General features: G+C 32.7%; 2 protein-coding genes across 2 annotated transcripts; both read left to right on the plus strand.

The window, feature by feature from the left end:
• The first annotated feature begins 52,249 nt into the window (after positions 1-52,249).
• Positions 52,250-54,004, plus strand: LOC139855057 (long-chain-alcohol oxidase FAO4A). Its single transcript, XM_071844314.1, has one exon. It carries the CDS (start codon positions 52,250-52,252, stop codon positions 54,002-54,004), a length of 1,755 nt encoding a protein of 584 aa, XP_071700415.1.
• Positions 54,005-55,588: 1,584 nt separating this feature from the next.
• Positions 55,589-56,191, plus strand: LOC139855058 (uncharacterized). Its single transcript, XM_071844315.1, has one exon. It carries the CDS (start codon positions 55,589-55,591, stop codon positions 56,189-56,191), a length of 603 nt encoding a protein of 200 aa, XP_071700416.1.
• The last annotated feature ends 15,898 nt before the right edge of the window (positions 56,192-72,089 follow it).

Consider the following 72,089-nt stretch of genomic DNA (forward strand, 5'->3'; position numbering starts at 1 on the left):
GAATCAAAGTTTGAATATGAATATTACCTTGAATAAGAAAGATAACCTACTGTATATAACAAAGGTTTCTTGATCTTAGATGATTACTTGGAATGGATTAGAAAGCTTGGAAGTAAATTAGTAAACTTGAAGGGATTTTTGAAGTATTCTTGAAGTGTTCTTCCTATGATGATTATAGCTTGATTCTTGAAGTGATTTTTGATGAAGATGATGATTAAATACTGGAAAAATACGTTCATAATAGTGTGGGTGTGTTGAGAGAGAATTAGAAAGAGATTTGGAAGTGAAATGGAGTGAATGATGAGTGTTAATTGGTGAGTGGTGAGTGGGGTTAAAAGGAGTTCTAGTTAGTTGACTAGCTCATGGTAGAAGTTAAAATTGATTAGTCATACATGACATAATCAAGAGTGGAATCCCATGCTAGTTCCTATTGGTATATACCCATAGTGAGTACGTTTTGAAGCTGTGTATAATACGGGTAAGAATACGACTAGAATTCTTGATGAAAGAAAAGAATGGGAAAGTAACTGTAACCATTTTCGTTAATTATGAGTGTTTCGATATATGTCTTGAAGTCTTCCAAAAGTATTTTAATACATCTAAATACACTACATGTATATACATTTTAACGGAGTCGTTAAGTCATCGTTAGTCGTTACATGTAAGTGTTGTTTTGAAACCTTTAAGTTAACGATCTCAATTAATGTTGTTAACCCATTGTTTATTATATCTAATGAGATGTTAAATTATTATATTATCATGATATTATGATATATTAATATATCTTAATATGATATATATACATTTAAATGTCGTTACAACGATAATCGTTACATATATGTCTCGTTTAAAAATCATTAAGTTAGTAGTCTTGTTTTTACATATGTAGTTCATTGTTAATATACTTAATGATATGTTTACTTATCATAATATCATGTTAACTATATATATAACCATATATATGTCATCATATAGTTTTTACAAGTTTTAACGTTCGTGAATCACCGGTCAACTTGGGTAGTCAATTGTCTATATGAAACCTATTTCAATTAATCAAGTCTTAACAAGTTTGATTGCTTAACATGTTGGAAACGTTTAATCATGTAAATATCAATCTCAATTAATATATATAAACATGGAAAAGTTCGGGTCACTACAGTACCTACCCGTTAAATAAATTTCGTCCCGAAATTTTAAGCTGTTGAAGGTGTTGACGAATCTTCTGGAAATAGATGCGGGTATTTCTTCTTCATCTGATCTTCACGCTCCCAGGTGAACTCGGGTCCTCTACGAGCATTCCATCGAACCTTAACAATTGGTATCTTGTTTTGCTTAAGTCTTTTAACCTCACGATCCATTATTTCGACGGGTTCTTCGATGAATTGAAGTTTTTCGTTGATTTGGATTTCATCTAACGGAATAGTGAGATCTTCTTTAGCAAAACATTTCTTCAAATTCGAGACGTGGAAAGTGTTATGTACAGCCGCGAGTTGTTGAGGTAACTCTAGTCGGTAAGCTACTGGTCCGACACGATCAATAATCTTGAATGGTCCAATATACCTTGGATTTAATTTCCCTCGTTTACCAAATCGAACAACGCCTTTCCAAGGTGCAACTTTAAGCATGACCATCTCTCCAATTTCAAATTCTATATCTTTTCTTTTAATGTCAGCGTAGCTCTTTTGTCGACTTTGGGCAGTTTTCAACCGTTGTTGAATTTGGATGATCTTCTCGGTAGTTTCTTGTATAATCTCCGGACCCGTAATCTGTCTATCCCCCACTTCACTCCAACAAATCGGAGACCTGCACTTTCTACCATAAAGTGCTTCAAACGGCGCCATCTCAATGCTTGAATGGTAGCTGTTGTTGTAGGAAAATTCTGCTAACGGTAGATGTCGATCCCAACTGTTTCCGAAATCAATAACATATGCTCGTAGCATGTCTTCAAGCGTTTGTATCGTCCTTTCGCTCTGCCCATCGGTTTGTGGATGATAGGCAGTACTCATGTCTAGACGAGTTCCTAATGCTTGCTGTAATGTCTGCCAGAATCTTGAAATAAATATGCCATCCCTATCAGAGATAATAGAGATTGGTATTCCATGTCTGGAGACGACTTCCTTCAAATACAGTCGTGCTAACTTCTCCATCTTGTCATCTTCTCTTATTGGCAGGAAGTGTGCTGATTTGGTGAGACGATCAACTATTACCCAAATAGTATCAAAACCACTTGCAGTCCTTGGCAATTTAGTGATGAAATCCATGGTAATGTTTTCCCATTTCCATTCCGGGATTTCGGGTTGTTGAAGTAGACCTGATGGTTTCTGATGCTCAGCTTTGACCTTAGAACACGTCAAACATTCTCCTACATATTTAGCAACATCGGCTTTCATACCCGGCCACCAAAAATGTTTCTTGAGATCCTTGTACATCTTCCCCGTTCCAGGATGTATTGAGTATCTGGTTTTATGAGCTTCTCTAAGTACCATTTCTCTCATATCTCCAAATTTTGGTACCCAAATCCTTTCAGCCCTATACCGGGTTCCGTCTTCCCGAATATTAAGATGCTTCTCCGATCCTTTGGGTATTTCATCCTTTAAATTTCCTTCTTTTAAAACTCCTTGTTGCGCCTCCTTTATTTGAGTAGTAAGGTTATTATGAATCATTATATTCATAGATTTTACTCGAATGGGTTCTCTGTCCTTCCTGCTCAAGGCATCGGCTACCACATTTGCCTTTCCCGGGTGGTAACGAATCTCAAAGTCGTAATCATTCAATAATTCAATCCACCTACGCTGCCTCATATTCAGTTGTTTCTGATTAAATATGTGTTGAAGACTTTTGTGGTCGGTATATATAATACTTTTGACCCCATATAAGTAGTGCCTCCAAGTCTTTAATGCAAAAACAACCGCACCTAATTCCAAATCATGCGTCGTATAATTTTGTTCGTGAATCTTCAATTGTCTAGACGCATAAGCAATCACCTTCGTTCGTTGCATTAATACACAACCGAGACCTTGCTTTGATGCGTCACAATAAATCACAAAATCATCATTCCCTTCAGGCAATGACAATATAGGTGCCGTAGTTAGCTTTTTCTTCAATAACTGAAACGCTTTCTCTTGTTCATCATTCCATTCAAATTTCTTCCCTTTATGCGTTAATGCAGTCAAGGGTTTTGCTATTCTGGAAAAGTCTTGGATGAACCTTCTGTAGTAACCAGCTAGTCCTAAAAACTGGCGTACGTGTTTCGGAGTTTTCGGTGTTTCCCACTTTTCAACAGTTTCTATCTTTGCTGGATCCACCTTAATACCTTCTTTGTTCACTATGTGACCGAGGAATTGAACTTCTTCCAACCAAAATGCACACTTTGAAAACTTAGCGTACAATTCTTCCTTCCTCAATACTTCTAACACCTTTCTCAAATGTTCACCGTGTTCTTGGTCATTCTTTGAGTAAATAAGTATGTCATCAATGAAAACGATGACAAACTTGTCAAGGTATGGTCCACACACTCGGTTCATAAGGTCCATGAACACAGCTGGTGCATTAGTTAAACCAAACGGCATGACCATAAACTCGTAATGACCGTAACGTGTTCTGAAAGCAGTCTTTGGAATATCATCTTCTTTCACCCGCATTTGATGATACCCGGAACGTAAGTCAATCTTTGAATAAACAGACGAGCCTTGTAGTTGATCAAATAAGTCGTCGATTCTCGGTAGTGGGTAGCGGTTCTTGATGGTAAGTTTGTTCAACTCTCGGTAGTCGATACACAACCTGAATGTACCATCTTTCTTCTTGACAAACAAAACAGGAGCTCCCCACGGTGATGTGCTTGGTCGAATGAAACCATGCTCTAAAAGTTCTTGTAATTGGCTTTGCAGTTCTTTCATCTCGCTGGGTGCAAGTCTGTAAGGAGCACGAGCTATTGGTGCAGCTCCTGGTACAAGATCTATTTGAAATTCAACGGATCGATGTGGGGGTAATCCCGGTAATTCTTTCGGAAATACATCGGGAAATTCTTTTGCAATGGGAACATCATTGATGCTCTTTTCTTCAGTTTGTACTTTCTCGACGTGTGCTAGAACAGCATAGCAACCTTTTCTAATTAGTTTTTGTGCCTTCAAATTACTAATAAGATGTAGCTTCGTGTTGCCCTTTTCTCCGTACACCATTAAGGGTTTTCCTTTTTCTCGTATAATGCGAATTGCATTTTTGTAACAGACGATCTCTGCTTTCACTTCTTTCAACCAGTCCATACCGATTATCACATCAAAACTCCCTAACTCTACTGGTATCAAATCAATCTTAAATGTTTCGCTAACCAGTTTAATTTCTCGATTCGGACATATATTATCTGCTGAAATTAATTTACCATTTGCTAATTCGAGTAAAAATTTACTATCCAAAGGCGTCAATGGACAACTTAATTTAGCACAAAAATCTCTACTCATATAGCTTCTATCCGCACCCGAATCAAATAAAACGTAAGCAGATTTATTGTCAATAAGAAACGTACCCGTAACAAGCTCCGGGTCTTCCTGTGCCTCTGCCGCATTAATATTGAAAACTCTTCCACGACCTTGTCCATTCGTGTTCTCCTGGTTCGGGCAATTTCTAATAATGTGGCCCGGTTTTCCACATTTATAACAAACTACATTGGCATAACTTGCTCCGACACTACTTGCTCCGCCATTACTCGTTCCGACACCATTTGTTCCTTTCGTTCTATTAACCCCTGGTCCGTAGACCTCACACTTCGCCGCGCTATGACCATTTCTTTTACACTTGTTGCAAAATTTGGTGCAGAACCCCGAGTGATTCTTTTCACACCTTTGGCATAGCTGCTTCTGATTGTTGTTGTTGTTGCGGTTATTATTGTTGTTAGGATGATTGTTGTAGTTGCTGTTGTTGTTGTTGTTGTTGTTGGGCCGTTTGTTGTAGTTGCGATTGTTGGGATAATTGTTGCGATTATTGTTGTAATTGCTGTTGTTGCTGTATTGGCGATTCTTATCACCGTTTTCCTCCCACTTTCTTTTGACTTGCTTCACATTGGCCTCTTCAGCAGTCTGTTCTTTAATTCTTTCTTCAATCTGGTTCACTAGTTTGTGAGCCATTCTACATGCCTGTTGTATGGAGGCGAGCTCGTGTGAACTTATATCTTCTTGGATTCTTTCCGGTAATCCTTTCACAAACGCGTCGATCTTCTCTTCCTCATCTTCGAACGCTCCCGGACACAATAGGCACAATTCTGTGAATCGTCTTTCGTACGTGGTAATATCAAAGCCTTAGGTTCGTAACCCTCTAAGTTCTGTCTTGAGCTTATTGACCTCGGTTCTGGGACGGTACTTCTCATTCATCAAGTGCCTGAATGCTGACCACGGTAGTGCGTACGCATCATCTTGTCCCACTTGCTCTAGATAGGTATTCCACCATGTTAACGCAGAACCTGTGAAGGTATGCGTAGCGTACTTCACTTTGTCCTCTTCAGTACACTTACTTATGGCAAACACCGATTCAACCTTCTCGGTCCACCGTTTCAATCCGATCGGTCCTTCGGTTCCATCAAATTCCAAAGGTTTGCAGGCAGTGAATTCTTTGTAGGTGCATCCTACACGATTTCCTGTACTGCCAGATCCAAGGTTATTGTTGGTATATAGCGCAGCCTGTACTGCGGCTATGTTTGAAGCTAGAAAAGTACGGAATTCCTCTTCATTCATATTCACGGTGTGTCGAGTAGTCGGTGCCATTTCCTTCAAAATAGTCAAATGGAACAAGTTAATCATACAGAATATTAAGAGTAGTTAATAGTATTTCGTAGCATAATATGAACTCATTTATAAAAGCTTTTTCTTCATATTAGCGTTTTATAAGTTTAAATTCGGGTAGTACCTACCCGTTAAGTTCATACTTAGTAGCTAATATACAATTCAACTACTACAATTCTATATGAAAAACTGATTATAATAATATTTCGCGTTCAAACTTTTATACAATATTTTACAAACTTACAATACCGCTTATTTTACATAAAGCATGAAATATAGCACACAATAACTTTGATACAAGATAGTTGTGAAGATAATTCTAGCTAGTACACAAGTCGTTCAGCAAAGGCAATAAAGACACGTAATTCATACGTCCAGAAACAAGTCATGCATTCTGGTTTTACTAGGACTACTTCCCATCCTTGGTCTTGTGGAACATAACCGTTATGGCCGTTGATAAGACAGCGTGTTGTAACGTCGTCAAAGGGACGAGGGTTACGTAATGACCAACAGTCTCGTAATAACCTAAAAACCTCATTTCTTACCCCAATTACCGACTCCGTCACTTGAGGGAACGTTTTGTTTAATAGTTGTAGCCCGATGTTCTTGTTCTCACTTTGGTGAGAAGCGAACATTACTAACCCGTAAGCATAACATGCTTCTTTATGTTGCATGTTAGCCGCTTTTTCTAAATCACGAAGTCCTATATTTGGATATACTGAGTCAAAATAATTTCTTAACCCGTTGCGTAAAATAGCATTTGGGTTCCCCGCAATATATGCGTCAAAGTAAACACATCGTAACTTATGGATTTCCCAATGTGATATCCCCCATCTTCCGAACGAAAGCCTTTTATAAACCAAATCATTCTTGGAACGTTCTTCGAATGTCTTACAAACTGATCTCGCCTTAAATAGTTGTGCCGAGGAATTCTGACCGACTCTAGACAAGATTTCATCAATCATGTCTCCGGGTAGGTCTCTTAAAATATTGGGTTGTCTATCCATTTTGTGTTTTTATACTGTAAAATAGACAAGAGTTAGATTCATAAAAAAAATACTTATTAATACAAGCAATTTTTACATATATCATAAAGCATAAGCACACTATATTACATATATTACACCACACGAATACAACTATCTTATTCCGACTCGCTTGTTTCTTCTTCTTCGGTTTTGGTTCGTTTTGCCAAGTTTCTAGGGATATATGATGTTCCCCTAATACGAGCCGTAATTTTCCACATTGGTTTAGAAAAACCTGGTGGTTTAGAGATTCCCGGGTCATTGTTACAACTTAAGGACTTCGGGGGTTGACGATACATATAAAGTTCATCGGGGTTGGAATTAGATTTCTCTATTTTTATGCCCTTTCCCTTATTATTTTCTTTTGCCTTTTTAAATTCAGTTGGGGTAATTTCTATAACATCATCGGAATTCTCGTCGGAATCCGATTCATCGGAGAATTGGTAATCCTCCCAATATTTTGCTTCCTTGGCGGAAACACCATTGACCATAATTAACCTTGGTCGGTTGGTTGAGGATTCTCTTTTACTTAACCGTTTTATTATTTCCCCCACCGGTTCCGATTCTTCTTCCGGTTCCGATTCTTCTTCCGGTTCTGATTCTTCTTCCGGTTCCGACTCTTCTTCCGGTTCCTCTTCGGGAACTTGTGAATCAGTCCACGAATCATTCCAATTTACATTTGACTCTTCATTATTATTAGGTGAGTCAATGGGACTTGTTCTAGAGGTAGACATCTATCACATAATATCAAACACGTTAAGAGATTAATATATCACATAATATTCATATGTTAAAAATATATAGTTTCCAACAAAAATGTTAAGCAATCATTTTTAAAGAAAACACGGTCGAAGTCCAGAATCACTAATGCATCCTAACAAACTCGATAAGACACACTAATGCAAATTTTCTGGTTCTCTAAGACCAACGCTCTGATACCAACTGAAATGTCCCGTTCTTATTGATTAAAAACGTTCCATATTAATTGATTTCGTTGCGAGGTTTTGACCTCTATATGAGACGTTTTTCAAAGACTGCATTCATTTTAAAACAAACCATAACCTTTATTTCATCAATAAAGGTTTAAAAAGCTTTACGTAGATTATCAAATAATGATAATCTAAAATATCCTGTTTACACACGACCATTACATAATGGTTTACAATACAAATATGTTACAACAAAATAAGTTTCTTGAATGCAGTTTTTACACAATATCATACAAGCATGGACTCCAAATCTCGTCCTTATTTAAGTATGCGACAGCGGAAGCTCTTAATAATCACCTGAGAATAAACATGCTTAAAACGTCAACAAAAATGTTGGTGAGTTATAGGTTTAACCTATATATACCAAATCATAATAATAGACCACAAGATTTCATATTTCAATACACATCCCATACATAGAGATAAAAATCATTCATATGGTGAACACCTGGTAACCGACAATAACAAGATGCATATATAAGAATATCCCCATCATTCCGGGACACCCTTCGGATATGATATAATTTCGAAGTACTAAAGCATCCGGTACTTTGGATGGGGTTTGTTAGGCCCAATAGATCTATCTTTAGGATTCGCGTCAATTAGGGTGTCTGTTCCCTAATTCTTAGATTACCAGACTTAATAAAAAGGGGCATATTCGATTTCAATAATTCAACCATAGAATGTAGTTTCACGTACTTGTGTCTATTTTGTAAATCATTTATAAAACCTGCATGTATTCTCATCCCAAAAATATTAGATTTTAAAAGTGGGACTATAACTCACTTTCACAGATTTTTACTTCGTCGAGAAGTAAGACTTGGCCACTGTTGATTCACGAACCTATAACAATATATACATATATATTAAAGTATGTTCAAAATATATTTACAACACTTTTAATATATTTTGATGTTTTAAGTTTATTAAGTCAGCTGTCCTCGTTAGTAACCTATAACTAGTTGTCCACAGTTAGATGTACAGAAATAAATCAATAAATATTATCTTGAATCAATCCACGACCCAGTGTATACGTATCTCAGTATTGATCACAACTCAAACTATATATATTTTGGAATCAACCTCAACCCTGTATAGCTAACTCCAACATTCACATATAGAGTGTCTATGGTTGTTCCGAAATATATATAGATGTGTCGACATGATAGGTCGAAACATTGTATACGTGTCTATGGTATCTCAAGATTACATAATATACAATACAAGTTGATTAAGTTATGGTTGGAATAGATTTGTTACCAATTTTCACGTAGCTAAAATGATAAAAATTATCCAATCTTGTTTTACCCATAACTTCTTCATTTTAAATCCGTTTTGAATGAATCAAATTGCTATGGTTTCATATTGAACTTTATTTTATGAATATACACAGAAAAAGTATAGGTTTATAGTCGGAAAAATAAGTTACAAGTCGTTTTTGTAAAGGTAGTCATTTCAGTCGAAAGAACGACGTCTAGATGACCATTTTAGAAAACATACTTCCACTTTGAGTTTAACCATAATTTTTGGATATAGTTTCATGTTAATAATAAAAATCATTTTCTCAGAATAACAACTTTTAAATCAAAGTTTATCATAGTTTTTAATTAACTAACCCAAAACAGCCCGCGGTGTTACTACGACGGCGTAAATCCGGTTTTACGGTGTTTTTCGTGTTTCCAGGTTTTAAATCATTAAGTTAGCATATCATATAGATATAGAACATGTGTTTAGTTAATTTTAAAAGTCAAGTTAGAAGGATTAACTTTTGTTTGCGAACAAGTTTAGAATTAACTAAACTATGTTCTAGTGATTACGAGTGTAAACCTTCGAATAAGATAGTTTTATATATATGAATCGAATGATGTTATGAACATCATTACTACCTCAAGTTTAGTAGGTAAACCTACTGGAAGTGACAAGAAATGATCTAGCTTCAAAGGATCTTGGATGGCTTGAAAGTTCTTGAAGTAGGATCATGACACAAAAACAAGTTCAAGTAAGATTTTTGCTCGAATTAAGATAGTTTATAGTTATAGAAATTGAATCAAAGTTTGAATATGAATATTACCTTGAATAAGAAAGATAACCTACTGTATATAACAAAGGTTTCTTGATCTTAGATGATTACTTGGAATGGATTAGAAAGCTTGAAAGTAAATTAGTAAACTTGAAGGGATTTTTGAAGTATTCTTGAAGTGTTCTTCCTATGATGATTATAGCTTGATTCTTGAAGTGATTTTTGATGAAGATGATGATTAACTACTGGAAAAATACGTTCATAATAGTGTGGGTGTGTTGAGAGAGAATTAGAAAGAGATTTGGAAGTGAAATGGAGTGAATGATGAGTGTTAATTGGTGAGTGGTGAGTGGGGTTAAAAGGAGTTCTAGTTAGTTGACTAGCTCATGGTAGAAGTTAAAATTGATTAGTCATACATGACATAATCAAGAGTGGAATCCCATGCTAGTTCCTATTGGTATATACCCATAGTGAGTACGTTTTGAAGCTGTGTATAATACGGGTAAGAATACGACTAGAATTCTTGATGAAAGAAAAGAATGGGAAAGTAACTGTAACCATTTTCGTTAATTATGAGTGTTTCGATATATGTCTTGAAGTCTTCCAAAAGTATTTTAATACATCTAAATACACTACATGTATATACATTTTAACGGAGTCGTTAAGTCATCGTTAGTCGTTACATGTAAGTGTTGTTTTGAAACCTTTAAGTTAACGATCTCAATTAATGTTGTTAACCCATTGTTTATTATATCTAATGAGATGTTAAATTATTATATTATCATGATATTATGATATATTAATATATCTTAATATGATATATATACATTTAAATGTCGTTACAACGATAATCGTTACATATATGTCTCGTTTAAAAATCATTAAGTTAGTAGTCTTGTTTTTACATATGTAGTTCATTGTTAATATACTTAATGATATGTTTACTTATCATAATATCATGTTAACTATATATATAACCATATATATGTCATCATATAGTTTTTACAAGTTTTAACGTTCGTGAATCACCGGTCAACTTGGGTAGTCAATTGTCTATATGAAACCTATTTCAATTAATCAAGTCTTAACAAGTTTGATTGCTTAACATGTTGGAAACATTTAATCATGTAAATATCAATCTCAATTAATATATATAAACATGGAAAAGTTCGGGTCACTACACTACATTTTGTAATATCGCTACTAAACAAGTTTACCCTATGACACCTTGTACGGTCAGTGTCGTGGAATCATTATTATGTAACCAAAGACCAACGGTCGAATGGTTAGAGACGTTACTCTCAATAGGCCTACTCACAATAATTAAGTTTGCATTTAAACGTAGCAATTGACGATATTACGGTAGGGATTTAGCATGAATCAAAGCATGACAGCATAGTTAACAATTTAGTACTTGTGTCTAAGCGTAAAACAGTTATAAAGCAAGCATGTGTCTCACCCCAAAAGTTATAAAACAGTTATGAAACAGTAAAAAGTGGGGCTATGAAGTTCACCTTAGTAGCACACGAAAGAATTGAACGGAAGGACGTGACCGAGATCTCAACCTAGAGATAGAACGTATGATCAGACATTGCCTAACAGACAATATTATATAGTACTATATTGATAGTAATGGTTCACTAAAGAATTTCCATTTTTGGAAGGTTACTATTTATGAAAAGTTTCCACTTATAGTAATTTTCCAATTTTAGAAAGTTCGGGTTAATCTTTAGCAAGACGTTGTATAACTTTACTCAAACTTCGTTGCTATCAAATAAGTCAGGAATGACCAGATGTAACCGGGGGCCCAGGATTCTTGACCACAATCTAAGTCATGGCATTCGAGATCCACAAGCTTACCCATAAATGGCAACCTAGACATCATTCACTTACGACCGTGAGTAGCGATGAAGTTCACATGAATTATACATTATCTTTGATTAACCTTCACTTTAGGTGTATACACACAACGAATTATTAATGTACTTAATAATTATATATGTGATAATATAACCTAAGTTTTATTTAATATTTAGTTATTATACCTTAGTATGTCTTATATATATTAAATATAATTACCTTTAAATAAATACCTAAATTACTTCAAAAATAATAGTGTTTTATTAATCGAACATTATTAAAAAATGTCTAAATAATAAATTAAATATCTAAAAATTACATACATAATTTTTATAGTCTTAGTTAATCATATAGATTAGTAGAAAAATTTAAGAAAACGTTTTTATTATATTTTTGTATTTATTTTTGTTTTTACCCTTAATGTATTCACAAAACAATTTTAATTTTACATAATTATTAAATAAACCCAAATAATTATTTTTATAATTTTTGTAAGTTTCTATCAGTCTAATAACCTGTAGAAAAATATTTAAAAAAATATTTTTTATTATTTTATATTTATTCTTAATTTACCTTCGAATTACATAATAATAGAGTTTAATTATATAATAAATACCAATTCGACCCAAGTAATTATTTTTATAATTTTTTTAGATCTATATAAGTTTTAAAAACTCAGAAAAAAATTATATATATTTTATTTTTGGTTAAAAGTATTTATTACGAATTTTACATTGTTTTTACGTTTAAACACTACATAATTCGTATTTAATTATAAATAATATTCCATAAATTATCAAAATTATTTTTATGCATCATAACACTTATAATACTAATTATAACATATAAACATAATTAATTTCAAATTTTACAAAGAATATACAATAAATATAAATATAAATGACAATATTGAAAAAAAATTAATAAAAATAGAAAGTACCTCAAATTTTCTTCAAGGTTTTGAGAGAATAACTTAAGTTTTTGTGTTTGGCAAGAAAAAATGAATGAGGAGCCATGTATTTATAGGTAAAAAATGGTTGGTGAAAAGAAAAAAAAATAATAAAATAAAGGTGCCAATTTTGACAAAATAATAAAAACTTGTTAAAAATGTTTTTAATAAGTTTTTGTTTTTGAAAATATTTAGTTAAAATTCATGGGCTCATTATTTAATTTATTAAAAAAATCTTATTTCTTTTTATTTTTATTTTTTTTATAAGCTAAAAATATATATAATGATTAAAATAACTTATCATTTAATTAATAATTATGTTACATATAGTTTTAAATATAATACGCATTAATATTAACTAAAGTTATTTTATATAATTAGTGTAAACTTTAGTTAACAGAACGTGTCAACTAAAAATAAATATTTGATCAACGTCGAATTTAATTATATATTACGTATGGATAACAACCCTATAGTCAAATTAGTCAATTCAAGTATGGAAATATGAGGGTTATTATAGTACCTACCCGTTAAAAGAAATTTTGTCCCGAAATTTAGTTGTTGCCATTAATCGGTGTTGTTCGCACATAGACGAGGATATTTACGTTTTATTTGGTTTTCACGTTCCCAGGTATGCTCGGGACCTTGCGTGAATTCCAACGGATAAAATATTGTTCTGTTTCAAGAATTAAAATCATACATACCATAATTTCTACAAGTTCTTCTACGAAGTGCATTTTATTATTAATGCGGAGATCATTCAAAATGATGATGTTATACAAGTCATTTCAGTAAATTGGATATATAAAATATGTTATGAATAATATCGAGCTCATTTAAACCTTGAGCGTTTATGCCACAATGTTAGGGTAGACAAAACAGAGAGTAGTTCATGAAAATTATAGTCATGAAGTTTGATAGAGATCATCATTGTTTACAACAAGAATATTGTAATGATGAATATAAGTTGAAGAATAAAGTTTTATCACTATTGAATAATATGGATAGAACGATTCGATTATAGAAAGAGTATAAACGAAGCTATCGTAAAAGAGTGAATGAGTAAATTAAATGTTCGCCTTAACTTTTGACGTAATCACGATTGATTTCCGGAATTCAAGAGATTAAAGGAAATCTTCGTAATCTATAAGATTTGATTATCCGGTATTTACGGAATTTTGAGATTTCTTTGATTAAATGCAGTGAATTGCCTCGATTGCTGTGTTTGGAAATTTTGCTATAATTTAGCTTCTTCCGTTTCATTATCTTCACCACTTCTATACTTTCTTCCTAGATTCATACTTCCAAAAGATTTGTTAATATGCTTAATCCCGTATTGATATTTGTTATTATATTGACCATATATGCAATCATGCTTCTTTTTCTTTTACCACCAGAGGAATCTGTTTACTTCTACTATGCTCTTGGGGTTATAGTGTTTTTAATTCTCCCGTGTCTTTATGTTGCTATACGCATTGATATACACGATTTGTAATTTCCGTGTTGTTATCGAGCTTTGTATTTTCCCTTATATGTCGGAGCTCTTTACCTTTTTATTCTGCTCTCGACTATAAGTTAAGCGAGTAATGGTCCAGAATTTGTAGGTATGAAGTTTCGAATGAACCTAATGTTCTAAGCATAATATCACGATTTGATTTGGTAAATTACCAGAATTACTGAGGATAGAACTATCAAGAATATATGTTCTTGATATGTTCAGCGATTAAGTAGAATGTAAGAGTCGTGTAACATGGCAAATAATGATTATAAAGTCTATGAATCATCATCTTCCATTAAAAATTTAGCATGACTTACTGTAATATAATCACGTTGGCCTGACGTCATTATATTATACTAACTCATGCTTCAATTTCCAACATTTCTTCAAAACATTTATAATTTAAACTTGAATTTTACTGAATATAGAAACTAAAATAGTTTCCTTTATAAAGATATCGCAAAGAGATACTTAATTGTGGACAAGAATCGTTATGAAAATATCTTCAGAAATATAGAGGATAATTATAACGACATTTTGGAATTTCTAAGTTCGAAGGTTGATGAAGAAAAATTTTCCGCAAGCTTTTAACATAACTTCGGAGCAAGATATTCTCTAAAGATTTCATCGGATCCAGAATTACTTGGATTCTTTGAATATAGGGTTTGGTCCTTGTATTTGTCCTTGGTCTCCTCGATGGTTAGCTCAATCCGTTTTTCAGTTCCAAATTTTCTTTTGAGCTTTTCCAACGTACCATTCTTTATTATCAAACTTTTGGCCATTGAGACCATCTACAATTTTGCTGTTTCCTCTGCATTTAATGCAGCCATATTTGATTCATCGGTTATCAATCCGAGATGGTTTCAAGAAATTTCATTTTTAGATGATTAAACGCTGATTGTAATCGTCAACGGATCTAATGGTTGATGAATAGACGTTGTTGATTTCAAAAGTAATGAACGATAATTTCGGTGGTTTGATGTGATAATTCATCATAGAATACAAATGAATATAATTCATGAATGTAGTGATCTTTAGGAAGATTACACTTGCTAAAGCTTTACTTGGATTCCGATATGTCCAAATCAGAATAGGTAATTAAATTTGTGTGAAAATGGTTGTTCTTTAGTGAACGGATACATATGTGGATGTAAGTAGTATAGTTACTAATTATTGAATCAGAATTTGAAGAATGTACAATGTAAGATATTGATGTGAGATATAAATATTTCTCGGGTTTTACCTACCCGTTAAAATATTTTCACAATTAACAGTTTGTACAAAAGGATTTTTAATTACAATCTTTATGAAGATATACGTTCATATATGTATTCTTCACGTATAATATAGATTTAATGACTTAATATACTATTAAAATCATTTGATTTGCGGTTGAAGCGAGAATAAATAATCTTCAAAACTTGAGAGATTACATAATCATCGCAGAATCTTTCTTTAATGAAGTTATGAATCAATACTCCATCGTTCATTGTTATTGATATACCTCGGTATATGATGTTGATGCTCGTGGAATTCTTGTGAAATTCACAAGGCACGAATGATGTTTTCTAAAGAGTTTTGAGTACATCGAAAATGAAAGTGTAAAACCAAACATGTATTTGAATAATACACTTAGTTTATTATGAAATGAAGTTTATTGTGATGAAGCAGTGATTAACGAGGATTGTATATCATAGCATATTAGTGATATGAATTAACCAAGTAGTACATACTATTTAAGATTCACACGTAATAGCTTAATACGAAAAGATTTATTATTGTTCCAAACCATATATATATATATATATATATATATATATATATATATATATATATATATATATATATATATATATATATATATATATATATATATATATATATATATATAAAGTATACATATATAATTTTCAGGAAGAATGAGTCAATACATCTTAACTCATTATTACTAATATTCCTTGGTATCTATGGGGCGTATGATGTTGATATCCGAGGTACAGATTATGGTGTTTGTTATTGGTGAAGCTGATGTTGTTGGTGGTGATGCTGTTGGTACTGGTGGTGATGCTGGTTATGCTGCTGGTGCTGCTGCTGGTGCTCGTAGGTTTCGCACCATATTCTCCAGAGCCACCACTCGAGCGCGAAGCTCATTGACTTCTTCTATTATTCCGGGGTGATTGGCGGTTCGGACAAGTGGATGAATAAGATCTAGAATTTTAGATATTATATATTCGTGACTGGATACCCTGGAAATGAGGGTGAAAATAGTGTTCCGAACGGGTTCGCCGGTAAGTGCTTCAGGTTCTTCACCAAGAGGTGAATTCGGTTGGTGGAAGGGATCACCTTCTTCTTATCTCCATTGATTAAGTTTACTACGAACTCATCCCCAATTCATCCAAAATAGATGATGACTAATTGGTTGGTTCATTCCAGTTACACTGCCATTGGAGCTCGAGGAGTTCGAGGAATCATGTGAGAAATCCATATTATCTGATCGGAATAAGGGTTTTTGTTATGAGATGAGTGTTGAATATTGAATGATATATTTGTCTTCTTGATATACGTATATATAGCAAAAAGTTTTCCGTAATTTACGGAGGAAATTTAGGAAAAGTGTTAGACAAAGTTTATTAAGATAGATATGATAAGATATAATAAGATATGATGTGTCTATAATCCATTAATAGCAGTATGACGTGTCGAGATCATAAAATGATAAGTATGTAATCTGATAATCTTTCGATTAAAGACTTTCAATTCGTAATGGCCTATTCAGGTCTAGGGGCTTGAGCTATAGGATCCTTTAAATCGGTAATCCAAACCCTTCCGTTCTAGAGTTTCGTAGACGCCATCCGTCAAGAAAATTCAATAACGAGAAATAAAAGGTATAAAAGTAATGAATATGAGTAGTGATGACATTATAATGTCTTTGAGATTCTCGATAACTCATTGACATTTTTTGGTTCGCAAACTGATGCATAAAGGCATAAAGCATATAGGTACGTGATATAACAGGGAGTTATATACGTTTGAGTATGAATAGTAACAAATATAGGAGTTTCAAAAATTCATGGATAATATTTCATGTAATACATATGTAATACACAAAACCATGATAAATAACATAGGAATGTCGAGAACGGTGTCGCATTTAAATGTGGTGGCGGAATTGAATAGTACTTAGGAGAATGAGCAGAGTTCTTAGATTGGCTCGGCATTCTAAGATAAGTAAAGTTTCTAAAGTATAGTGTAGCATTTAACAGTTAAAGGCAACAATTAAAGGCACTATAGTCAAAGGAAGTTGTAGTCCTACATTGCTAAGGTACCTAATTGTATAAGGCACACATAAGATGCAATCCTGGTTCTCTACAACAACCTGCTCTGATACCAATCTGTCACACCCCCAAAATAGACCAGGGGTAATTGTGACCAATCATATCATAACACAGTTGTATAAGCGAGAACGACTCTAAATGAGACGTTTTATTTATTAAATAAACAGCGGAAGCATTATTCAAAGTTTTACATCATAGGAGTACAGTAAATAGAAAATGTCTTAAACAAAATGATAAATATGAATGATGGACTCCATGCAAGCAGCAAAGCATACATCAATCATCTAGTAGCAAGTAGCAGCTAGCTCAATCATCACCTGAGACAAAACACGCTTAAAGTGTCAACCAAAAAGGTTGAGTGAAATTCATAGGTTTATAAATAATATCCAAAGTTTTAGACCACAAGATTTAGTTTAAAGTTGATTGATATAGAAATATCAATCTAAAAGTGTTGATGCATTTTGTAATATCGCTACTAAACAAGTTTACCCTATGACACCTTGTACTGTCAGTGTCATGGAATCATTATTATGTAACCAAAGACCAACGGTCGAATGGTTAGAGACGTTACTCTCAATAGGCCTACTCACAATAATTAAGTTTGCATTTAAACGTAGCAATTGACGATATTACGGTAGGGATTTAGCATGAATCAAAGCATGACAGCATAGTTAACAATTTAGTACTTGTGTCTAAGCGTAAAACAGTTATAAAGCAAGCATGTGTCTCACCCCAAAAGTTATAAAACAGTTATGAAACAGTAAAAAGTGGGGCTATGAAGTTCACCTTAGTAGCACACGAAAGAATTGAACGGAAGGACGTGACCGAGATCTCAACCTAGAGATAGAACGTATGATCAGACATTGCCTAACAGACAATAGTATATAGTACTATATTGATAGTAATGGTTCACTAAAGAATTTCCATTTTCGGAAGGTTACTATTTATGGAAAGTTTCCACTTATAGTAATTTTCCAATTTTAGAAAGTTCGGGTTAATCTTTAGCAAGACGTTGTATAACTTTACTCAAACTTCGTTGCTATCAAATAAGTCAGGAATGACCAGATGTAACCGGGGGCCCAGGATTCTTGACTACAATCTAAGTCATGGCATTCGAGATCCACAAGCTTACCCATAAATGGCAACCTAGACATCATTCACTTACGACCGTGAGTAGCGATGAAGTTCACATGAATTATACATTATCTTTGATTAACCTTCACTTTAGGTGTATACACACAACGAATTATTAATGTACTTAATAATTATATATGTGATAATATAACCTAAGTTTTATTTAATATTTAGTTATTATACCTTAGTATGTCTTATATATATTAAATATAATTACCATTAAATAAATACCTAAATTACTTCAAAAATAATAGTGTTTTATTAATCGAACATTATTCAAAAATGTCTAAATAATAAATTAAATATCTAAAAATTACATACATAATTTTTATAGTTTTAGTTAATCATATAGATTAGTAGAAAAATTTAAAAAAATGTTTTTATTATATTTTTGTATTTATTTTTGTTTTTACCCTTAATGTATTCACAAAAAAATTTTAATTCTACATAATTATTAAATAAACCCAAATAATTATTTTTATAATTTTTGTAAGTTTCTATCAGTCTAATAACCTATAGAAAAATATTTAAAAAAATATTTTTTATTATTTTATATTTATTCTTAATTTACCTTCGAATTACATAATAATAGAGTTTAATTATATAATAAATACCAATTCGACCCAAGTAATTATTTTTATAATTTTTTTCAGATCTATATAAGTTTTAAAAACTCAGAAAAAAATTATATATATTTTATTTTTGGTTAAAAGTATTTATTACCAATTTTACATTGTTTTTACGTTTAAACACTACATAATTCGTATTTAATTATAAATAATATTCCATAAATTATCAAAATTATTTTTATGCATCATAACACTTATAATACTAATTATAACATATAAACATAATTAATTTCGAATTTTACAAAGAATATACAATAAATATAAATATAAATGACAATATTGAAAAAAATTAATAAAAATAGAAAGTACCTCAAATTTTCTTCAAGGTTTTGAGAGAATAACTTAAGTTTTTGTGTTTGGCAAGAAAAAATGAATGAGGAGCCATGTATTTATAGGTAAAAAATGGTTGGTGAAAAGAAAAAAAATAATAAAATAAAGGTGCCAATTTTGACAAAATAATAAAAACATGTTAAAAATGTTTTTAATAAGTTTTTGTTTTTGAAAATATTTAGTCAAAATTCATGGGCTCATTATTTAATTTATTAAAAAAAATCTTATTTCTTTTTATTTTTATTTTTTTATAAGCTAAAAATATATATAATTATTAAAATAACTTATCATTTAATTAATAATTATGTTACATATAGTTTTAAATATAATACGCATTAATATTAACTAAAGTTATTTTATATAATTAGTGTAAACTTTAGTTAACAGAACATGTCAACTAAAAATAAATATTTGATCAACGTCGAATTTAATTATATATTACGTATGGATAACAACCCTATAGTCAAATTAGTCAATTCAGGTATGGAAATATGAGGGTTGTTATACAACTTGTAGTTCATCTTTGGTAGATGACTCGTTTATTGAGAATATTGGGTTGGAAGGTTGTGGAATGGTGAATTTCGGGATCGAAGCAAATTCTTCGTCATTAATGGTACTTATCGGTCCCACCATTTTGGTCTCGGGAGAAAAATTTTCAACGTTATCATTTTCCCAAGAGTACCAATTTGTCACCCTTACTTCTTCTTCATCCATTGATGGATCGATAATTTCGTCGGTAGAGGCTAATGTGTCGATATGTTGTGAAATTGGTAAAGCCGAATAAAAAGTATCATCGGGATAATTGGTGATTTCGGAGCTCTCGAATTCATCAAAATTCGATGATATGAGATTTTCTTGCACAATACTCCTCAGATCAACAGGTGTGTAATCTGATAGAGTTTCAGCTTGCCGATTTACAAACTCTCTCATTTGTTCATTTTGAGCATCGAGTTCTTCGAGTTTGATTTTCATATTGTCTAAAAGATTTTCAGACACATAATGTTCTTCGTCTTCTGGTTGTTGAGTTTGGATATATTCTTGGGAATAATCCCAATTTGAATTGTATTCTTCATAATCATTCCATTCAGGTTCTATGGGTGCATAATTTTCCATAGGAACGTAATAAAAACATTCCCATGTTGAGTGATAATCTCCACAGATTTCACAACCAGTTATCGTTTCGTCATTCGTGATCCAAGATTGACCGAATGAATTTTTATCAACACTCGTTTGAGAGTATTGATTTAATTGATTTCGCATGTCAGAAAGAGTTTCCAACATATTCTCAAAATTTTCCATAATACACTTTTTACCAAAATTTAGCTACAATGTGGTGCATTTGCTAATTATCCTATTAGTTATAAAACTAAAAATTATATAAGTTATCAAATTAATAGACTTTTCTGCTTTTGCCCACATTTCGAATAGCCAATAGATGCAGCAGGTAGCCAGGACCCTTTAAATCGGAAGCCCACAACTCGCCACTAACAAATCCAACTATTACTACGAACCAGAAAATTTGGATGTCTATCAATTTAACTGCTTAAAATAATTTTTCGTTTTGAAATTTTAGAGAAGAAATAGAAAAAATTCTAAGTCCTAAAAACTAGAGCGTCGAGAAATAAGAAAGAAAAAGAGCGCGTCGAAAAACGTCGAAAAATAAAAGGTCGAAAAATAAATGTCGAAAAACAAATAGTCGAAAAATAAAAATAAGAAAATAAAGCGTCGAAACTTAGTATTCTAAAAACTAAATATTAAAAGTTATGTCTAAAGGTATTAAAGCTTAAAAGGAATTCTATATCCAAAACGGCAATAACTTAAAAAGTACTGAAATTTTAAAATGGCGTCGCAAAATTCTAAAGCACCTAAATCTTAGTCTAAAGAAAAGGCACTTAAGGGATTTTATGGCAAAGTCTTAAAAGCTAAAAATAAAGTAACTACGCCAAAATTACTAGTCTTAAAACTATTTACGAACGATAAATATAAAAATTACGAATTAAGCGATATAAATATACAATTTATAAAAAGAAACTAAAAATGATAAAATTACAATTTTTATAAAAATATTATTTTTATATTATTATTATATAAAAATATTAATCTATGTATTTAATAATAATAAATAAATTTAAAATTACAAATTATAAATTAAAACTAAAATTATAAACTAATTAAAACCCTAATTAATAATAATTATAAATTAAAAACCCTAACTGCATTTATGGCGTACCAGGTCAGACGTGTCAGACCACCCCATGCAATCGCATGGGGTTTAGGCTGATGGGTCATGCGACCGCATGGCCTGTCAGTCCAGGGTTTTTTTTTTAGATTTTATATTGTTTTTCTAAAAGTTATATATAATTATATTTTTACAAATATATATTAAAAATATAGCGTTTCGTCGAGTCCCCGGCAGCGGCGCCAAAAACTTGATGTTAAAGCAGAGGTGTATACGAAATAGTTATAATTTTACTACAAAATACTATTAAATTACACAAGTTTTATTTATTTATTTATGGAATATACATAAACCTTGCTACAACACTTATAGGCAGTGTACCTAATCGTAGAGTAGTGTAGTTTTTAGTAAGTCCGGTTCGTTCCACAGGGAGCTAGCTGAGTTTAACGCTATATTTTTAAAACTATATTTGTAAATATATAAATATATATATATATAAGTAGTATTATTATTATAAAAGGGGGTTTTTACCGTTTAATGACCAGTTTGTCGATTTTAAAACTTTAGTCACAGTTAAAACCTAATGTAAAATATTAAAAATAAATATAACTTAATTTAAAGCGTAAAGTAAATGACAATAATTAAAGTGCAATAAATAAAATTGCGATAAATAAAATGACAATAAATAAAATTGAGATAATTAAAAAGTACGATAACTAAAAGTGCAATTAAATATAATGACAGTAAATAAAAGTGCGATGAAATATGAAATAAAGGAATTATGCTTATTTAATCTTCCGTAATCATGATATTCGACGTGTTGATTTTAATTTATTACCCTGAGTTAATTATCCTTTGTCCTGGATTATTCGATATGTCCATCTGGTTTTTGTCCATAACAGTCCATCAGTCATAAATATAAAGTGCGAGTGTCCTCGTCAAATTATCCTTATATCCGAAGTCAAATATTCTAACTAATTGGGGACTTAAACTATAATTACACTAATTTTCCTTGTATGTAATTCACCCCTGTTTTAATGAGTCCATTGACTATTAATCCATTCCCGTGTCCGGTTAAATGAACGATTATTAGTACTTATAAATATCCCGCCCATCGTGTCCGATCGAGTGTATGTAGTTATTTATAGGTACGTCCAATTGTAAATCCTTATATTAAATTAACGATCTATCATTTAATTAAACAAATATAAAGCCCACTAATAGCCCATAGTCTAATTTCCACAAGTGTCGTTCTTTTGTCCAAACCCCAATTATGGTACAAAGCCCAATTACCCCGTCTTTAATATTTAGCCCAACATCATGATTACTTCAGGTTAAATAAGCATAATAATAACTTAGCTACGAGACATTAATTTTAAAAAGGATAACATAACTTACATTGATTATTTATCGCGTAGTGTTACACGGACAGAACTTCGACTTTAAAACCCGTAAAATAACCTTTACATAACCCAAACTAACTAATATAAAATTACCCTATACTATATATATATATATATATATATATATATATATATATATATATATATATATATATATATATATATATATATATATATATATATTACAGAGAGAGAGATTGAAAGAGTGTGTTTTGAGTTCGACCACACGCCTGCCTTTTATAGCAATGTGGCCAGGTTTTTGCTGCCATGCGATCGCATGGCCCCTTTGGACAGCTCACTTTGCCTTGTCTCCTAGCTTGTCGACGTTATATTTAATTAATATATAATATATAAATAATTTATATAATTATTTAAATATTATATTATATTTTTGTGCATAGTTGACTCATAATTTTTGGCCCGTTGCGTCGTGCATTGATAGTTGGCTCAGGTCCCGGTTCCGGATTTTCGAACGTCCTTTCGTACTATTTAATATCTTGAACTTTGCGTTTTGCAATTTGTAATTTGCACAAAAAATTATTTTCCTTAACTCCCAAAATCCGCGCAAGTCTTTAACTCATTTTTAGTGGCACTTTTGAGTGCAGTATGGCTTTAGTGGCACTTTTCAGGCTTTAGTGGCACTTTTTCTTCAATTCTTTAATCTTCGTACTTTGTCTTCACATTTATTTATTTAAACGATTACAACTTAAAAATAGAATAATTACAACTAAAAACTTTACATATTGGGATGATATTGCGACTAAATATATGTTCGTTTGGAGCACTTTCATATGTACATATTTGTTATAGGTTCATGAATCGACCAGTGGCCAAGTCTTACTTCCCGACGAAGTAAAAATCTGTGAAAGTGAGTTATAGTCCATTTTTTAAATCTAACATTTTTGGGATGAGAATACATGCAGTTTTATAAATGTTTTACAAAATAGACACAAGTACGTGAAACTACATTCTATGGTTGAATTATTAAATCGAATATGCCCCTTTTTTAGTCTGGTAATCTAAGAATTAGGGAACAGACACCCTAATTGACGCGAATCCTAAAGATAGATCTATTGGGTTCAACAAACCCCATCCAAAGTACCGGATGCTTTAGTACTTCGAATTCATCATGTCCGAAGGGAGTCCCGGAATGATAGGGGATATTCTATATGCATCTTGTTAATGTTGGTTACCAGGTGTTCACCATATGAATGATTTTTATCTCTATGTATGGGATGTATATTGAAATATGAAATCTTGTGGTCTATTATTACGATTTGATAAATATATAGGTTAAACCTATAACTCACCAATATTTTTTGTTGACGTTTAAAGCATGTTTATTCTCAGTTGATTATTAAGAGCTTCCGCTGTTGCATGCTAAAATATGGACAAGATATTGTGTCAGCATGTTTGTATAATATTGTTTAAAACTGCATTGGAGATTTATTTTGTTGTAACATATTAATATTGTAAACCAATATGTATTGGTAGTGTGTAAGTGTGATATTTTTAGATTATCATTTCTGGATAATCTAAGTGGTGTCTTTTTAACCTTTTCGATAAAATAAAGGTTATGGTTTGTTTTAAAAACGAATGCAGTCTTTGAAAAACGTCTCATATAGAGGTCAAAACCTCGCAACGAAATCAATTAATATGGAACGTTTATAATCGATATGAACGGGACATTTCATCTTCAGTACCATATTCTTCAGCAGTTGGAAGTTTGATGTATGCAATGGTGTGTACAAGGCCCGATATTGCTCATGTAGTGGGAACGGTGAGTCGTTTTCTCTCCAACCCCGGGAAAGAGCATTGGAATGCGGTAAAATGGATTCTCAGATATCTTAAAGGTACAATGAAGATATGTCTTTGTTACGGGGGAGCTAATCCAATCTTGGAAGGCTATACAGATGCAGATATGGCCGGAGATCCTGATAGTAGGAAATCTACTTCAGGATTCATTTACACTTTTGCAGGGGGAGCTGTTTCATGGCAGTCAAGACTACAGAAATGTGTTGCATTATCCACAACTGAAGCAGAGTATATTGCTGCCGCAGAAGCTGAAAAAGAAATGTTGTGGTTAAAGCGTTATCTCCAAGAATTTGAAATCAAGCAAAAGGAGTACAAGGTACATTGTGACAATCAGAGTGCTCTAGATTTGAGCAAGAACTCCATGTACCATTCCCGTACAAAACATATTGATATTCGCTATCATTGGATACGCGAGGTAATTGATCGACAACTGTTGAGACTAGTGAAGATCCATACAAAGGAGAATCCTGCGGATATGTTGACAAAGGTGGTGACTCGAGAGAAATTGGAGTTATGCAGAGACATAACTGGAATGTTCGTAGATTCGGCTGGAGGGGGAGAATTGAAGGTTTCCAGCCTACAATCTAGAAACCCACCTTCTAGATGTTCAAAGTAGCCTTCTTTGAACACCATGTGAAAGTAGCAAAGTTGAAAACGGTGACGGACGCCAACCTTCCACGTTCACACGTCACCTTCCTCGTTCACACCTATCTACCGCTATAAGATCTTAGCTATAAATAGAGGTGCAAACCTCAATTGTAAATTATCCCAAATCACTCAGAGAAGTGTAATCACAACCTAGAGAGTATGTGTGAGTTTGAGGGGTTTTTTTTTTTTGAGTTTTGTAATACTCGTGTAATCTATTCTTGTGAGTAATAGAATTATTTTTTCTCAAATTTATATCTCCCAATGTCCAGGCGATCCTCTCTTCCTAACAAATTGAAGAAAGAATATGATCAAAATTGATCATGAGATCTTCTAATGGATTCTGTACGTGTAATATTACTTTTCTTCTTTGAGTACCTTGAACATGAAATTTTGATCCGTTGAATTTGTACAATTTGCACAATTTTAACACTATTTTTAGTTCACACACCTTAACCCAACCTTTTTTTACAAATATATTGATCACCTCTAGGCTTAAGCACTAACTTCATAATTAAAAAAACACTTTGATATGGGGTTGTTTGAGTTTGCGTTTTGAAATTTAATTATGCATTAAATATAATTAGAATCAAATAATCGATTGTATCAAAACGTGTTATAAATTTAATAGTGTTTTGATTAGATTATACTGTTCGATAACACAATAATTAAATATCAGTCAATTAAGTATTATCAAACGTGTTATACTGTTTGATAATCACGTTTTGCTATATTAAGGGGTGACTTGCTTTTTCAAATCGCAAATAATTAAGTTTTTTTGATTAACTTGTCAAACATTATAAACTAATTATTTATTTGAAAACGTGATAATCAAGTTGTAGAACGTAAAGACAAACACCCCCTAAATCACTTATAGGCAGCAGAGTGACGATTCTGACTTTTTCACGTACTAACTAAAATGGGTGATCAGAAATTCGATTTCATAGAACATCAAAACCTCTCATGGCCACGATGGTTCACTAAGCACGACTCTAGACAGCTTGCAAAGCAAGTTGTCGCTCCGAAATTAGTTTGTTTGTATTCAGGCTTGCCTGAGTGGCCATCGAGTTGCCCAATGAAGCACACCACCGGGTTCAATTCTTGGCTATGCCAAATTGTTCAAAAAAGGGATTGTGACTAGAGGGTGCACATAATGCGCAATTCACCCGGTACCAGGTCTCGCGCTCGGGGGGCTTGATTACCCGAGGTTTTACCTCCTATGCGGGAGCCAATGTGCTCGTTCATAGGAGAGTTTACTCGCTTACCGGAAAAAACAACAACAACCACAACAACAACAAAACCCAATACCACATGAGTGGTGTATGGGGGAGGTGAGATGTAGATAATCCTTCCCCTATCCGAGAATAAAGACAAGTCATTTCTCCACCCAGAGTGAAACACTCTCAAAAGTAGAGAAAGACATCCCTCTCTCTATTTGACGGATAAAGAGATTGCTTCCGAGAGGACCTCCGGCCTTTAAGTAGGAAAAAGTTTTTTAAAAAAAATAAAAAATAATAAAATAAAAATAAGTAGACGCCATGAAAATGGTAGAATCAAATTTCTATGGGTTTTAAATCCTGTCTGAAATTTAATTTAGGCTCTAAGAGTCAGTCAAGTCGCCAATAAATCGACGATTGTGTCGACTCAATACAGCCTAAAAATAACTTGTTAGTGCTGGATTAATACTCTTCCGTAAATAGTACGAGTAAAAAACTTCTATTCTAGGCATGATTGTAGTATTCTAGGCATGATTGTAGGTAGCTTTTTGGCACAATCAGTTCATTCAACTTCTCTCAACCTTTTAACATATCCCCTTTCAACATCTTATTATTATTTTCTCTTAGACACGTGATATAAACCCTCTCTTTCAATACATATTAACATGAATATCCTTCTTTGTCTGTGTATTTCTTGATATACAAATCATATTGAGAACCTTTTCAATAAAACATACAACCTTTGTAAACTATGAAGCCTAATGGGAGTACTGTCTATGAAAAGATGTGGGCAAAAGGGTGCAAGTTAGAAAATAAGGAATCTACAATTTCGGGGATTTCTAATAAGCAAAGATCTCCGTTACAAGAAAAGAGTGATAACGAACGTAGTGATAAAAACTACGCTCGTTCACTCTCTTCTAGAGAAATGGAGTCTTTAGTCGCCTTATGTGACACATTTTTACCATCAATTAACATTTCAAGTGATCATGTTACGGATGAATCACTTGTCAAATTCTATCAAACTTCATCTTCCATGATTGGAGCTCCTGATCAAGTAAGTAATTAACAATATAATCTTCAGAATCTTTTTAGAATACAATTAATAATAGGTGGAATAGCTAACCATCATATCACAAGATAATTAACCTAATAGTTCTGGTACTAATATCCTCATAAGAGGTATCAGGTTCAGACCACACTAACAACATATCTTGGCCAGGTTGGTCAAGGAAAGGATCGGAAACAGTCTCGGATAAACCAGTGAATAAATAAACTATACCCATTTACCGTTTAATTATATTGGTGGAATAAGTTACGGGCATATAGTTACATATAAGAATGAACATAAGGTTGTGGTGATTAAATTGTTGTAGGTTGCGATGAAGATGGTATTTGAAACGGAGCATCCGAAACAAACATTGCTTCGAGTGACGTTATGGTCTTTATCAACATGTATTGGAACATTGATTTTGTGTGGGAGAGCAAGTTTATCAAATAAGTTCCCATATGTACAAAAATTTTCAAAGATATCACTCATGAAAAGGGAAGAGATACTAGTTTCATGGTCACTCAGCTACTTTATCCTGTTGAGAATGTTGTTTCGGTCACTAAAAATAGTCGTTCCATTGGTTTTCTTCACTAAGGCAAGTTCTTTCTATATTATTATTATTATTAATTAATGCGTATTCATATTCATATTCATATCACTATTACTATGTCTACATGGATCTTAAAACTAACCCTTTACATTAAAGGCAACCAAAAAAACCAACTAAATTTTTCGGTAGTTTTGGTTTTGTGCGTTTAGTCATTATGTGTGGAGGTTCAATGTTTTAGCTTTGGTTTGGTGTTGATGTGGTTGTTATTTATTAGGTTAGTGTTTTGCGTTTGTCATTTTTCTTTCTTTTGTGGGTTTTGAATTTTGTTTTTGTGTGTTCGGTTCTCTTATTGTTTCGTTTTAGGAACTTTCATTTTTGATAAAAGTCTCCTATTTTTTATAATATTCTCGTTTTCACAATCTACATCAGTACATGATAAATATTAAATGTGAAACCTTTTATAATCAATACACATAAAGTTATAAATATTATATTGAAATAAAAAAGTACGGAGTACGTATTAAATACGGAGTACCACTTAATACGAAACGCATAGTCCAATTAAAGGCATATACGGAGTAATAGAAAGTATTCAAATGAAAATGATCCAACGGAAAAATTGACATGTACAGTTGTGCATTTACTCAAATACGTACGTACTTCAAGCTCGTCACTTCAAATCAATAATACGGCAGAAACATAGTATAACTCATATAATAGTAAGTTATTCAAATGATCCAACGGAAAGATTGACATATATACCGTTGTGCATCATTTACTCGAATGCGTACTTCAAGCTCGTCATTTCAAATCAGAATCTATATATAGTATGTTCTTATCTAGTCTAATCTAACTTCTAAGTCTATATTGTAGAAGGAAATGATTATTTTAAATCTTTCACCATCGATTTTGACAAGGTGACGTGAGACGGGGTCAAAACTGAATGTCATATTTGCATGTATTAAGTGGTAGGATCAAGAGGGAAAAACAAAATGGGGAAGTGAGGGGAAGCAGTGGTGATTCTAGGATCAAAACCCAATGGGGTCCCAAAATTTTATTTGATAACTTTTTTGTACAAAATATTGAACGTGTCGGGTCAAGTCAAGTCGGGTCGGGTCGGGTCGCGCCCAAAACACAAACATAAAATTGAATAATACTCGCAAAATATAAGGTTGTTCATATGCAGTAGCAATTAATGGCACATACAGTAGCAATGGCATATACAGTAGCAATTTTAAAATATTATTTTAATCAATAGCCTATACAGTAGCAATTTTAAATTGCAATTTTATAACATATTATCAATATGAATCGCATAACCATATAATATATTCACCATGAGTATTCACAATAAAATATGTATATCTCAACATAAAAATTACACGTAATTTGTCGTAATATATGTTTGATAGTAATTTAATAAATTTTGTTCATTCTTAGACAAACATTACACATTTTGGTGGAAGAACTGTAAATTATGTCATGTTATATTACGCTTTTTCATTATATATTTGAAAATATTGTAAGATTTCTTAAATATCCAATAGATATCCATTAACTCGCTTAATCTACTAGATATGGATATAGATTAATGAACTAAATTTAAATGGATATAGATGAACAAAAACTAAATGGATGTGGATATGACTTCACGCCCTCACCCGCTCCATATCCGATCCATTGACATTCCTATGATGAAGGATTGAAGATAGAACCAAAAAAAAAATTGATGTAGAAGGAAGTAAAAAAGAATTAGAATTGGAAAACAATTTATTTATTTTTATATCCAATATATACAATGGCTCATACTATAAAAATCATATCATAAGTGGGTTAATTTCAAACACTTTAGTAGTACAAACTATGAAACTATAATCTCTAAAAATTTATGGGGTCCTATTTTTATAATTAGTGGTGTCCTATACGTAAAAAATAAAAATGTTGTGATAAATTTCGAAAAACTAGTGGTGTCACCGGACCCCATGTGTCATCACCTAAAGTCGCCATTGGGGGGAAGCAATCTGAGTCACAAATTTAGAGAAGTTAATGATTGAGATCAGGGTGGGAACAATATTCTAAAATTTGTTAGTGATTTTAGTGTAATCCAACATCATTTTGGTCAATTGAGATTTACGTGAAAATAAGAGTGAGCTAGTCATACTTACCAACGGGTTCGGAGAGTGTGGAGTACACGCCCGTAATAGTTGACTAGACACTGTCGAGAATGTAGCGGGGGTCAAGGGGGCTGCGCCCCCTTGCGGGGTCCAAGGGACAGCTTTTTCCGCCAAATTGAAGGGTTGTATCCCTTCAATTCAAACTGCCGATTTAATATCTCTGTTTTGGCACACTTGCATTCATTCATATGAAAATTCACACAGAAAATACACTCTCAAATACGCTTTGATTTGAATCTTCTTGCCTGTAATCAAATCTTGTTCTTGTCTTATTCCGATTAGAATTTCATGATACCCGAGGCTTCTAGGTTCGAAATACTTAATCGAGAAAGTGATTACACGATTCAAGAACCAATCGAAATATCAATTACAACCCTATTTTCTAATAAAATTAAATATAGGTGACTGTGTGGTTTAAAGTGTTCCCTCACTTTCTCTGACATGTTCTTTCATCTTGATCCTACCCTATTGTATGGAACTATATACTATCTCTTTTTAATCTTCGTCTTCTTTTTAAAATGGATTTTTGAGAGTATATATGAATGAGCATTTAACATAATGTCCCACAAGAATTAATATGTTTCTAAATTATGCTGGATCCGGTCCCAGAATTAAATATACTCCCTCCGTCCCATATTTATTGTTACCAGACAAAAAACACACAGTTTTAGAAAATTCCACTAACTTTATTTCTCCACCAATGAAATATCTTCTCTCTCTAGATCCACCAATGAAATATCTTCTTTCCTTTCTATTTATGGAAGTTGACAATTAATTTGGGACATCCCAAAATGAAATACTGGACAATAATATAGGGACGGAGGGAGTAACATGTTACCACCATTAAGGATGCAAATATAAATAATAATATAATAATAATTATAAATATAAAAGTATAGATTTTAAATAAGTGGGACCTATAAATAAGTAAGGATAGGGATTGTAAGTGGTCTTGTTGGATTCGGGGTCAGGTCGTGTGTTAAAAAAGGGAGTTTGTTTGACGACTTTATGAATGGTTGTTTGAATTCCACCGACGATAGGACTGGAATCGAGTCGACCTTTTCGTTCAAGGCTAGTGTGAGCGTTGGAGTCGACAACAACAACATCGGCGGTTATTAGATAGTGTGTTTGTTGTTGTTTAGTTGCTTGGTTAGTTTTATTTTTTCATATCTAGCTTGTGTTTGAAGGTCGTGTATTTCGTTAGTTTATGAGGAGGCTTGTGTTTAGTCACCTTTAGGTCGGTTTCATTTGTTTCAAGCCTCGTCCGTGTTTTTCTTGTTGTAGATATGTTTTCTTTTATCTTTCCGAGACAAAGAATCGTAATAAAGTTTTCATTTTTTTGCCAAAAAAATAAAAAAATTCAACGAAAGGGTATATACTTGGCTTATGGGTACATAACTAAATAAGTCATACGTTTGACAAAAAATAACTTTTAGTTGTAGCTAATTGTTATATTCAGATATTTTGGTTACGAATTCATTTTTGGTAAAAAGATTTGCATTTTTGGTAAAAACTTGCTCGGGCCCGTTCACTAGTGTGTATCTGTCGCTAAGAATTTGAAGATTTTTAATAATTGATATTAATATTATTATTATTATTATTATTGTATTATTGTACAAGTGTAAATTTTATAAAAAGTAACTTTGATCAACAACCAAAAAAGCTATAAATCCTTTGTAATAATTCTTTTCAACTACTTATAGAATCCCTTGAAATAAGCTATAATTTCCAACATGAATATGAGAGTCAGAAATGATTCACTCATAGTAATTATTTACAAGGAGTCATGGTTGACAGAGCTTTCCCGTGCATCGATAAATCTTCTGAGCAGTGAGCAGTGACGAAACGTGAACCAAAATACAGATGGTGCGTAATGGCCTATTCAGGTCTAGAGGCTTGAGCTATAGGATCCTTTAAATCAGTAATCCAAACCCTTCCATTCTAGAGTTTCGTAGACGCCATCCGTCAAGAAAATTCAATGATAAAAAATAACGAGAAAGCAAAGATTTTGAAAGTAATGAATATGAATAGTAGAGATTTCAAGAATCATGGTTAACATTTCATGTAATACATATGTAATACACAAAACCATGATAGATGACATAGGAGTGTCAAGAATTTCAGAAATCATGGTGTCGTATTTAAATGTGGTGGCGGAATTGAATAGTACTTAGGAGAGTGAGCAGAGTTCTTAGATTAGCTCGGCATTCTAAGATGAGTAAAGTTTCTAAAGTATAGTGTAACATTTAACAATTAAAGGCAACAATTAAAGGCACTATGGTCAAGGAAAGTTGTAGTCCTACATTGCTAATGTATCTAATTGTATAAGGCACACTTAAAATGCAATCCTGGTTCTCTACAACAAAACTGCTCTGATACCAAACTGTCACACCCCCAAATAGGGCCTCGGGTATTTGTGACTAATTATATCAAATCACGGTTGTATAAACGAGAACGACTCTATATGAGACGTTTTATTGAGTTTTGCAGCAGAAGATAAATAGATTACATTGTATTTAGAGCATTAAATGTTTTTAAATGAATTGGTAAGTAATGCATGAAGACTCCAAGCATGGCAAGAAATCATCATCAAAGCAGCAGATATACAGCGGAAGCAATATTTAAGTACCTGAGAATAAACATGCTTAAAAACTCAACACGAGGTTGAGTGAGTTCATAGGTTTGTTATAAATAATGATTTCAGTAATAGATCACAAGATTTAATATAATAAAAGTCGATATATCATGTATATCAAAAGTATGCCATGAGCGTATAATATCAAAACTAAACGATTTTACCCCGAGACAATACATATATAATTGTCGAGATCATTATTATACCACCAATTGACCTGAGGTCAACAGTGCGGGACGTTACTCCCAATAGCGCTATCTATAATAATTCCGTTTGCCACTTTAGTTCATCTAGCAATTAATGATATTACAAAGCAGGGATTTGCATGTTTCAAATGAACACAATAAAAATACTCATGTTGGTCGCATAATAGTTTGTACTTGTGTCTATCAGTTATAAAAATAGTACATGTATTCTCAGCCCAAAAATATAGATAAAAAGAGAGCAAATGAAACTCACGATACGATACGATAGTTTGTAGTAAATATGCATAAGATGGCACTGAACAAGCACAGAGTTAATTTAAATATGATACGATACGATAGTTTGTAGTAAATACGATACGATAGTTTGTAGTAAATATGATACGATACAATAGTTTGTAGTAAATATGCATACTATAGTTTATTAAAACTTAATATATATTTGTTTTTCAATATTTGAAATAAGTATTTAATGTTAATTTAAAAAGGTAAATTAAAATATTTTAGTATTAGTCATAATAATCATAAAAATAATGATATTAGTATTAATGTTAATAACTTTAATAATAATTGTAGTGATAATAAGGTTACTAAAATAATAGTGATAATGATTATTCTAATAATAATAGTGATAGTTTTTATTGATAATAAAAAGATAATTTTAGTAAAATGTTACTCTAAATGAAAATGCTAATTTTTAATAAAATGATAGATTTAAAATAATGATACCGACAATAATAGTAACTATAAAATAACCAATTTACTACGAATGATATTAATGATAATAAGTTTAATAATAAAAATACTAATAATGATACTTTTTTTATAAAAATGATAATAATACTTAATTATAAGAATACTAACAATAATAATACTAATATCTAATAATAACATTAATAAATATAATGGTAATAATAATAATAATAATAATAATAATAATAATAATAATAATAATAATAATAATAATAATAATAATAATCATAATAATAATCATAATAATAATAATAATAATAATAATAATAATAATAATAATAATAATAATAATAATAATAATAATAATAATAATAATAATAATAATAAAATGAATAACTACCTTAATGAAATAGGCTTTCTAAAAAAATAAGCCTCAGCCCGGACTCGAACCCGCGACCACTCACTCACCCGCAAACGCCCTTAACCATTACTCTAACTTTTTTTTTCTGATTTAAATCACGAACCACAATATATAACTCGTTTAATTATTTGTTTCCTCTTCTTCTTCTTTAACTCGTGAGGTATAACCAAAATCATAACAGCAGGTTTAATGGTTTGATTTAGGACTTGAAAATGAATCATAATTAACCTAAGTTGGATAATTTAGTTAAATCAAACAAATAAAAAAAAATAAGCTGTTGCTGTTCGCGAAAATAAGAAAAAAAATATAATAATGATTTTTGATTTTAAGTTGGTTTTAGAACACGCTTTCTTCACGAAATAGTTTGAAAATCATATTTAGAAACTAATGGAATCGTCAATTGCACTTGAAACGTCAAAACGATTACGAATTTCTCCAAGAACAAAACAGTTGACTTTTGACAATAAAAATTTGACTCTAAAATTCGACTTTGATTTTGAGAATTGAGAACTGAAACTTTAAAGATAGTTTGAGTAATCGATTCCTAACAAGACTGCAATATTACGTTTTGAAATTAATTTCAAATTCGAGATTTGGCTAAAAAGTTATAGAACAAAGGTATCGAGCAAAAAAAAATTATATTTCTATTTTTGATTTGTATTGCAGTATGTAATTGAATGAATTGCTTGTGGTACTTATAATCAATCGAATTTGTTGTGTTGTGATTATTGATTGACAAAAAAAACAAAATAAAAACCAGTAGAAGCATAAAAAATATATCACGATAAATAAAAAAATAAAAAGCAGATTATGGAAATCACGATTAGTAAAAAAATATTAAAAACAGATAGTGTTCTTGACCTAATTAGGTATCTGTCTATTTCATAAATTTTTTATATATTTGTATTACTTCACTTAATTATATTAATAAATATAATAATAAAAATACTTTTAATAATAATAATAGAATTAATAATAATAATATTAATAATAGTAATAATAAGTTGTTTTATAAAAATAACCATAATTTTAATAATAATAATGATAATAATACTAAAATAAAGGTTTTAGTCAATATGGTACTACTAATATTATCCTTAAATGTTAATACTAATAATTTTAATAATAATATTAGTAATGATATTTAATGATAACAAAAATTAATAATAATGATATTAATAATGATAATAATAATATTAGTAACTATAACAAATTAAATGTATCAACTTTCATATCTATATATTATATATAACATTATATCTAATATTGATATTAATAATAATGAGAGTAATAATAATAATAATATTAGTACAGATAACAAATTAAATGTGTTAAATTTCATATCAATATATTATCTTTTGAAAATGATAATATAACTAAAGTCAAAGTTTTACTACTAATTATAATAATATTAATATTAATAATGGTATTAATAACTATAAAAATAATAATGCTAATAATGTAATAATTTACATGTATATATACAATTGATATTAATGACTAGTGATATATTATTAAAATGATATTAATAATAATATTAATATAACGAATTAATACTAATGCATAATTATTTCGAAATCATATAAAAGTTATGTTTAAATTTAGTCAAAAATTTCCGGGTTGTTATATGAACGGTGGTGACTGAGATGTTTAACTCGCGGTGAAAAAAAAATAAGTCCTGTCAAAATATTTGGTGAGTTTTGTTTAATAGTTTTTATATTAAATATAAAAGTTACGTTTAGTACCCCTCATGTAAATGAATAGTTATAGGTTGCACCCCTTGAAGTTACATCTAATACCCCTTAAGTTTATACCAATTTATCATTTGTATCCCTGTGTTTGATTGTCGTTTCCACTACTTGAACAACCAAATTCTGTTATGGTTTTAGTATATTATATAAATATAAATTTAATATATGTATTATATCTTCAACAAAATTTCTATGTTCTTGTAAATAAATTTTAATTAGGTACATTATGTATATATATATATATATATATACTAGTGAAATGACTCGTGGAATCATGAGTTTGTTTAAATTAAACAGTTTAATGATATATTTTAGGTATTAAGTGAATGTAAATGTTAAAGTCATTTAGTTTATTGACCCGTGGAACCACGAATTCCGACTAAGAAACTTATCGTTGTTTTTACAAACATATTGATGTACTTAATTTTGTCAAAATAAATGAACTACATTCATTCTTTCACCATCATCTTCCAATTTTCTTCACAATTACTATTTTTCTTGTCATAAAAACCTACATTACAACTTTTTATTGAGAAATTTATTTCGCATACATATATAACGTAGTTAATCCCGTAAAAAGAACTAATATTTGAGTAATAATAAATATAATTGCAATTGTAATTATAATAGTGAATAATAATAATAAAACTTGCTTAAAAAATTAGTATTTATATTTTTAATAATAATTATCAATAATCCTGTAACAAATGTCTCTTGAATTTTTTTTTCTTAAAATTAAAATACAATTATTATATGAAGGTTGTAAAATATTCTTCAAAGTTTGTATATGTATTCATGGGGTATTCTGTAAAAAAAATTACAATTTATTTTAAAGTTTGTTCATATGGTCATGAGGTGTTTTATCATAAGGTTATATATAATGCTTCACATATTGTACATATAATCATAAAGTTGTACATATTGCTTCATATATTATACAATAAACATATTAATACTTTTATTAAATAAGTTTAGAATTTTTTATTTATTTTATAAAAAAAATTAAGCTTGGATAATTCTTATTTATGACAAAATCATTATAGAGATTTATTAGAAACTATAGAACACACACACACACACACACACATATATACATACATATATATATATATATATATATATATATATATATATATATATATATATATATATATATATATATATATATATATATATATGTGTGTGTGTGTGTGTGTGTGTGTGTGTGTGTGTGTGTGTGTGTGTGTGTGTGTGTGTGTGTGTGTGTGTGTGGGCATACACAAACAAAAACAAAACTGGATAATAACAAAATAAACACAATCTGCCTGAAATAATAAAAAAACAAAATAATTTGCATACACCAATAAGGCCATTTTCGTTACAAACAAAAAACAAAACCGGATAAAAAACCAAAATAAGGGCATGTTTGTATAACAAAATATTCTATAAGTTATGTGAAAGGCCGACTTAGCTGCCATCATAATTTGGTGATATCCCTTATATGCATCTTGATGTGTAAAATCGAGTATATAATTTATTAATGAAAAAGTATCGGTTTATAGACTAAAACACATCTTGTCAAGTGTACTCAATCTTATAATAGTACAAAAATTGATAAAGTCAAAGTTCATCCTAACGATAACATTAAACGCAAATTAAGATTGTAACTATAACGTAGTAAGAACACTAGGAAACTAAAATAAACAAGTACTAAATATTGAGGTTGGCGTTTAACGACCGGCTAATCAAGAGATGGTATAAAATAAAAGACAATATTGTTGAATTTTTATGTTTATAAAAAGTATAGCAAATGAAAGTAATTAAAATAGTTTTGAATTCAAATTACATAAGAATGTTCATCTAAACCTTTTACTTTCGGTGTCAGATTATTTGTGATTAAGACCCAATTAATTTACTAATGCATGCAAATTACTCGATCGATACACCAAGAGTTCTGTAAGTAACTAGAGGGGGGTGAATAGTTACTTCGTCGATTTTTCAAAATTTTCTTTACGTTTTGTTGAACTTGAACTTGATATAGTGTGATTTGAAATGTTTGTTCTCTAATAATGCTAACAATACAAATATATGACAAATCGTAATTAAAAGATAAGGGAACAGAGAACAAACACAATGATTTATAGTGGTTCGGGAAGATGTTAACTAATCTTCCTTAATCTACTCCTCAATTCTACGAATTGAGATTTTTCTTCACTATGATACTCCAAACTCGGTGGAGTATCCGGATACAACACTAGTACTTCGATAAGCCGCACCTTGTGAACTCTTACGTCCCTTTGAAGACTTCACAAACACCTATAGCTCTTACCACAAGATCCTAATGAACTATCCTAGTGAAACCACAACTATCCTCTAGATCCCTTTAAGAAGATAGTTTACAAGTAAACTTACAACTTTAAGCTTACAAGTACTCTTACTAGAATCACTCTAAAAGATTACAAATTAATTATAAGAATGATATCAGTAAGTATGAGAAAATATGAGTGCGAGAGGTGAGTCTTCAAATGCTTCAAGGCTTGGCTTTTATAGGAAAGAGAAATCTGCCTGGAAGTCATACGGCTCACTGTACGATCGACCGTGGTTCGACCGTGTACCTCTGACATCTGATTCTTATGGCCGTTTTTGTCCTTTGAAAATTGTCATTTTCCCTTGTTGAATAGCTGCAACTAAAGGCCAATTACTTCTGAAATTATCCTCATTACCTTTTATGTTTTGGACATAAGCTTAGAAGTTGACATGTCCATTAAAGAAGAAAGTCTTTAATCTTTGACCATTTGTCATTGATTACCAAAAGAGGTAATTGCAGATTTTTGTCTCTTGACAAACCATTATCTTCCAAAATCTTCATCAACATTTCTTAATCACTTGTCATTTAGCTTATGGGAGTTTCTTGCCTTTTAGAACATTGTTACAACTTAAATGAACTAGTTTGAGTCTAGTTTGAACATAATGATTCTTATTACATCTTGACTAGACTTGAGCTAATTACATTTTCATATAAATAATGATACATAAAATCAATGGGAGAGCAACTCTTTAATTGGGACTTTAATGACCATTATTAGTATGTTTAAATGACACTATGCATTAGGATAAAGAGATATTACACTTGAGTGTTTTAGCCTAAATCAAGCTTAAAGTGTCATTAAGATGTCATTAGGTGTGATTAGTAAAAATTAACATCTTTTGGTTCAAAACTCTTTTGAGATCAAAAAGGGCAACTATTATAAGTGTGTTTAAAAACGTTTCATAAATTATAGATGCCTCAAAGTGGTTTATCTTAAAGTGGATGAATTTGGTAACAGAGAAAACTGCGGTCGGGCTGCGGTCGTCCGTGAAGTCAGCCGTAGATTTACAGTTTTAGAAAATCTTGAACTCGTTGATACAGGACACACACGGTTGGTTTCACGGTCGATCGTAGTACAGCCGTGTAGCATTTTTACCAAGATAATTGCTTATGTGTTGGTCTTTTGCTAGGCATAGTTTAGGCTTATGAACTCATGACGCCCTACATACGATTAACTACTAGGTTCTTGTGTGTCATCATCAAAACAAAGTTATTAATCTTTGAATATTATGATTTGAATCTTAACCAACATTCTCCCCCTTTTTGATGATGACAAACACATGAGTAAGTGTTAACTATGTAGGTCGACATAAGTATTAACATCACTTACCATACACTTTCTCCCCCTTTTGTCGAAGCAAAAAGATTAGTCCCACATGGAACTAAGCATGCCCTAGAGTAATGCTCCCTCTTAAATCATACATACTTATCATTTGTCCCTGCTAATAAGTAAAATGGCTCCCCCTCGAACCAATAGTAGATATAAAGAGTAATAAGCATGATAAGCATAGCAAGTGCATTACAATAATTAATACATAACAAGCTTGAATCCTAGGAGAAGTGTTTATATCTACCCGCCCTTATATATTATTCTTAACCAACATTGATTGTTTCTAAGGATAGATGTCGTTGGTGCTAAACGCATCGGAGATTGTTGAACTTTCATTGTCGGAAGAGAGAATAATCACCGAATGAGCTTCCCAAAAGGTTAGCGGAATAGTGGACACGGGTTAAGGAATTTGAGAGGAGTTGATGGCACCAACAAATCGGAAAAGTCTATTAAGATGGTTTGAGTACGGAAGTGGACGAGTTCCTAGTTCTCGAAGATAACCCATTCTTTGAGTAGTGAGATAGGCGAGATTGATGGGTTGCAATGGAAATGTAGGGTTTAGTGACCGTAGATCGGTTGAAGGAGTATAGAAGGAACGCCCATTTGAAGGAATGGCCATGACGGTTGCGAATTGTTCAAAAGACCAAGTGTAAGGTGTATCGAAAAGTCGAAGTGCAACTTGGTCGGGATTTGAAACATCAAGATTAGCATAGAATTCCCTAATTAATGTTGGATAAATGGTTTCATCAAGCTCAAGAAAAGAGAAGCAATTATTATGGGCGAAAAGCTGAGTTAATTCGGAAAATTCGGTATGATGAACAACACGTTCCTCATGAAGTGTTCTAGTCTCCATGTGTTGCCTATTGTTCGTGATACGTTGATTTCTCGTGTTGGTCATTTCCTAGAAAAGCCACAAATTTAGCAAAATAATCAAGTTGTTAAGTTTGAAAATCTATATACTAAACATGTGTAGATTAGTCCTTGTCTAGACTCATTTTGAAAACTATGAATTTGAAATTAAATTGTACTATTTTTATTTTGAAAATTTAGACAAGTTTCATCATTTTGCTCTATGTTGTCAAGAGTAGATACTAGTCATGAGATTGACAAGTATCATAATGGTTTGTTCAAATATATGTGTTTGTGCATGAGTGAGTTCAAAACTTTAAAGCATATATGAGTTTTTATGCAAGAAATAAAAAAAAAACTTTTTAGAACAATTTTACTCATATATTTTAATAAAAACATGCAATCAACAAGTGTTCCTATTAATTTGAAAAGATCACAAATATAATCAATAATTGAAAGTAAGATTTTGGATGCTTACCTTAAAGAGAATTGAAAGAGTATGGACCACTTTTTGAAAAGTACTTGAAGATAGGACAAAAGTAAATCTAAGAATTTAGTGGTTGGGTTTAAAGAGGAGATGTGGTTGGTGGAAAGGTTGTTTGGATATTAAAAGAAAAGCATAAAGGACAAAGAATTTTGTCAGACATCAGGCGACTCTCCACACGGTTGACCGTGATTCGATCGTGCGTGATCAGGATAGAATTTTACGGAGTGTGTTGCATCATTCCTAACCCATTCCTAAACAAGTTAGAGGTTTCCTTTTTAAGGGGCTTAGTGAATATGTCTGCTATATTTTCCGCATATTCTACCTTATCTATCACAATATTACCATTTTAGACGTGGTCACGAAGGAAATGGTGCCTAATGTCTATGTGTTTAGTCCTAGAGTGCAATATTTGATTTTTGATAGGTCTATAGCACTTTTTTTTATCATAACATATAGGTATTTCAGATGAGATGATACCGTAATCGAGGAAGGTTTGCTTCATCCATAACACTTGTGCGCATGCTCTTCTCATGGCTACGTATTCGGCTTCGGTGGTAGACAATGTAACGGACGTTTGCTTCTTTGAGAACCATGACGTTAAGCAAAGCCCCACGAACGCGCATACTCCACTTGTGCTCTTTCTATCAATCATTGATCCACCATGATCGGAATCCGCAAAACACATAATATCAACCCTGGTAAACTTTGGATACCATAATCCAAGATGCATTGTTCCCTTTAAGTATCTAAAGATCCTTTTAACGGCTTCTACGTGCGACGTCTTTGGATTTTCTTGAAATCTTGCACATAACCACATGTTAAACATGATGTCGGGACGACTTGCCGTTAAATAAAGAAGGGATCCAATCATTCCCCTATATTTAGTACTATCGAATGGTTCTCCTTCTCCTTCCAAAGTAAGTTTCACATTTGTTGCCATTGGAGTCGCCATTGGTTTTGAGTTCTCCATTCTGAATTTCTTGATCATTTCATGAACGTATTTTGGTTGATTGATGAATGTTCCATCTTCCAGTTGCTTGATTTGTAGTCCGAGAAAGAACTTAAGTTCACTCATCATGCTCATTTCAAACTCATCATGCATTAACTTAGAAAACTCATTGCTAAGAGATTCGTTAGTAGGCCCAAATACAATATCATCAACATATATTTGAACTATGACAATCCTTTTCATGCCTTTTGATAAAGAGTGTATTATCAATTTTTCCCATTTCAAACTCATTATTTATTAAAAAGGATCCAAGTCTTTCATACCATGCTCTAGGGGCTTGTTTAATTCCATAGAGAGCCTTTTTAAGTTTGTAAACATGATAAGGTTTTTCGAAATCTTCAAACCTCGGAGGCTGTGATACATAAACTTCTTCATTTATGATACCATTTAAAAAGGTACTTTTGACATCCATTTGATAATGTTTGAAATTATTGGCACATGCATATGCAAGAAGTATTCTTATTGACTCTAGCCTAGCGACGGGAGCAAATATTTCATCATAATCAATTCCCTCTTGTTGGCTATATCCTTGTGTAACTAGTCTAGCTTTGTTTCTAACTACTTTGCCATCTTCATCTAGTTTATTTCTATAGGCCCATTTTGTACCTATGATGTTGCTCTCACTTGGTAAAGGAACCAAATCCCATACATCACTCCTTTGGAATTGATTTAATTCCACTTGCATAGCTTCTATCCAACTTTCATCTAATAGGGCTTCCTTAATATTTTTAGGTTCTATTTGGGAGATAAAAGCATAGTTGGCAATTAGGTTAAATGCTTGTGACCTAGTGGTTCTAGTGTTGATGTCTCCTATGACTTGGTCTATGGGATGATCCTTTATATGTTTAATATCTATTGAGGATGCTAAGTTATCCTTACTTGGTTTCAAATGAGATCCATCCTCATTGGTGTCATTGAACTCGATTTGAGTTGGCATTATTTCTATAGCATCTTGTTCAATCACATCATCATCCTCTAAAGGTTTAGTCTTAGGTGGTGGAGGAGTTTCATCGAATGTGACATCTAGGGATTCTTCTATGACATTCGTATATTTATTTAGAACCTTATATGACTTACTTTCTAACGAATATCCTAAGAATACTCTTTCGTAAGCTTTAGGCTCAAATTTTGTAAGATATTCCTTTTTATTCAAGATAAAGCATTTGCACCCGAATACTCTAAGATGACTTATGGTTGGTTTTCTACCGTTTAAAATTTCATAAGGTGTTGTATCCATTGATGGCCTAATTAGGACTCTATTTTGAATGTAGGTGGAGGTGGCAACGGCTTCACTCCAAAACTTTTGAGGTATTGATTGTTCATTTAACATAGTTCGACTCATTTCTTAAAGATTTCGGTTTTTACTTTCAACAACCCCATTGGATTGAGGTGCGCGAGGAGCCGAGAAGTTATGAGTGATACCATTTAAATCACAAAAGACTCCAAATTGAGCATCGTTATCAAATTCTCTACCATGATTCGTTCTAATTGTTACTATAGTACAACCAAGCAAATTTTGTATCTTAGTAGCAAAAATTATAAATCATTCACAAGCTTCATTTTTATGCTTTATAAATAGTGTCCATGTGTATCTTGAAAAGTCATCTACTATTACTAAAGTATAAAAATTTTCTCCATAACTTTGAACGGCCGATGGCCCAAATAAATCCATGTGCAAAAGTTCTAGACATCTTTTATTAGAGAAAAAATTCTTAGGTTTATGACTTTCATGAACTTGTTTTCCTACTTTGTATGCATCACAAAAATGGATTTCATATTTTAATTTAGGCAAGTCTCTAACTATGTTCTTTGAGGATATGTTATGAATTAGTTTCATGTTAGCATGCCCTAGTCTCCTATGCCACAAAGTAGTAGTATCATGTATAGATGTGAGACAAATATCTACATGCTTAAAATCATCCAATTTGCATGTATAAAGATCTTTCTTCCTAATTCCGTTTATGACACTTTTACCATCTTTTATTATGTGTGATGAATTTTTAGTAAATGTCATGTTATATCCTTTGTCACATATTCTTCCTACACTTAGCAAGTTAAAACTTAAGTTTTTAATGTGTAACACATTATCAAGTGTAATCTTTTGATTAGTAATGTTACCTTTACCGATGATTTTTCCTTTCACATCGCCACCAAAGATTACATCACCTCCATTGTGCTCCGAATACTTTGTGAAGAATTCTTTATTGCCCGTCATGTGTGTTGTACATCCGCTATCAATTATCCATTCTTCATTTTGTACAACACCATTGAGACAAACCTATATTTGATTAATCAATAACTTTGGTACCCAATGTTTGTTGGGTCCGGGATGATTAGCATTAAAGACTCCTATTCTAATCCATTTCTTAACAATTTTGATTTTGTTGTTCCTTTTAGTTTCGACCCTTTTAGAATTTTGATTAATCATTTTTCTTGAAGAATTTTTTATAAATGATTTGATTTCTTTTCCTCTTGTCTTAACTTGATTAGTTATGGAGCCCTTTGGTTTTAATGTTTCTACTACTTGAGGTCTAACAAATACTATTGGCTTATGTTTGGATGATTTTGTCTCAAAAGTATTTTCCTTGTATCCTAGCCCTTGTTTATCACTTGTTGATTTTTGAACACTTAAGATGTTTTCTAACACTTTACTACTTCCTTCATATCTTGAAAACTTAATTTTATTTTCGAGTAGTTTGTTAGTTTTGTTCAAGGCATAGTTTTCATACTTTAAGTCATCACATGTAAGACATTGTTGTGAGTTAGATATTCTTTATTTAAGTTGTAAGATTTCTAACCTAAGAAAGTTATTTTCTTCCTTTAGACTTGTGTTTTTGTCACTTAATTTACTACTCAAGATGCATAATTTAGCAAAGTTGTCAATACTAAACTCAAAGGAATTTTGAAGTACCTCATTGTCGGATTGTCCGACTTGTGATCCTTTGTCGTCATCACTTTGTATGTCAATGGCCATGAGACACGTTTCCTTTCCTTCTTCTTGAGTGTCGTTTTCTTCATCATCCCATGAACCTCCAAGAAAGGCCTTTTCATTCTTTCTTTTAGGACATTCACTTATTAAGTGATTTGGATCACCACACCCAAAGCATTTTCGTACAAACTTTTTCTTGGGATCGAATGGCGTTTTACTTTGTTCCATCGGAGGACGAATATGGTTTCCCGGCCTTTGATAGAATTTCTTGAATGAGCGAACAATGAATGAGATTTTCTCATCATCATTGAGAATATCATCATCGTCATCGTCGATGTCATATTCATCATGGATCTTAGCCTTTAAAGCGATTGACTTGTTCTTTTCTCTCCTGGCCTTTTCTAACTCATCATCTTATCTAGGATAACCTCATGTACTTTGAGATTTCCAATGAGTTCATCTAGAGTTAGCTTTTCCGCATTCTTTGATTCGTCAATTGCCGTCACCTTTGGTCTCCATCTTGATGGTAAAGCCCTTAAGAACTTACGAACATATTGCTTATCCGTGTATATTGTATCTAGAGCTTTCAAACTTGAACAAATATTGTTAAATCTAGTGTAGGCACTATATATTTTTTCATAATCTTCAATAGCAAATTGTTCATATTTAGTTATAAGCAATTCTACTTTATTTTCTATGACTTGTGGGTTTCCATGATAAGTAACCATGATGCTATCCTAAATTTCCTTAGCACTACCCATCATAAAAACTCTCTCATATTCTTTCCTAGGCAATGCATTAAAAATGATCATCTTAGCTTCATAGTTTTTGCCTACTTCTATCTTATGTTCCTTAGTCCATTCTTCTTCGGGTATATATATTTTAGTTTTCTTATCATCACTAAACTTAAGTGGAACATGGTCACCTTTAGTAATAATGTCCCAATTGTCTATATCTTTGGAACGGACATACATTTCAAATCGATGCTAGCAATAGCAAAATCCTTCACTTTCAAGAAGTGGAGGCCTTTGCATGGAACATCCTTCACTATAGTTCAAGTTCTCAAATTTTTGTTCCATGATCTTAAACTCTAAGATTTGCAAAAATTAGTTTTTTATTTCGAATTAATAATTTTTGACAAAACGTTTAGAGCAACCGCTCTGATACCACTTGAAAGTAACTAGAGGGGGGGTGAATAGTTACTTAGTCGATTTTTCAAAATTTTCTTTGCTTTTTGTTGAACTTGAACTTGATATAGTGTGATTTGAAATGTTTGTTCTCTAATAATGCTAACAATACAAATATATGACAAATTGTAATTAAAAGATAAGGGAAGAGAGAACAAACACAACGATTTATAGTAGTTCGGGAAGATGTTAACTAATCTTCCTTAATCCACTCCTCAATTCTACGAATTGAGATTTTTCTTCACTTTGATACTCCAAACTCGGTGGAGTGTCCGGATACAACACTAGTACTTCGATAAGCCGCATCTTGTGAACTCTTATGTCCCTTTGAAGACTTCACAAACACCTATAGCTCTTACCACAAGATCCTAATGAACTATCCTAGTGAAACCACAACTATCCTCTAGATCCCTTTAAGAAGATAGTTTACAAGTAAACTTACAACTTTAAGCTTACAAGTATCTTGCTAGAATCACTCTAAAAGATTACAAATTAATTATAAGAATGATATCAGTAAGTATGAGAAAATATGAGTGCAAGAGGTGAGTTTTCAAATGCTTCAAGGCTTGGCTTTTATAGGAAAGAGAAATCTGCCTGGAAGTCATAAGGCTCACTGTACGGTCGACCGTGGTTCGACCGTGTACCTCTGATATCTGATTCTTATGGCTGTTTTTGTCCTTTGAAAATTGTCATTTTCCCTTGTTGAATAGCTGCAACTAAAGACCAATTATTTCTGAAATTATCCTCATTACCTTTTATGTTTTGGACATAAGCTTGAAAGTTGACATGTCCATTAAAGAAGAAAGTCTTTAATCTTTGACCATTTGTCATTGATTACCAAAAGAGGTAATTGCATATTTTTGTCTCTTGACAAACCATTATCTTCCAAAATCTTCATCAACCTTTCTTAATCACTTGTCATTTAGCTTATGAGAGTTTCTTGCCTTTTAGAACATTGTTACAACTTAAATGAACTAGTTTGAGTCTAGTTTGAACATAATGCATCTTGTTACATCTTGACTAGACTTGAGCTAATTACATTTTCATACAAATAATGATACATAAAATCAATGGGAGAGCAACTCTTTAATTGGGACTTTAATGAGCATTATTAGTATGTTTAAATGACACTATGCATTAGGATAAAGAGATATGACACTTGAGTGTTTTAGTCTAAATCAAGCTTAAAGTGTCATTAAGATGTCATTAGGTGTGATTAGTAAAAATTAACATCTTTTGGTTCAAAACTCTTTTGAGATCAAAAAGGGCAACAATTAAAAGTGTGTTTAAAAAGGTTTCATAAATTATAGATGCCTCAAAGTGGTTTATCTTAAAGTGGATGAATTTGGTAACAGAGAAAACTGCGGTCTGGCTGCGATCGTCCGTGAAGTCAGCCGTAGATTTACAGTTTTAGAAAATCTTGAACTCGTTGACAACAATCGTCGATTTATTGGCGACTTGACTGACTCTTAGAGCCAAAATTAAATTCCAGGCAGGAATTAAAACCCATGAAAATTTGATTCTACCATTTTCATGGCGTCTAATTATTTTTATTTTTTTAAAACATTTTCCTACTTAAAGGCCGGAGGTCCTCTCGGAAGCAATCTCTTTATCCGTCGAATAGAGAGAGGGATGACTTTCTCTACTTTTGAGAGTGTTTCACTCTGGGTGAAGAAATGACTTGTCTTTATTCTCGGATAGGGGAAGGATTGTCTACATCTCACCTCCCCCATACACCACTCATGTGGTATTGGGTTTTGTTGTTGTTGTTGATACAGGATACACACGGTTGGTTTCACGGTCGACCGTAGTACAGCCGTGTAGCATTTTTACCAAGGTAATTGATTATGTGTTGGTCTTTTGCTAGAGATAGTTTAGGCTTATGAACTCATGTCGTCCTACATACGATTAACTACTAGGTTCTTGTGTGTCATCATCAAAACAAAGTGATTAACCTTTGAATATTATGATTTGAATCTTAACCAAAAGTTCTCTTGAGCAAACACACAAACTAAATTACACGATGCATGGTTCCCTGTCACCTAAGACATTTTCGACTGTTACCAAATAATTTAACTAGATTAAAGACTTAAATAAACAATTATGTCAGTGTTCATTGCACACAATTCAACCCTATATCGTATAAATCATTCAAATTCAATTTACTCTCGTGGTTCGGTTTAGCAAAAAATTAATTAAGACATATCAATTGTAAATCATTGTGTTAAATTAACAAGAGTTCTCTCAATTAAACAAACAAATCAATCAAAAGAATACAAATGATTAACATCAATAAGAATGGATCTTTTATTCAAGCTTTCAAATATCATACATAAGAACTATTAATCAATAAAAATACATCCAACACCAAAGTTATTAGTGTAGATGAACATTAAAAGCCTAGCGAACAATCATAATGGTAAAATAAATCACAATCAAATAACTAGAGAAATTCATTGTTTTTGACAAAAGAATGAACCTAATCAGATGATTTATCTTCAATGAAGAATGGATTGATGCGCGTTCCCGGAATGATTAAGTTGATTGAATGAAGTTTGAGTTCTCCTAATAATCACCAGAAATCACCTATATTGCCCCCAAAGACGGCCAAAAAAGTGAGTTGTTTCCTTCATAAAATTATGTTTCAGTAAAAACTACTCGTCAAGCTCCTATGACGCGATCGCGAGCCACTTTGCTCTCCAGGCCTCGCGATCGCGAGCCTAAAAAATATCATACATCGCATTCGATTTAGCTTAATTACGCGAATAGAAAACATGCTCGATCACCACCTCGCGAACGCGAGCTTTCCTGTACAAAAGACCTCGCGAATGTGAGGCATCAAAATCTCATTCTGGCCTGCTTATTTTCTAACTTTAACCCTTGGTACCCGCCTAGAACCCAAATATATAATCTTCCTAACACTTGGGCTTCAAATCACATGAAATCAACATAAGTACCCCATAAATCACTCTAGATATCAAATCCTCAATTTTCATAAGTCTTTAATAAACACGCAAATCTAGGATAAGACCGATATTGCGAATAACATGTATATGTTTGAGCAATATCATATATAAAAAGCATTTGAACTCGAATCCGGCCAGAGATTTCACCTTCCAATCAATCTCGGGCAGAGGATAGTTATCCTTTAGATATCCTTTATTGATGTCTATAAAGTCTACACACATTCTTCATGAATTATTTGGCTTCTTTAGCATAACTGGATTCGCCACCCATGTTTGATACTTTACCTCCCTTAAGATTCCAGCTTTTACCAACTTCGGTACTTTTTTACGCTGAATTTGCTCCTATCTGGGGCCATGTCCTTGCGCTTTTGGAAAACTTGTGGTATATTCATACTGACATTTAGTTTGTGTTCTGTTATTGTTCGCGACACTCCTGTCATATCCAATTCTTGCCATATAAAGACATCTATGTTAGAAGCCAAAATGTTGTAGAGCTTTTCTTTAGTTTTCTTTGTGAGTATATTTCCAATAATGATCTTTTGATCTGGAAATGGTGGATTTGAGAATACAGAGCATCGTCATGTATGATCGCTGCAACCGTTGTGCAATTTGTTTGTTTGTAGTCAATTGCTTTTCGTTGTTTTGTGTATGACGTTTCGATTCCTACCGGTGTGGAAAATATCATCATTGCATGTACGGTTGATGTTACAACTTCAAATTTCATTAATGTAGAAGGTCTCAATATTATATAATATTGTGAATTTGCTTTTACGACCAATAACTTCATATTTGTTGTTCTTTGGTATGTCGCTTTTCTTAAACAACCTCTAAAGTAACACTTCCTTCCGGCCATGATGGCTCACTTGTAAAACTAGCTAATGGTATTAGAGATTTGTTTATCATATTCCGTGCTCGTTCTGGAAATTGTACGAAACAGTCTTTGCATATTATTTCTGCTCCTGCTCCTGTGTCAGTATAGATGTCAGCTACACTGCAATTTGCTATAGGTAACCATGTAACTTTTTCAATAGTAAAACCAAACCTCCATGTCCAATCCAAGTCGACCATGTGTCACTCGAACCTAACTCCAACACACTCTCAATTGATATATATATATATATATATATATATATATATATATATATATATATATATATATATATATATATATATATATATATATATATATATATATATATATATAAGGAGTATTAAATGCAATTGTTAGTATTTACAGAAAATTTTCAACTTAATTAAATGCGCTTTAACGTTTGTCATAATAACACAAGTGTTTTAAACCTCTAAAAATGATTCCAACAATGGACTATTATCAGTCACAAAAGATAAGTATACTCAGAGGGGTGGTTGTGCCACCTGAGTTTTAAAACGTAATTATCTTTCTTTTACACTAACTGAACTTTTTTTCACATTGTAAACCCTATCATGAAGATTAAAGGGTTTAATTTTACATTTTGATGGTCTTGTTTCTAGCTTAAAGAGTTCAAATTTCACCACTGACTATCGTAATACTAAATATATAAAATAATTTTTACATGTATGCCTTACCTTTTTTTCCTAAACATCTAGCCATAGATAATAAATCAATAGGAGTTAATATCATTCTAATTGCCATTACAAAAGTGATAGAAATTTTCGGCATTAAAATATATTTTTGGGTGTCAAAAGAAAGGGCGCCGACAACTTCTTTTTGATTTCCAGCTGCATCGTAATCCCTAGCAAGAGGAAAAGAACTAGGGTTGGCTTGGCTAGATCAAGCAAAGGCACAAGTCTTATTCTACCAACAAAATATATGTTTTCTTTCTCTATATATAGATAAAATTATTGTCATGATTTTGATATGTGAACTAATGAAGCGTCTAACTGGATTTCATAAGTAGCGAATACAAGGTCAGTCTTTTAATACGCAAACTTCAGTCTTTATTCGAGGAGGATGCGTCATTGCCTTCTATAACCAACTCATTGATCTCGGTAGCTACTATGAGTCATATATGTGGGTCCCACTGCCAAAAACAATGGAAACGCCATCCCTCTTTTTCTTTATTTCGCATCCATGTCGCCATGCATAAACACGAAATTAAATTGATAAAATAAGTAGTACTTTCGTCTAAAAGTTGAAAAGCCTGATGTGTTGGAGTTGAAGTAGGATTAAACAAAACAAATAAATGAAAAGGCTGGTGAAACAAAAAAAAAAAAAAAAAGGAATTGTGGCATGTTTTTATACGTGAGACAATATGTCACCACGTGACAACTTGGATCGAGCATAAATTTGTTTTTGGAAACATGAATGTCACCGGTGACATTAATCTCACCAAACGTGAGAGTGAGAATCATTCACAGCCATGGATTTATTTGTATCCACGAATTGTTTTAGGGAAGTATACTACAATTAGGACTCCTATACAATTGATTTTCTAGTTCTAGAATATACTAGTTTGCTCCCTAAGCTATTGTTTTCCCCTATAAATAATCTCATATGTAACCTGTAAATTGTACCTACAAATTTCAATAACAAGAATACTCTTTGGTTGGTCGTGGATTAAACCAATAGAAATATTGGATATAACCACATTATATTCTTGTGTTTATTTACGTTCTTGCGATGTATTTTCTTTGTTCACTTGAATTATTTGTTTATTGTTCGTGGGTTGATAACTCGGGGTTATCAAGTTCTTGTTGGGGCTCACTAAAATTCCTAACATGATGTATGATACTAACATTTTAAAGTGTATATATGATCATATGATAAAGTGGCCTTGCTATCAACAACATCTATCATTTTTAAGGTAGTAATGAATTTATCATGTTATGGTGTAGGTAAATGAGAAGAATGAAAACCCAAGTTGGAAAGCCATGGACTATTGTGGACCTGACCCTGATCATTTCAACCAACCAAATCAACATAGTTCCAACTCAGAAAACCTTTTTGGGCCACTTCATAAAGGCATAGTCTACCTCAACAAGCCCAAACAGATAATTGCAGAAACTCTACAAAGATCAAAACTAATCATCTCATTTCCTTCTAATCCAATCAAACATAGCACAAATCACAAAACTCCATCTATGGTTATCAAATGTGATGCGGTAGTGATCGGGTCGGGCTCGGGTGGAGGTGTGGTTGCTGGAGTTTTAGCAAAATCGGGCTATAAAGTTCTTGTACTTGAAAAAGGGAACTACTATGCAAGGAAAAATCTAACTCTTCTTGAAGGTCAATCGATGGAACAAATGTACCTGGGACAAGGCTTGTTAGCTACTAGTTATATGGAAGCCGTGATACTTGCAGGGTCTACGATAGGTGGCGGGTCAGCTATTAACTGGTCCGCCTCAATCAAGACCCCACAACATGTACTAAGCGAATGGTCGAAAAAGTATGAACTAAAATTGTTTGAGAGTCAATTATATCAAGAAGCTATGGAAGTTGTGTGTGAAAAAATGGGAGTTCAATGTGAAGTACAAGATGAAGGATTTAATAATATGATATTAAGAAAAGGGTGTAAAGAATTAGGATATGAAGTTAAAAATATCCCAAGAAATTCATCTTCAGATCATTATTGTGGGTGGTGTTGTCTTGGGTGTAAAGATGGAAGAAAAAAGGGTACTAATGAGACATGGTTAGTTGATTTAGTCGAATCCGGTAATGGTGTGATCTTACCTGAATGTGAGGCTATTGAAGTTGTGCATGATCGAAAAAAGGGTAAAGATCGTAGCACGGCTAAAGGGGTTGTATTCGAGTTTAAAAACCAAGATGGTGAAAAAGATTTTTGTTTGGTTGAGTCAAAAGTGACTATTGTAGCTTGTGGTGCTATGTGTACTCCTTTACTTCTTAAAAAAAGTGGTTTGAAGAATCCAAATATTGGTAAAAACTTGCATATTCATCCTGTGGTGATGGGTTGGGGCCATTTTCCGGCAAAAAGTTGGCCGGACGTCGAGAAAAAAAGCTACCAAGGAGGAATAATGACTGCAATGTCTAGTGTAGTTGAAGATTTTAACGAGTCCGGTTATGGTGTGATTATACAGACACCAGCGTTACACCCTGGCATGTTTTCGACAGTAATGCCATGGGTTTCAGCGATAGATTTCAAAAACCGGATGACTAAATTCTCAAGGACAGCGCACGTTTTTGCGTTGGCTAGAGACAAGGGGTCGGGTGAAATAAGGCCAAAAACGTCGATTAGTTACAATATGGATAAACTTGACGAAAAAAATTTAAATAAAGGATTAGAGAAATGTTTAAGAATACTTGCAGCGGCAGGAGCAGAAGAGATTGGAACACATAGTAATAAAGGAAGGACATTAAATGTGAAGAATGCGAGTTTCGATGAGTTCGAGTGTTTTGTGAAAGAAGAAAGCTCGAAAGGGTTAAGCGACTTGTCGACATTGATATGTTCGGCTCATCAAATGGGTAGTTGTCGAATGGGTGTTGAAATGGGCGGGTCAGCTGTGAACCCGAATGGGGAAACGTGGGAAGTTGAAGGACTATTTGTTGCTGATACGAGTGTTTTTCCGACCGCTTTGGGTGTGAATCCGATGGTTACTGTGCAATCTATTGCTTATTGTACTGCTCAGGCTGTTCTTGAATCTCTTGGTAGAATGGAGGAAGCTGCATAGGATGAGTCTAGTTTTAACAATTTATTTTGATTGTTTACTAAGAACTGTAATGTTATTTGATTGGATAAAATAATGCATTTATACATTGAATAATTGTTAATTAACCAAAGTTTAACATTATCAGTATGTACTCATATAAGTCCAAAGATAGTTTATACATTTCTATTCATGAAAATTTATAACACAACAATTAGCCGTGTGACTAATAGCTAATCATCATAGCAGTAAATAATCGGCCCAAATCTCAAGATCCATGCCTGACATATACTCGTTAGGACCAGTCCAAGATATATAACTCATTCAACAATATAGCCCAATATAGGCCCAAAAAATGCTTTTCTATCAACGGGTCCATTAATTCTGTTATTTTTTAGGATTTTTTTAACGACAACCTAAGTATTGTCGTTAAGGAGCATTAATGCATTGTAAAAAACGGTTAACGCTGACTTTTACATGGTGGTTATTAAAAGGTACAAGTGTTTTTTGCAACTTAATGACAATTTTTAGGGTCATCGTTAGCAAAATCCTTTATTTTGGAAACTGGTTGTTTTGCCCTTTCTAAGGTGTTTGTAACGTTTTACATTTTTAGAAAGTTATAATTTTACGCCAACTATCCGCAAGACAAAACGCAAGATGCAAGGACCATCTCGCATCTTACATATTGCATGATACCGAGCTCGCTGGTTCAATCTCGTAACTTTCGTCTGCTACTCGGTAACAACAATATGCAAGATGACACGTGGGTGTAGCATGTTGCGTCTTTGGATAGTAGGGACAAAATAGTTTTTTTAACAGCAAACGCACACACACACTCTCTTTTTATTTATGACGGGATTCAAACTTACAACCTTAAAATTTAAAATTGATAAGTTTTTTTGATACCACTATGCCATAAGTTCTTTGGTGTAAGGACAAAATAGTTAGTTATTAAAAAAGGACAAAGATGATATACACTACAAAAAAATGACAAAATGATTATATTTCCTATATTTTAATTAACTACTATAAACCTGATGAAAGACTAGTAGGAGACAATTGGAAAGCGTAACAATATAAATGAAGATGGTTAATAAAAGTACTTTTTAATGGAAGGAAGACTTGAATGCGTGACTTTATGCTTTATGCTTGTTGTACCTACGCTATTACTTTATAAGGTGCCTTTCAGGCCTTCACTAGGTTATAAGCAACAAGATAACTTGTAAACCTAGATTTAACCAAGATTTAAAAAACATTGTTTTATTTTTTAAAACCAATCGTACAAAAGTTATGTACAAATAATTATATCAAATCAAGGGTAGCTTATAACAAGGGTAACGCACCTTAACCTTTCCCACCAATTAGTGCCAAAGAACTCCCCTTCTTCAAACCTCCTATATTTTCTCTTAACCCTTTTACAAATTCAATCAAGCTATTACATTTCCAACCCCTCTATGTAACATTTTTTTTTTTTTACCAATACATGTTACAAAATCAAGAAAGATAGGTTATCCATTCTAAACACGAGTAGCGGTGACAAAGAAAAATAACAATACCGGGCTCAAACGAGTCTGGTCAGCATTTACAAATACTCCCCTCGTTTTCCCAATGCCAAAACCGCCGGTACTAGGCCGACAACGACGCACCAACCCCTTCGTTTGGTGCTTCGCTATCTTGTGCTCACTCATTGCCACCACCGTCATTATCGCCGGAATTGTCGTGTTTTCTGGATACCTCGTGATCCGGCCTAAAATGCCAACCCTGTCCGTCCGTGCGGCTCGTCTAGATAGAGTTTTGTACAACCAAGCCGGTGTTCTCGCGGTAAAACTAACAATTGTGATTCGTGCCGAAAACCATAACCTAAAAGCACATGCTAGCTTTTACAATACAAAGTTATTGCTCGGTTATCAAGGAGTAAGGATAGCACAATTAGTAGCGAATCCTTTCGATGTAGGAAAAAACAAGACCGTTGAATTGAATTATGTGATCGAGTCATCGCCTATACCGTTGCCACCCGAAGAACAATATTTGACACAACAAGCATTGAGTAGAACTAAGTTGATGTTGTTCAATTTGAAAGGGAGTTCAAGAACAATGTGGAGAGTTGGTCCTTTAGGATCTGTTAAGTTCTCACTGAATATGTATTGTAACCTTAAGTTGCCTATAAATGGCAGCGTAGTGAATTCTCATTGTAGCACAAAATCACAATGATAGTTTTCTTTTTTCTTTTTTTCTCAAAATGATCATGTGGAGTTTTTTTCCAATTTTATTTTATTTTAATTTTGTATTTATCAAATTTGATTTGTTCTTATTTTAATGTGCTAATGATCATATTTCATTAGGCACAAATGATCACATCTAGGAGTATGCAAAGTTAAACTTGGTGTCCCAAAGGAGTATGATCGACCCAATATTGCAATATACTATCTTGAACCGGTATGCATGACCCGATATTTCAAAAGAAAAAAATGAAATATAGACGAACCCAACAGGTATAAATTCAAATTAAATTAATTTTATGTTGTCGCCCAATAACGTGATTGGCCCAGCCCAAGATGAGTTATTAGGTACAACCTATAGACGTAGTGTGTCAAAATGAGGTATAAAATGTCATAATGGGCCATATGGTGTTGGAAATAAAATGGGTCTATTATGACCCGAGGGAGGTTCATTCGAAAACAATCTCTCATTCCGTCGAATAGAGAGAGGGGTGACTTTCTCTACTTTGAGAGTGCTTTCACTCTGGGTGGAGAAATGACTTATCTTTATTCTCGGATAGGGGAATGATTGTCTACATCTCTGATACGACTTGATTCGAGACAGTCAATCTCCTTGAGAAATTAGAGAGAAGAATAGAATTTCATTGATTAAAATTGATTGAATGCCCTCCATTACACAGATACACTAAGTACTTATACCTCAAGCTCTACTAATCTAGCCGTTAATCACTAACCACTAAACTAATCTGATTATGACGTGTGTACAAGGGACTAACAGAATCTAACTAAGTTTCACTACTCTTTGTCCTGTCTTCTTCGTTAGTTGATAATCACTGAATCATTTGAATGGGTTAGTTGATCTTCTGGGTCTTCCTGTGTTGACTGCAGAGTTGACCAGGATTGACTTTCTTTCAAGTGTATCATTACCACTCTCTTCCAAAATAACCATGCCCTCATGGTTGATATTATCTTGCATTTGAACAACATCTAATTTATTCACCCAAATTGTTTCTTTAACGGATTGCAATTTCCACTTAGTCCACACTTCATTACTAAGAACTTCATGGATAAGTACCTCTCTTAAAACCCTTATCTTTTCACGCCTTTCCTGAAAAATAGTATGAAGAGCAGCTGCTACCGTTGCAGAATCATGAAGTGGTTTTCTGCCATACATTGCCTCAAAAGAACTAAACCCTGTAGCTGCAGTATTTTGTGTGTTTAATCCCTCCAATTGCACACCTTTGGACAATATATCTACCACCACCCCTATGGCATTATAACCACAAGGCAATCCAACCTGTCCCTTTTGTCTTCGTGAATTAACTTACGCATTGACCTCATAGTTGATTTCAGTATTCACACTTTGACTAATATGCTCACTGTAATCTTCAACACTATCATTGCATTGCCCATTTGAAGAAACCATGTCCTCATGGTTCTTAATTTCCCGAATTTGATTAAAATCGCCAACATCCAACTCTACAGCTTCTTCATATGGATATAATTCCCACTTATCTAATATTTGAAATAGCCGTACTTCATTCCAGAAGATCTCTACATTCTCTGACCCATGTTGAGGGGTCAAAATGGGTCGGATGCAGTTTTCTACTTTTGACGAAAGCTGACAAAATACCTTCATTAACTCCAGTTTATTAACGTCATTTCCCATCTGCTTTTCTACAGTCGTAGTCAAAAGGCTTTTTCTACAAGAGCTAAACATCACATGAGACTTAAATGCCATTTCAAAAAACAAGTTCGCAATTGTTGCCAATTTGTTTCAAGCAACTTCAACCACACCATAGAAACAATCTTGTTTAGACTTCCACTTGGGCCACAAGTGCATCATCTCTTTCCTTTTAAATTGATACTTGAAATTTCGTACTAATTGAAATTGAAGATGAACAAGTATGTCATACAAATGAAAGCTCATAGCTTCTGCTATGAGGTACAGACCCCAAACATAATAGTCGGTTCTTTGCAATCCTAATTCCTTAATCAGTTTATCCAAAGGCTGTTTAATAGTTGCAATCCTTCTTGACCCATAATGTTGACTTGCACTGAAATTCTGGATAATGTTCACTTCATTATCTTCATTTGTTTGCTTATCAGTAACTACAATTTCCTTATTAATTTCCTCTTCTACCAAATCCCGTGTAGACTCAATCTTCCTGTGAATTTTTGTCCTTTTCCTCTTCCCCATAAACATGTGATCTGTGTGCATCAGTCATCACCCTTGAAATGATACTGTTGGCACGTTTATTACCAGAGATAGCAAAGCTCTTATATGCATTTGGTAAAGACAAATTGCACTTTTGTTTACTGTACCACCCATTATTGCCACATTTAGCATTGAATGTATCTTCATATGAAGAAAGACCAAATTGTACCTTGAGAGAAGATAGTGATTCCACCAAAGTGTTGGCATTCTTATCTTCCTGTGAAACTTTAAGACCAGACACATGTGCCCCTTCTGCACCATTCCCCACCAAATCACTTTGATGTGTAGTATTCCCACAAAGAATACTACTTTTTTCTTGTAGTTTATCTTCCTTTAGGTTGGCCAATCCAATTTTCTGAGTCAATGAAGAGGGTGACTTTGATTTCACTGGTCTTTTTGTTATCATTTCCACTGGATCCGCATATAAAGAATGACCAAATTGTTTTCTAAGATCTCTTACAAAATCTGCCCAAGAATGTAGTTGATTCGTCATGTTCATCCATTCAAACCAACTGCTTGCCATGCCATCCAAATGTGTTGATGCTATCATTAACTTCCTGTTTTTTGAAATGTTATGAAACTGAAAAAACTTTTCTACTTTGTATAACCACTCAGCAGTATCACCTCCACCAAATCTTGGAGAATCCACGGTCAAGTTCGTCGTTTGATACAGCTGATCAATTACTGGATGTACATGTTGATGATTTTGTTGATTTTGGAATGGCTGATTAGGTTGAAATTGTGGTGTATTGTTTTGTGTATTGTGTGAAGTAATCGAAACTAATGCATTTTGTAATGGCTGTAATGCCTTGATGAGCTTTTCGTTCATCTTTTGTAGCAATTCAGCTTGTGCATTAGATGATTCCTCCATTGTTGATCTTGAAAGATAACAATGAAAGCACCAAAATAATACGACTTGATTCGAGACAGTCAATCTCCTTGAGAAATTAGAGAGAAGAATAGAATTTCATTGATTAAAATTGATTGAATGCCCTCCATTACACAGATACACTAAGTACTTATACCTCAAGCTCTACTAATCTAGCCGTTAATCGCTAACCACTAAACTAATCTGATTATGACATGTGTACAAGGGACTAACATAATATAACTAACTTTCACTACTCTTTGTCCTGTCCTCTTCGTTAGTTGATAATCACTGAATCATTTGAATGGGTTAGTTGATCTTCTGGGTCTTCCTGTGTTGACTGCAGAGTTGACCAGGATTTAATTTCTTTCAAGTGTATCAATCTCACCTTCCCATACACCACTTATATGATATTGGATTTTGTTGTTGTTGTTGTTGTTGTTGTATGACCCGAAATCGATACGTGGGTCATAAAGGGTTACTAAATGACACAAGTAGGAAATTTGGGTAATACGATAAGATCGGATCATGTTACGTTTGAATGCAACGCCTTATAACAATATTTTTTGGTAAAGCATGTACCCGGTAAAATTTATAATTAGAAATGTATGAAATCAATTGTCCAATATCGCATAAACACTTTCCTATTAAATTGTTCAAAATTTATATTTAGGATTCTCAAATTATTTGTCATCTTTCATAAACAAAATAATAATAATAAGAAGAAAGTAAACTAAACACATTTGGTGTTGGATGTGAAGGATATCAAAACAAAAGGAGAAAAAACGAGTTTTAGCAGCAAGAGGCGCGCCGCGGTCATGGATTAACGCACCGCGGTCAACAGCACAAACAAGAGGATCGATTCGAGAAGCTTCTGTCCAGCATTTACACTACATGGCGCGGCGCGATCCAATATAGGCGCGGCGCGGCTCGGCCTGACGGGGAGTTTCCATATTGACGTTTTTTCTTGTTCTCCAAGGTGTTTCCTTATTGTTTTTGGCCTATATAAGCATCCTATTGTAACCTTTATGTATACACACGAATTATATCAATAAAATCTCCTTAGTTGGTCCGTGTATTAAAGTAATCGACATTCGATTACATATAACCACGTTAAATCTCGCGTTCTTTATTTTTCATTATTGTTCTTTCGTTTGTCGATTGTGGAAGGGTAATTCTCTGGAATTACTCTATTGTTTGGGTCCTATAATCCTTAAAATTGGTATCTAGAGCTCAAGGTTCGAGTTGGAATCGATGGCGGGAGACGGTAAATTGAAGATTGAGCAGTTTGATGGCAAAGACTTCGCCTTTTGAAAGATGTAAATAGAAGACTACTTGTATCAAAAGAAACTTCACCAACCTTTGTTGGAGACTAAACCCGAAGGCATGAACGATGCCGATTGGATACTCTTGGATCGTCAAGCTTTGGGTATGGTTCGTCTTACACTCGCTAAAGACGGTGTTGGTAATATTATGAATGAAAAGACAATGTTTAATTGTTTGAAGGCACTCTCCAACATGTATGAGAAACCTACGGCTGTGAATAAGGTTTTTCTCATGTGACAATTGTTCAATACGAAGATGAAGGAAGGTATGAGTGCAACGGATCATATCAACGAATTCAACAATCTTGTTTCAAGATTAGAGTTGGTTGAAATCAAATTTGATGATGAACTAAAAGCACTAATCTTGCTTTCATCATTACCGGAAAGTTGGTCGGGTACGGTTACCGCGGTTAGTAGCTCTACTGGTACTACTAAGCTTGCGTATGAAGGAATTAGGGATTTAATTCTCGGTGAATATGAAATGTCCCGTTCATATCGATTATAAACGTTCCATATTAATTGATTTCGTTGCGAGGTTTTGACCTCTATATGAGACGTTTTTCAAAGATTGCATTCGTTTTTAAAACAAACCATAACCTTTATTTTATCGACAAGGTTAAAAAGACACCACATAGATTATCCAGAAATGATAATCTAAAAATATCACACTTACACACTATCAATACATATTGGTTTACAATATTAATATGTTACAACAAAATAAATCTTGAATGCAGTTTTAAACAATATTATACAAGCATGCTGACACCAAATCTTGTCCATATATTAGCATGCAACAGCGGAAGCTCTTAATAATCACCTGAGAATAAACATGCTTTAAACGTCAACAAAAATGTTGGTGAGTTATAGGTTTAACCTATATATTTATCAAATTGTAATAATAGACCACAAGATTTCATATTTCAATATACATCCCATACATAGAGATAAAAATCATTCATATGGTGAACACCTGGTAACCGACATTAACAAGATGCATATAAGGATATCCCTGATAATGCTAAAAACGAACATATATTTCATAGCATTATTCCCCAAGAAAGACAAGCTTTTAGTTGCAAATGTTCTATTTACAAGTGATATTCGTTTAAATATTAAAAGGTGAAGACAAAAGACAGATTCGACGAATTGAAGACGCAAACGACCAAAAAGCTCAAAAGTACAAAATACAATCAAAGAAGTTCCAATTATTGATAAGAAACGTCTCGAAATTACAAGAGTACAAGATTCAAAACGCAAAGTACAAGATATTAAATTGTACGCAAGGACGTTCGAAAATCCGGAACCGGGACCAGAGTCAACTCTCAACGCTCGACGCAACGGACTAAAAATTACAAGTCAACTATGCACATGAATATAATATAATATATAAATAATTCTTAAAAATTATATATATATTATATTATTATTTAAAATCGTCAGCAAACAAAGAGCCAAGGTTGAATGAGCTGTAAAAACGAACTCCGCGACTTGCGTAGTTCGAAGGTTAAAAGTACCGCGACTCGCGGAGACCCCCTGAACTCAATTCCCTATAAAAGCAAATGAATTCTGATCATTTTATATCCAATATATCAATCTCTCTATATCTATACGTTATATTTATATTTATAATTTATATTTTAATTTTAATTTTAATTTTAATTTTAATTTTAATTTTAATCCTAATAATAAGGGTATGTTAGCGAATGTTGTAAGGGTGTAAGTCGAAATTCTGTCCGTGTAACGCTACGCTATTTTTAATCATTGTAAGTTATGTTCAACCTTTTTAATTTAATGTCTCGTAGCTAAGTTATTATTATGCTTATTTAATCCGAAGTAATCATGATGTTGGGCTAATTACTAAAATTGGGTAATTGGACTTTGTACTATAATTGGGGTTTGGACAAAAGAACGACACTTGTGGAAATTAGACTATGGGCTATTAATGGGCTTTATATTTGTTTAACTAAATGATAGTTTGTTAATGTTAATATAAAGATTTACAATTGGGCGTCCCTATAAATAACCATTTACACTCGATCGGACAAGATGGGCGGGGTATTTATATGTACGAATAATCGTTCATTTAACCGGACACGGGAATGGATTAATAGCCACTAGAATTACTAAAACAGGGGTGAAATTATGTACAAGGACACTTGGCATAATTGATAACTGAGTATTAAAACCTTGGGTTACACGCAGTCGATAACCTGGTGTAATTATTAAACAAAGTATTAAAATCTTGTTACAGTTTAAGTCCCCAATTAGTTGGAATATTTGACTTCGGGTATAAGGATAATTTGACGAGGACACTCGCACTTTATATTTATGACTGATGGACTGTTATGGACAAAAACCAGACGGACATATTAAATAATCCAGGACAAAGGACAATTAACCCATGGGCATAAAACTAAAATCAACACGTCAAACATCATGATTACGGAAGTTTAAATAAGCATAATTCTTTTATTTCATATTTAATTTCCTTTATTTCATATTTAATTGCACTTCTAATTATAGCACTTTTATTTATTGTTATTGTATTTAATTGCACTTTTAATTATCGTACTTTTTAATTATCGCAAGTTTATTTTATCGCACTTTTATTATTCGTAATTTCATTATCGTTATTTACTTTACGCTTTAAATTAAGTCTTTTATTTAATATTTTACATTTGGTTTTAACTGCGACTGAAGAATTAAAATCGACAAACCGGTCATTAAATGGTAAAAACCCCCCTTTATAATAATAATATTACTTATATATATATTTGTATTTTTATAAAAGTAAACTAATATAGCGTTAAGCTTTGTTTAAAGATTTTCCCTGTGGAACGAACCGGACTTACTAAAAACTATACTACTGTACGATTAGGTACACTGCCTATAAGTGTTGTAGCAAGGTTTAAGTATATCCATTCTCTAAATAAATAAATATCTTGTGTAAAATTGTATCGTATTTAATAGTATTTTCTGCTAAAATTTAATAGTATTTTATACCCCTTAGCTTTAACATCAAGTATATTTTTGGCGCCGCTGCCGGGGAGAAGACTATCAAACTTAAAAGCCGGAAGCGCAAAGCTAAATAAATAAAAAAAATTATTTTTACTTTACTTTTATTAAAATTCACTTTTGTAAAAATACGTTTTTAATTATTCAAAAATATAAAAAGAAAACAAAAATTTATATATTTTTTTAAGATTTTGTTAAATATTTAAGTTTTATGAAGTTTCTTTATTTTTATTTTATAAAAATATAAGTTTTATTTAAATATTTTTATTTAAACAGAAAATATAAAACAGAATAAAAAAAAACTCGTCGAATTTTAATCAACCTGTCATCTGAAAATTGGAACCCCGCGACTCGCGGAGTTTGCTGCTTGGAATATCGCGACTCGCGGAGCCTCTCTGACACGCCGACAGAAACCCTAATCAGCATTAAATACGGGGTAATTATTAATTATTATTAATATTAACCCTAATTACTTATTATTATTATAATTAAGTTTTTTTATTTAATTTATATATTTAGTTAAATTAGTTTAATTAAAATATAAAATTAATAGTGTAATCAAAATAAATAATATAAAAATAATATTTTTATAAAAATTGTAATTTTTACAACTTTTTGTATATTTTTATATTTTGCCCCTTTTTAATTGTTTTAGCGTAATATTTGTATTTTTTTCTCGTATTTAGTTTTAAGATATAGTTTTTGCCATAGTTATTTTTTTACTTCTAGATTTTTAGGCTTTGCCGTAAAATCCCTTAAGTGCCTTTTCTTTAGACTAAGATTTAGGTACTTTAGAATTTTGCGACGCCTTTTTAAGTTTTAGTTTCTTTTTAAGTTATTGCCATTTGGGATATAGTTTTTCTTGTAAGCTTTAATATTTTTAGACGCCTTTTACCTATGTATCAATTATCATTCCAATTAGTAATCTCAATTTGCGATTATAATTTTAAGTTAGTGATAGTAATAAGGTTGGGTTAGTCGAGTGTTTTTAAGTTCTATAAGTCACTCTTTTTCTTTCTTATTTTTATTTTTTGATTTTTTCCGACGCGCTCTTTTTCTTTCTTATTTCTCGCTATTCTAGTTTTTAGGACATAGATTTTTTATTCTACTTCTTATCTAAATTTCTTAAAATTACGAAAATTTATTTTAAGTGGTTAAATTGATAGACATCAAAATTTTCTGGTTCGTAGTAATAGTTGGATTTGTACGTGGACCGGGTTATTGGAGCCAAATAGTCCTCAATTATATTGAGACCAAACGAATCCTGCCCCTCTGCTGCATCTTTTGGCTATTCGAAACGTGGGCAAAATCAGAAAAGTCTATCAATTGGATAACTTATATAATTTTTCTTTCCTTTTTAAAAACTAATATGATATTCAGTGAATGCACCGAGCAAGACGTTCACCACCTTTTGTACGTTCACCACCTGTAACTAGATCAAGACATTTAGCAAATATTACCGCCGTTGATTTTTCTTTAAAATCGTCATCCAGTCGACCAAGTACTCCAGTTCAAATTTTCGATAATCCATTTTTTGAACCCGACCTCACAATTGAGAATCCGGAAAATATTCAGGGACGATTCATAGATCCTGAACCACTAAACTTTCCTCCGGAACCACCAATCATTCAAACAGAGATTGTTGAGGAACGAACCATTAAATCAGAATCCTCTAGTGATTCGGATTCAACAAATTCAATTATGGAGAATCTGGAACCTTTAAGTATGGAAGACCGAATGAGAGCTAAACGCACTGGCCAAGGTCACGCAATTACTCATCCAGACATTAATGCGCCAGATTATGAAATCAAAGGACAAATTCTACACATGGTGACTAATCAATGCCAATTTAGTGGTGCCCCGAAGGAAGATCCAAATGAACATGTTCGTACCTTTAATAGGATCTGCACACTATTTAAAATCCGAGAAGTGGAGGATGAACAGATATATCTCATGTTATTTCCCTGGACTTTAAAGGGAGAAGCCAAAGATTGGTTGGAATCGTTACCTGAAGGGGCGATTGATACATGGGATGTTTTAGTTGAAAAATTTCTTAAACAATTCTTTCCTGCATCTAAAGCCGTAAGACTTCAAGGAGAAATTGTTACGTTTACACAGAAACCGAATGAAACTCTATATGAGGCGAGGACAAGATTTGGAAAGTTATTAAGAGGATGTCCGCAACATGGTTTAGATACCTGTCAAATAGTACAAATATTCTACCAAGGATGCGACATCACTACAAGGAAAGACATAGATATAGCAGCTGGTGGTTCTATTATGAAGAAAACCGAAACTGATGCTTATAAAATTATTGATAACACTGCTTCCCACTCACATGAGTTGCACCAAGAAAAAGATATCGTTAGATCATCTAAAGCAGCTAGAGCCGATTCTAGCCATGACTTAGATTCCATTTCCGCAAAGATAGATGCTGTGGAGAGACGAATGGAAAAGATGACTAAGGATATTCACTCAATACGAATTAGTTGTGAGTAGTGTGGAGGACCACATTTGACAAAAGATTGTCTCAGTATTGAATTAACAATGGAACAAAGAGAGAATATTTCATACATAAACCAAAGGCCTGGAAATAATTATCAGAATAATTATCAACCGCCAAGACCGATTTACAATCAAAACCAGAATTATAACAGAAATGTTCCATACAACAACCAACAAGGTCCTAGCAATCAACAAGTATCCAACAATAATTACAATCAGCAAAGACCTAATTTTCAAAACAAACCACCACAAACCGATGATAAAAAGCCGAATTTAGAAGATATGATGACGAAGCTAGTTGAAACTCAAACGCAGTTTTTCACATCTCAAAAACAAACCAATGAACAAAATGCTCAAGCATTTAGAAATCAACAAGCTTCTATTCAAAATCTGGAACAAGAAGTAAGTAACCTAGCAAGATTAATAGGTGAAAGAAAACCGGGAAGTCTACCTAGTGATACAAATGCTAACCCCCGGAATGAAACAGCTAAAGCCATTACCACAAGAAGTGGTACAACACTTAAACCACCTGAAATACCTGTAACTTCTGATGAAGCTATTCCTACTCTACAAGAACCACAACCTGATCAAGATAAGGAAAAAGAACCGGTAGTTGAAAAGGTTAGTGAAGATAACACAGTTAAGGCTAAACCTTATGTTAAACCATACCAACCACCACTTCCTTACCCGAGTAAAATGAAGAAAGAGAAACTTGTAGCCGAGCAATCCAAATTCTTGGATATGTTTAAACAAATAAATGTAAATCTTCCTTTCATTGATGTGATTTCAGGAATGCCTAGATATGCTAAATTCTTGAAAGATCTGATCACGAATAGAAAGAAAATGGAAGAACTCTCGGCTGTTACTATGAACGCTAATTGTTCAGCAGTGCTGTTGAATAAGATACCAGAAAAATTATCTGATCCAGGAAGTTTCACAATTCCATGTTTTCTGGGTAGTCTTAGTTCAATAGAAGCATTGGCAGACTTAGGTGCTAGTATAAATTTAATGCCGTTTTCACTATACACTAAACTAGACCTTGGAGAATTGAAACCAACTAGAATAAGCATACAACTAGCCGATCGATCAATAAAATATCCTAGAGGGATAATGGAGAATATGCTAGTTAAAGTTGGTACTTTAGTATTTCCAGTAGATTTTTTTGTTCTGGACATGGAAGAAGATTCTCAAGTTCCTCTCATATTAGGAAGACCATTCTTAAACACGGCTAAAGCAATGATAGACGTGTTCGGTAAGAAACTGACCCTAAGTATAGAGGACGAGAGTGTTACCTTTTCAGTTGATAGAGCAATGCAACAACCACAATCTGCAGATGATACATGTTATTATATTCAAACTATAGATGCACATGCAGAATTGTTAGAAGAATTTACAGAATTACAAGGAACAGGAGAATGTTCTTTAGGAGAAGGAACAGAACAAATTGATGAAGCTGAAATGTTAGCTACACTTATAGCTAATGGATATGAACCAACAACAGAAGAAATTCAAATGCTAAAAGAAGAAGACAGATATCGATATAAATCATCAATAGAAGAACCACCGAAATTAGAGTTAAAGCCACTTCCAAACCATTTGGAATACGCTTATTTACATGGTGAATCTGAATTACCTGTAATAATATCGTCTTCTCTTACTGAAAATGAGAAATCACAACTCATTTCTGTGTTGAAAGCTCATAAACCAGCCATTGCATGGAAGATTCATGATATTGAAGGAATAAGTCCTTCGTATTGCACACATAAAATCCTTATGGAAGAAGGTCATAAAACGTATGTTCAACGCCAACGAAGACTAAATCCTAATATGCAAGATGTAGTTAAAAAAGAAATTATTAAACTACTAGATGCAGGTTTAATATATCCAATTTCTGATAGTCCATGGGTAAGCCCAGTTCAATGCGTACCTAAGAAGGGTGGCATGACTATCATTACAAATGAGAAAAATGAGCTTATTCCTACTAGGACTGTAACAGGATGGCGTGTATGTATTGATTATAGAAAATTAAATGACGCCACCAGAAAAGATCACTTTCCCTTACCTTTCATTGATCAAATGTTGGAAAGATTAGCCAGAAATAGTTACTATTGTTTTCTAGATGGATTTTCCGGATATTTTCAAATTCCAATAGCACTCGAGGACCAAGAGAAAACCACGTTCACGTGCCCTTATGGTACTTTTGCTTACAAACGCATGCCATTTGGACTTTGCAACGCCCCTGCAACCTTTCAAAGGTGTATGATGGCGATTTTTCATGACATGATAGAAGAATGCATGGAAGTTTTCATGGATGACTTTTCAGTCTTCGGTGATACATTTGAATCATGTATAGTTAATCTGGAACGAATGCTTATTAGATGCGAACAATCAAATCTAGTACTTAATTGGGAGAAATGCCATTTCATGGTTAAAGAAGGCATCGTTCTTGGACATAAAATTTCAAAAGAAGGAATTGAAGTGGATAGAGCTAAAGTAGATGTAATTGCTAAACTTCCACATCCCACCAATGTTAGAGGAGTTAGGAGTTTTCTAGGGCATGCCGGTTTTTACCGACGTTTCATAAAAGATTTTTCTAAAATTGCCACTCCTATAAATAAACTCCTAGAAAAGGATGCTCCATTCATCTTTTCAGATGAATGTATCAAATCTTTTAATATTCTTAAAGAGAAACTCACTAATGCGCCGATCATGATAACACCAAATTGGAATCTACCATTTGAACTAATGTGCGATGCAAGTGATTTTGCAATGGGAGCCGTTTTAGGACAAAGGATTGAAAAACGATTTCAACCTATATATTATGCTAGTAAGACGTTACAAGGAGCACAAACAAATTACACAACTACTGAAAAAGAACTCCTTGCTATTGTCTTTGCTTTTGACAAATTTCGTTCATATCTCGTTCTAGCAAAAACGGTGGTCTATACCGACCATTCTGCTCTTAGATAGCTATTTAAGAAACAAGATGCTAAACCAAGATTAATCCGTTAGATCTTACTCTTACAAGAGTTTGATATTGAAATCCGAGATAAAAGAGGTGCAGAAAATCTCGCCGCTGATCATCTTTCTCGTCTTGAAAATTTCGAATTAGAAGTTCTAAATGAATCGGTCATACAAGACAACTTTCCTGATGAATATCTATTGAAGATAGATTATAATGAAATTCCATGGTTTGCAGACTATGCAAATTATTTAGTATCTGGATTCCTTGAAAAATGATTATCGTACCAAAAACGAAAGAAATTCTTCAGTGATATAAAACACTATTTTTGGGAAGATCCACATCTGTTTAAAAGTTGTCCAGATGGAATAATACGCCGATGTGTATTCGGAGATGAAGCTAGTAAAATTTTAAACCATTGTCACACAGGACCAACAGGAGGGCATTATGGGCCTCAACAAACAGCAAGAAAAGTTTACGATGCTGGATTCTATTGGCCTACAATTTACAAAGACGCACACCTTCTTTGCAAATCCTGTGATGCTTGTCAAAGGGCCGGAAAAATAAGTCAACGTGATGAAATGCCACAAAATGTCATACAAGTATGTGAAGTATTTGACATTTGGGGTATTAACTTTATGGGTCCATTTCCAAAATCTCATAATAATCTCTACATTCTCGTTGCCATTGATTATGTATCTAAATGGGCGGAAGCACAAGCTCTCCCAACTAATGATGCACGAGTTGTAGTCAACTTTTTAAAACGTCTTTTTGCAAGGTTTGGAACACCGAAAGCTTTAATAAGTGATCGGGGTACTCATTTCTGTAATAATCAACTTGAGAAAGTTCTTAAAAGATATGGAGTAACTCATAAAATCTCCACCGCATATCATCTACAAACAAGTGGACAAGTTGAAAATACCAACCGAGCTTTAAAACGTATTCTAGAGAAAACCGTAGGATCAAATCCGAAGGAATGGTCCATTAAATTGGAGGATGCACTCTGGGCTTTTAGAACAGCCTACAAAACTCCAATTGGAACCACACCTTTTAGACTTGTTTATGGAAAAGCATGTCATCTTCCAGTAGAAATTGAACACAAAGCATTTTGGGCTTTGAAGACATGTAATCTTGATATACATGAAGCTGGACGTCTACGATTAAGTCAACTAAACGAATTAGAAGAGTTAAGACATAAAGCATACGAAAATTCATTAATCTATAAAGAAAGAACGAAGAAATGGCATGATAAAAGAATCAGAAGTTTAAAAGAATTTAAAGAAGGAGACGGAGTTCTTCTTTTCAATTCACGATTCAAGCTATTTCCTGGAAAATTGAAATCAAGATGGTCTGGACCATTCATAGTCAAAAGAGTTTTCCCATACGGAACGATAGAATTAATAAATTCAAATGGGATTGAATTTAAAGTTAATGGTCACAGAGTTAAACACTACATAGATAGTCCGATGGAATTCGACAATGAAGTTAATCACAATTTCGATACCACAGCTAACTAAGTGTGGGGAGAATCAAGTCTTTAAAGGATAATATGTATTTCTGTTAGAGTTAGACTGTCTGTTTTCGTGTAGTTCTCGAAAATGGAACCCGAACGGTCTTTCCCTAGCAGACCCTAAAGAACTAGTATTCTCCCCCCATTCTGAATTTTTATTTTTTTAGATTTTTACGAAATGAAGACTGCCTGTGAACTAAACCATGGTCTAATGCTACACGCTTTGATCACTAAATGTAATAATGACACACTTCCGAGTGAAATAGTATCAGTAATCAGAGAAAGATTGGACGGAGTAAGAAAAGAATCCAGATGCGAAGATAATAAGTTACAATTTGGTAAAGGAAAATCAAAATCCGCAGCGAAAAGAAGAGCACGACACCTAGAAAGATGTCACAAATGCGGAAAATGGTCACATGGAGGTAAATGTTCAAATAATCAAACCTATTCAAATACCGAATTTGTTACTTTATGCAGAGACGGACCGTTCATATGTTTAGAAGAAAAAACACTGAATGCTCGAGGTTACGCCTATGTAGCTATGGAAAAGCAATTAAACCGACTATTTTATGAATGGGATAGATCATATAACTAAGAATACTATCTCACAGGTAAGTCTGTACAGTTTTTTTTTATTTTTAACCTTTTGATAATAAACGTTAATTTGTTCGCTAAAAAGTATTAAATTGGTATTGAATAAAATTAGGTTTGGAGACCGAAATTATTGATATCATACAAAAATTTATTACATCACTGCGAAATTTAACATTTATTCTTAAGGTATAAATATCTTTAATCAATCAACCCAAAATATTTCAAAAATTCGTCATGAGTTAAATTAGGTTATGGAACCGAAATTACTTTACCGAAAAGAGGGGCGCATATTTTTGATAATATTTGATTGATTAAAGTGGGATAAAAAGCCAAAAAGATTTTTAATTTTATTTTTACCATGTTTTTAAAATTAATATATAAATCTTAAATTAATATTGTAAACTTTGTAAAAACAATATATTTAAAATTGTAAATATTTGAAAAATTAATATAAGTTTGGTGTGAATTTATAATATGAATTTTTAAATTAAGTTTGGTGTGAATTTTTAATTTTTAAAATATGAATTTTTAATTTTATGCATTTCAAATTTTAAGTTTAGTGTGAATTTTTAATATTAATTTTGAATTTTATGTATTTTTAATTTAAGTTGGTGTGAATTTAAAAACAAAAATTTACTTTATCTCATTAAGTTAAAAATATGATTTTTAAAATTCGTCGTAAGTTGAAGACTAGGTCGTTGAACCGAAATTGCTTTACCCAAGGGAGGGACGAGAACTTTTATTATCATTATTTTTAATCTTATTGAATTAAAGTATGCCAAAAACATTAAAAAACCCCAAAAATCTTAGCTTTTAAAACAATCGCTACAAAAAGACAAATTTTAAAATTTTGTCGAGGGACGAACTAGGACATCGATCCGAAACGACCT

The sequence above is a fragment of the Rutidosis leptorrhynchoides genome, chromosome 6 (assembly GCF_046630445.1).
Source record: "Rutidosis leptorrhynchoides isolate AG116_Rl617_1_P2 chromosome 6, CSIRO_AGI_Rlap_v1, whole genome shotgun sequence".
NCBI lineage: Eukaryota > Viridiplantae > Streptophyta > Magnoliopsida > Asterales > Asteraceae > Rutidosis > Rutidosis leptorrhynchoides.

What these genes read in the sequence shown, in the direction of transcription:
- LOC139855057 (XM_071844314.1), top strand. Translation starts at nt 52,250, where the DNA reads ATGGACTATTGTGGACCTGACCCTGATCATTTCAACCAACCAAATCAA.
- LOC139855058 (XM_071844315.1), top strand. Translation starts at nt 55,589, where the DNA reads ATGCCAAAACCGCCGGTACTAGGCCGACAACGACGCACCAACCCCTTC.